The sequence below is a fragment of the Lactuca virosa genome, chromosome 8 (genome assembly GCF_052849685.1).
Source record: "Lactuca virosa cultivar CGN04683 chromosome 8, Lactuca_virosa_CGN04683_v6, whole genome shotgun sequence".
Lineage (NCBI taxonomy): Eukaryota > Viridiplantae > Streptophyta > Magnoliopsida > Asterales > Asteraceae > Lactuca > Lactuca virosa.
Window position 1 is genome coordinate 243,365,596 of NC_136433.1, and position 72,089 is coordinate 243,437,684.

A 72,089-nucleotide genomic window follows, 5' to 3' on the forward strand; every position below is an offset into this window, starting at 1 on the left:
TGACAAGCTGGGAGAGATGGGTGTCGACGTCTCAAGGAAGTTGGCTGTTTACCGGGTTCTTCAATCACTTTCTATGTCATATAGCGGGTTCTTTAAGGACTACTATGTGACAGACCACAACATGACCCTTATCGATCTTACCTATTTGCTTGTTGCTGCTGAATCAGCAATGATTTGGTGCACTGGTAAAGCAAATTTGATTGGAAGGTCTACTTCCCAAACTTCCATGGACAATGACAATGGCAACATTGGAAGTACAGAAAAGCTTTCTCTTCTTAATGGAAAGGGATCGGCCATAGTCAACCCGGTTGACCAAATGGTAAAGAGAAGGGCTAAGTCTGAGATTGTCCCATGTGCCATTCCGAAAAGTATGTATGTTTCTATTGCCAAGACAAGGGGCATTGGTTGCAAAGTTGCCACTTTTACCTAAAAGATCACAAGGATGGTAAAGTCAAAACTTTTGACTCTACTTCGGGTAAAATCCACCGTCTAACTCTATTAAGTTCCTATTTGGAGATTCTTAATACATGATGTAATGTAATTACATTTTGATGTTTTGAAGAATCGAAGAAATGAAAGGAAGCTTAAAGGAAGAGTATGTTGAGCCTGATCGCGAAGAGATAGATTTCGATCGCATGGTTCGACGATCAGGCTTGTGAGCTGCTGCTTAAGAGTTATAATAGATTGCTTAGGAATAGATAACAACATTTTTTTCACTTGTATTTGCATTGTAAGGATAAGTTTTCCACAAGTTTTATAAATAAAGAATTTTTTTTTGAAATTTATCTTATTTTTAAAATTTCCTTACAATGACATTTGTGAAAAATTGTTGCTTATATGTTTCCATTGATAGCAATATTGGAATATAAATTTGATTCTTTCATTTATGGTAGTGTCTAAATTTACCAAATAAGGAAAGATTCTCATCACCCAAGTTTCAATTGGACAGAAACTTGGAATCATGCAAGTTGTAATGTATGATGAATGAGAATTTTCATCTTTGGCAAATTAAGACTGATTCCTTGGTCACATGTATATGTGAGTCAAGTGAAGGACTAAGGGATCGAGTATACATTCTTGTGCACTAGTCGAGGTCTACCACAAAGATCGATTAGACTGTTCGTTATGATTTACTAAAGTTTAGTAAATATGGTTATGCTTACAAGTTTAAGCATAATTCTGAAGCATTGGAAAAGTTTCAATGTATGGCAGAACGAATGAGAAGAATCAAATTAGGCAGAAAGATAAAAGTTTCTTCAATCTGAAAAGATGGGAGAGTACTTTAGTATCATGTTTTATGATCATCTTAATGGTTATGGAAAACCATATCACAACTGATCCTCAAAGGATATCTTAGTGCATTCGTATAGCTAAGAAGAGGGATTGTGAATTGTTGAAATGGTTAAATCAAGAAGATGAGTCATACTTCGTTCCGAAATCGAATCTTAGGGTTATACTTCGAGATTGGAATTTGAGTGACATATCTTAAGAAGGTTCATAACACTCTTTAAATATAGAGTTAAATGTTTTTTACTCTTGTACATCTGAAATTGGTAAGTTGTGATGTCTTAGTAAGGACAAAGACCAACTAAGACCAATTGTGTGAAGTGTTTGTCTTGATAAGAATCCACACTAACTCTTGAATATTTGTTTTGTCAAGTAATGGTTCTTGACAGAGAATCTTATATGTCAAGAGGTCAGTGGGAGTCTTAAAGATCTTGACAAGTTTCAAGAACTAATCAATAAGAAAACCTGTTGTTAGACACTAGCACACGACTTGAGGTTTGTAACCTATCGTGTTGACATATTCTTGTTTCTGGGCCCATTCCAATTAAAGTTGACTATGTATGTGAGTTCTGTGAGTTCTCAATTGTTTGCATAACAACTTGGAAGCAATGGTAGGCCCTTGTGCTGCCAAGTGGCAAGAAATTAAGATTGAACAAGTTCAGTCCATATGAGCTTGGATTTGTCACTAACCTTGTCTTATGATTATGGTTGTGACAAATTCACATGGATAGGAACACATACACCATAAAATCTAAGTGTCATAAGGTTTCTCTCCGATTCATGAAAATGATGGTGAGGAAACGCTTTCACTAAGTAGATTTTAAGGAGATAGCAGTTGTGATATTTGCATTCTCAAATTTGATTATGATTACGGCATACCTTTTCATAATTCTAGTTGTGAGGAATGGCAAAAAGTCTAAACATTTGAGACTTATTGATGTAAGTTCTTAAATTGTTTAGACACACATGTGAGCTCTCTAAGGAAAGGTGTATGAGTTTGAGAAGACTAGATAAAGTCTTATCAAAGCATATCGTATCAGAAATCTGAACTTTGGTAATGAAAGTCAATAAGTATTGATTTCTAGAAATCCAGCTGATTTCTGGGTACATTTCATAGCTAGTGGGAGCATAAATGTTATGCTAGTAAAAGTAATGATTATTATGCTAGTAGGAGCATAATCAATTATGATGAATGTTGCAAGTTAGCAATGTTAATTATAGAAAACAAAAGTTTCAATTCGCAAGTTGCAGGGTTTGAAAAGTTGTTTTGCTATAATTAAGGGAGAAGAATTCATACTTCATTTCAAATCTAAAAGCTGAGATTGAGATTTTTATCAGATTTGGTCAAATATATATATGAATGTTATGTTGGAATGGTTCAACATAAGGAAATTCTATATATGGATGTGTTAATTGCGTTCTCAAAATTCGACTATGATTACAGCATCCCTTGAATGATGAGAATATGGCAAATAGAAATATTATAGCAAAAGACTGGTCAAGTATCATGTCTTTATGTAAGACATCATGAATCGTGTCCTATATGCTTCGGCATAGGAGTGATTACATGTGCTATAACATTCATCCGTTCTAAATTTTCCAAATGCCTAGGGCATTAAGAGGGAAAAAGGAATAGAACCGGATATGACTAAAATGGTTAAGCAATTATCGAGGACAATCTGAGGATTACCAAAGATTGGTTGCTCATGGACAATTGGAAGTATATTTAAAATTTTGGAAAGGACCATATTGACATACTCTGAGAAGAGGTAACTCTTGTTCAGAAGTGATAGTCAAAATGGGAATATGGAAATGTTTCCATAAGTGGAAGTTATTCTTTAAATCTATGAAAGATTAGAAAACTTAATGCAAAAAGGATGTTCAAAGGAATGTACTTTGAATTTGAGACTTCGCTTCCATGGAATTGTCTTGCAACAATCTCCAAAGGAATACTTTGTAATGTCGCTGGTAAAGTCTCTGTGACTTTTGGTACCTAGACATTACAAAGGATTCATTGCATGATAGTTTAGAATCTAACACATTCTGGAAGTGACAAGAATTTGGAATTCTTACACTGGTGATAAAGATTTGGAATTGTGAAATGAGTTTCATTGAAGATGTGTTCAATTGATCTATTTCACAAAGTAAGGACCATAGACAAACATAGTGTGCATGCTTGGAGCATGGCATAACTATTGTTTAGACAAAAATAGTGTGTATGCTTGGAGCATGGCATGGCTATTGTTTTTAATTCAAGTATTAAGTTGATTATTCGAAACATTATACAATGAATAATAAGTAATCAATATGACTAAAAAGTTTTTGGGCCATATAGGATTAGTATTATTATTATGTTTCACTTTGCATGTTTTGACTTTCCGAATAACTAGGTTATTCAAACCATCCACAGTCGATCATACTTTGGAAGTAGGTATTGAGGCAAGACTGTCATGAATGGGTCTATAGTTTTGTCTAGGTGTATTAGACATAGTTGAAGTGTTCATGAGTACTCCTGGAATAAGATTCGAGTATTGGATTCAACCCACGCTCATCTGAATCACTTCATGGATTTTATCACGAGTGATTGTGAGACGATAATATCTTATATTCTTGAAACCAAGACGTGTGAGTTGTAGTTACAAGTCGGTTGCACATTGACATATGTAAACGCATCAGTAACTTGGTGTTATAAAATATATGGTTGTGTGTGATTTGATGAGTAAACACAAGCAAGCATTTGAATCAACGTTTATCCATTCCTTTTACCCTTGGAGGGATAAAAGCGATATATATGGGCCCCTCGATGATTTAGTGATGACAACCCTAAGCGCTCGGCCGAGCCTGGACTGATTTGATTTGTTCAATTAGTCGGTCGTCATAAATCAGAAATCGGGAAACAACAGATGGACAGATAGAATGATCATAATCTATGTCTCAGTCCATATGATATCTTGTAGAATGGAGGAATATATGATCCCTTATCTAATGGACGCGTCATTGACTAGATCAGAGTTCGACAGCGGCTTTTAAGAGCTACGATTGCTAGTCGGGTTGTGGAGTCGTACTTGCAATAATAGTTATTAGACTTATCCAAGTGGGAGACTGTTGGATTAGTGTCTAAGTCCATAACTATAATTGGTATGTACTTGACCCGATAGTAGCATGGTCCATTTGGGTTGCATATCACCAGGGCAATTTGATTGGATGGACTTTTGAGAAGAAGTTATTTATGATTTATTAATATATTATAAGTTCTAATATATTAATATGAAATCATATTATTTAATTAGTATTGATCAAGAATTAATTTGGAATTAATTTAGTGATAAAAAGAGACTAATTAAATATATGGGGATTGATTGTGTAAATCATTCATTCTTATAAAGTGGGCTTATGATCCATATTTCTTTATATTGGGCTAAACCCATGTGGTGACCCATGGATACTCCATGGAGGTTAAAACCCATGGAGCCTAAGGAATGTGGAAATTCATGCACATTAGGGTTTGCATGGTGTAACCCTAGTTTTACCACACTATATAAGAAGCCCCTTGGTTGGTGAAATTGACACTAGTGATCTTTGGAAGAGTCATAGAGCCGATTTCTAGAGCAAGCCATTCTTTGCTCAAGTTATCCATATTTCAATTATTTTTGTTTAGATCAAATTTCTAAAAATAAAAATCAAAATCATTTTTATGCTATGTTCATGAGATCCGATTTGAAGCCCAAAACATTTACAATCCACTACTATTCATCAATTAATAATTTGAACCCAAACTCAATTTCTAAGTCTGTTACTGTTCATCAGATTGAGCCCATTTCGAAATCCATTTATCATCTATTTCTTAATCTCGTATCGTTCTTTTTGCATCAGTAAAGAAAGTTTAACCTTGATGTTTTTAAGTTCACATCCACTCATTTGAGTTCAAATCGATATCTTGAGATATTTGGAATAAGCCTGGAATCTGTCTCGTGTTCAAATCAATATCGTATCTTGATTTCATTGAACTTGCAATCTGGATTTGCAAGTCTATGTGATTTTGTATTTGGTTCTCAAAAGGAATCGAATGTGATGTCGATTTGTGTTTGTCGACTGATGAGTTTAAAGTCAAAATTGATTCAGTAATTTTCGATTTGAAATTGGTTGATAAGTCGTATAATCGACATTGACTTTATGATCTGAATCAGTTTGGAAGTTGTTTTGGGAATTGGCTGTCTTGATGATAGAATCGATTTCACTGAATCGAAAAGTCAAACATGAGATAAGGTTAATAATCGATTGTTTTTGTTTGGAGTCAGAATCGAATTCAAATGTTATTTGGTGTTGAATGCCTTGAAGTCGAACTTGTGACTGGTGTATGTATTTCTGTTTGCATAAGGATTGATTTGGGAATCAATTTGAGTTGGAGTAGATTTCAAAGGAGTAATAGTCGAATGTTTGATTTTCGAATCGATTGTTTTGATATTAATGGTCGATTTTGGATGGAATCATGGGTCTATTAACGAACAGATGAATGACGATGGTGTTTTGGGGATGAATCGACAAGGTCAATAGCGAAGTGTGAAGGGTGTGAAATCAAGTATGGTTATTGTTTTTGATGTCGATTGGAATTGAGGGTCGATAGTTGTGGATTGTGGTTGAATTTTCGAATGATTGATGATCATTGCTTGTAGAAACGAAATGGGTTAATGGTTTGTAAGTGGATAGTCGATTTGTGTACAACAGAAATCGATGTAGATGGTTGATTATTTGGAAACGCGAAGCGACGAGAGATTCAATAGTTGATGTCGATGATCAGATTTTGATTTGTGATTTCGAAAGATTTGGATGTCGACGAGTTATTGGATGTTTGTTACTGAAAAATGAAGTATTGATTTTGATGTCAATATGAGAAGGAACGAAATCGATGAACTGGGAAATTTTGATTCAATTTCATACGAAGGGAAGAAGAAAGCTTAAAAGATTTACGTTCATATCGGCAGATGAATTTTCATACGAAGAGGAGAGAGAAAAAGGAAAAAGTTTCGTACATTTACCTGATTTCGTATGAAATGAGGAAGAAGAAATCCAAAAGTTACGAAAATGGCCCCTGAAATTTTGATAGTTTAACACCTTTTACAAGGCTTCGTATGATTGGAGCAACAGTTCGTTAGTTTTGTAAAGAAAAAGCAGAATTTTCGAAAATTACCCCTGATCTTACGAAAAAGTGACAGTTTTTTCAACTCTTCGAATGTTTGGTTAAAATCTTCGTATGTTTGGAGCACAAAAATCAAATTGTCGAAAATAGTCCCTGAAGTTTCGAAAATTTGGCGGTTCATACCCATTTTCGAAAAAGGACTGATTTTGCTGAGAAATTAAAGAAAATGCATTTTAGGCCCGTACAGTTTATGCAAATTGACACTCTCTACCCAGCTATGAAAAAGGGGGAGAGTTTTGCATATTTGGCTGTTTTGGGCGCAACGGTTCCCTGCAAGTTTCAGAAAGTGACAGTTTCTACCCGGTTTTTGAAAAATCTTGCAACTTTCACTCAAAAAGTCAAAATTTTTCATAAATTGGAAAATTTTTGTGGCTTTTTCGTGATTGTTTTTCCGTGCAAGATTTTTGGTGATTCATTTTTGGTACACATCAAGGGGGAGTATCGTGAAGACTATTCCTCAAGCTCTTCTCACCCTTAGTGGGTTTTATAATCATTTTTTGATTATAAAAAGGGGGAGAATGATGGGTATTCGAAGCTTCTCGGGTTTGTCGAATATTCATTTGCGGATTTGAAGACCGGTGTTACTTCGAGGGGGAGTTTGGTCTTGATCGCGTTAGCTCATTGGAGATTGAAGTCGGACATCCAATCCTAACTTTGAGGGGGAGAATGTTAGGGTGCAAAGTCACTCTTGGATGTAGTGTTTTAGGCTTACCCTCTTGTATGTGTAAATGGGTTGAGTCTTTCCTATAAATAGGAAGTGAGTGACTCCCATTATGTAAAGGAACCATTTTGAGTGTTAGACTAGAGAGAGAAAATTTGTACAAACCCATTTGTATATCCTTTCTAGATCTAATATGAGCTTAAAAAGATTTATTTACTCTTTGTGTTCTTGATTTTACATGATGATTTACTAGATCTTTCTAATTCCGCACATGCCATCATAATCAACACCACTACAGTTGTGATTCCATTTGAGGTATTCACACTATTGGTGCTAAGTTCTTAAAGGCCAAATACATCAAGGATAGCAAGCAACAACAAAAGGTATGTCATCTAACTAGAATCTTGTAGTATAGATACTCCATTGTATGCTAGTTAGGATGCTGCTTTGGAATATTGAAAGTTTGCATGTATATTAGAGAAAACATAGACCCAAAGCATTTAGGGTTGCATGTACACCTTAGGAGTGTTAGAATGCTCAAAACCCAACATCTTATTCCAAACCAAAAACTGAAAACCCTTCATGAGAATAAGCCATGGCCGAAAACCCTTTTCTTGGATGAAGCTTGACCGAAAACTCAATTGTGTCCCACATTAGGACCGAAATCATGAAGTTTTCGGCCTTGTAGGACCGAAAACTCTATCTTAAGGCCCATTAAGTACCGCAAACCACCCTTATATATATAGTTTCATCCGAAAACACAATTCATTTCTCAACTTTTAGGCCGCAAACACCTTCAATTTGCTCTCAAATATCATCCGAAAACCTTCAAATCTTCATAAGATATTGCCCAGATCTTCATCCAATCTTCAAATCTTCAACCGAAATCATCATCCCACCTTCAAATCTTCATATCTTCAAGTTTTTCCTCAAGAACACCAAGCACATCGTCAAATATTCATATTTCACCCAAGAACACCAAGAACACCTTCAAATAATTCCTAAGGCTTTTTGTAAGTATTTCTTACATAATTTAGTGTTGTCTAACACTTTAAATTATTATTTAGATTATTATTTAAATTAATATTTATTTAATTTAAATACGATATCGTGTATAATTATTATTAGGATACGACTATTCACACAGATTCTAACCCGAGGATCACCACTACCACTTCGTATACAAACGAGAACTCGCATTCGAGGTGAGTTCATACCCCTAGGTTTTCACTATTTTTCCATGTTTTTAGGGGGTGGGGATACAAGTACAACACAAGGAATTTTTGTATTAACATCCAAACGATTTCAAACGTTTCAAACTATTTTAAACTGTTTCAAGCTATTCTAAATTATTTCAACTGTTTCAACTATTGTTTTTACCAAAACATACATACATATATATATATATATATATATATATATATATATATATGTGGGATTTAACAGGCTTAGGACGGGTGTTTTCACCTTAACTCCTTTTCCTTGTTTGGTTGTGGGCTTAGGGTTAATTCACTTGTCCGACTGTCTTTTTAATTTCAATTATATAGGTATAGTTTATGAAACACATATACTACTCTACTAATTCAAGAAACAATACAAGAACATACTTATAAACTATAATAAGTATAGTTTATGTAATACTTACAACATTGTTACTAAATTCAGAGATACAATAGAAACAAACATATAAACTATAATAGGTATAGTTTATGAAACATACATACAGTTATTCATTACAAAGTGATTCATTACAAAGTGATTTTCATTTATTCTACACGTAACCGTCAGTATAGCTTGGGAGACACACTTCAAGTACTTACCTAAGTACCAACCAAGCCCTGAAATTACAAGCAGAGTCTCCTAGAGGGAGAGCGTGAATTTGTGTATAGATCTATACGGGACTGACAATCCCGCACCTTAACTGTTAGCTACAGTTAGGCCGGCAGGCCTGGGGTGACAAATGTCATAACTATTCTGACGCCTGAAGAACGTCGTTTCAGGCCATCTTAGGTCATCAAACATGGTTATAATAATTCACAATTTGGTATTGAACGATACGACTAGTGTATGAATACATAAATAACTTCAAGTAGTTTTTATTAAATAATAGAACTACAATACAATATTTACATTACAACTGGTGGAATCCAGACACTTACATTTACAGAGTTTTCGTACAAAAATACATACAGTATACTATTTTCCAGTACAGAGAAACTCACATTTCAGAGAAACTTTCATTTTCATTTGGTTTTATTTAATAATAAGACCATGATATACTATTACTGAGTACAACAACATTTGCATATTTTGGTCGTATGGTATTAAGACTATACTTCATTTACAACAGAAAATATAGGATTTTCTGGGAGAACATACTTACATTTTCAAAGAACAACAGACTGATTTCAAATACAAACATGCTTATGAACTCACCAACTTAGATGTTGATACACTTTCAAAATCACTTGTATTCTCAAGAAACCGGTAGACAGGTACACTTACAGGTTTTGAGAAGACGGAGCATTATGCAGTCTCGTCTTATAGTTTTTGATATACACTTTTGTTGTCATACAAACAATGTTATGAACAAATGTAAAAACTATACATTATCAATGTAATGGTTGTTGCTTTGATTACTATTATTCAATTGTTGTGATACTGTACATAACGTCCTCCGCCCCCGAACGTTTCCGCCGTTCCGGTTTGGGGGTGTGACAATCGATTTTCAGTTAAATAGTGAACCACGTGTTTTTATATTCTAGATTAGGTTATAACCCATGGAAACCACAGTTGATATGAATAAAATTATTATATTAGATAAAATAATAAAGGTAAAAAAATAAGTGTATTGTCGATTGTAAGTAATTCTGAGTTAATTTGTTAAGTAAAATAAACATAATATTTTATCATATCCTTCAAAAATGTTACCAAGATATGATTTTATATTTTCAAAATTTAAATTGGAGTTGATTTGTTACCAAAAAAATAAGAAATGGTAGAAATCATAAAAAATGTCACGTGTCAAAGAGATATGCTAAAAAATGGACATATGACATTTTTAGATTTCGTTCATTTGAATAGGTAGATTGGCCATTGATTGGTGTTGGAAGTTAGTAGTTGATAGTTAAAAATTATAGTTTTTATTTGTACAAAAATATTCGACACAAATAGCCATTAGTTTTTAAATACGTAAAGTTATATAAAATCCAAGAAAGTAAAGATTTGAAAAAAAAAACCTGAACTCCCAAAAGGCACCAGCTTTTGGATCAAGAGTGTTTTATTTAAAATAAATCTTAAAAGTTGCTTTTAGGTAAGAGTTTTTTTATTTAAAATAAATGTTGAAATTTACTATCTAGAGTTTTTATCAACAGTTTTTTTTTAATTAATGTTAAAAGTTACTATCTAGAGTTTTTATTATAAAGCCTGTTTTATTTAAAATAAATGTTAAAAGCTATTATCTAGAGTTTTTATCATAAAGATCATATAAAAGTCTAAACTCTTTAAAACATGAACGCGAACGTAACATATCTTTATAATTTATGTTTTTATCATATTATATGTTCGAAAACACAACCGTTCGCCGAATTTTGGGTGCACTATATACTACTTGTTTTGATTTCAAGAATTTTATTTTGGGTTTTTCAGAAGCATAGTTAATATTAATACAAGACAATATTATAAAAATGGTTTGTGTTGTTATCAAAATTATGTTTTAATTTTAAAAAGTTTAGTGGTCCAACAAGTTCAATTTTGGATATTTTGTGTGATTTGGTCCTTATGGTTATCATCTTTTTCTGATTTTGATCCATACACTACCTGAAACGACGAATATGTTTTTAACTGGTTCTTTTTTTTTTTTAATTCCGTTTAATTAATTTCCAATTATTTTAATTAAAAACACCAAAAATACCCACCCACCTCTCTCTCTCTCTCATGTCAGTAATGACCCACCACCACCCTTCAACCTAACATAAACCTTCAACCCACTGCCTCCACCATCTTGCCATCATTGTCAACCATCGCCACCTCAAACTCTTCAATCAACCGACATACCTTTCATATTTGTCTATTAACTCTAAGAAAACAATACATCGTCGTTGGAGCTATGGTTTGCAGAACGAAGTCATCGCTAGAGCTATGGTTTGCAAAACAAAAACGGTGGACGATGATGTTGTTGGATTAAGTGTCTAAGACAATAACTGAATTGGTATATATTTGTATTAAAAGCAAAGTCCTTTTTTGGTTTCCCTCAAAACTAGTAATTGGCGGAATGATTTTCGGAGAGAGAGGTTGATTTATTGATTTATTAATAAATATCAATAAATAGTTTATTAATATATTATGAGATTAATATATTAATTAGAAATAGTATTATTTAATTTATAATTAATCATAAATTAAATGGAATTAATTAGATTAATTAAAAGTGCAAGGACTTAAGCTGTAATTGTTCAATAGTTGACTAATAGAAGAATTCTATATCCTTCCTAGGGGGAACAAAATTTAGGAGCTTCGTAGGGTTTCTAGAATGTCTCATGTTGATAATAAGGAAACTAGATAAAACCACATTTTGAAATAATATTATTTTATTTCAAATTAGGGTTTCTAGGGTTTTCCTATCATCTATAAATAGGATCTCCTGGGTTCCTCTCCTCTCAAGTCTTCCATTGCTAGGGTTTGGATACAAACCATTAGAGACATCAAGATTTTGGTATTGGCTTTCCAAGCAAATTGAAGAAAGGAATTCTTGATTTTTTACAATAATAATCAAAGAGGTATGTAAACCTTAATCCTTGTAATTTTGATTACAGTAGGCTTGTCTTATGGTTTACGATGTTCAACTTTTTTAACGCTTTCAATAGAGAAAACTTAGATCCAAAGTAGGTTGCATGTGAACTTAAGGGTTAATTTGTTTTTGCCACGTGTTTTAATTATACCTATGTAAGGTCACACATTATTATCTAATGAGTCAAACACTCTACACATCCATCAACGTCAGCATGTACTCTACCACCAGCGTCGACGTATAAAGCTTATCAGTGTCAGTGCATAGCGTAGTTATTCTATGTAATCTTTTGTATATTAGATAATGATATAGATATGTATTGAATAGATCACAAATCCAATATCTTTGTGATAAGATCAGTTCTTAGTATAGATTAGACACTGATTTCACCTCACCGTTATTGAAACAAACCATTCTTTCCTTTATCTTCTTAATAAAACTTAACAATTCACTGTGATATACCACACACTGATGAAAGTTTGAAACTCTGTGTCGATGGTTAGTCTATGTACCGTAGGCTATCACATGCACCAATCCATTCTTTCCCTTATATTCTTCTTTAAAGTTTTATGATTCAGCGTAATGTACCATACGTTGATGAGAGCTTCACAAATCTATGCGGATGGTTAAGCTAAAATACCACAGCTTATCACATGCCTCATGCCAATGTTTCCCTTTTTCTTCTAATAAAAGTGATATATGAATCAGCGTATGGAACCACATGCTGATGAGATCTCGCAATACTATGTCGATGAATGGTAGTTTAAACCTACACTATTAGGAGACATCACAAACTTAACGTTTCAAGGAACTCACTGATCGCTTACGCTAATGTTCATTTCCGCTGATGACACGTCACCTGTTTTAACGGTAACTTTTTGGATGACGATTGAAAGATCCACCATTATCTTGGGATACGAGATTTTTGCTGCACATATATCATCATTCATGATTACGTAAAAGGGAAGAAACTTTTTGGGTATATAATGGGAATTCTTCATTCTAGGTCACTTTTACAAGCAATTCAAGCAATTAAGCTCTCTCTCTCTCTCTCTCTCTCTCTCTCTCTCTCTCTCTTTCAAAAAGTCTCCAAATCGTCATCTTCCTCAAAACTTTCACCATGTCAAAGCCTCTGTATGAGTTTTCCCCCAGCACCAATGTCGTCAAAGGTCCTCATGCTCCTGACCTTCACATCATCATTTAGTCGACCAATGTGGCGTTCTCGGACGAAATCTCAAAGCAGTTCATAAAGTCAGGAATCGAAGATTTTGTTCAACTACATCAAGAGTTGTCCTCTACGATATGCATTCTACGACTTCCCGGATCCATGTTACCCTAAACAGGTATGTGATTTCTACTATTCATGCTTTATTAACACTGATGATCAAATCATCACTGGAACCATTGGAGATGGTCAATATAGGGTTATTATTGATGTGGAATCCTTTCGAACTGCTCTTCGTTTTCCTCGATTTCAAAGCTACTCTGAAACTCCTTCTAAAGGAAGTTGCAAATCTGTTTGTGAAAAATTAAGGTATAATTTCAAACTTCAGGTCCTCACTGGTGATCCATATAAGAACACAACTCGTTAGTGTTTTAGTGTAGGATGGAAGAACTTAACAGATGTGATTGGCAAATGTCTTGGACACAAGACTGAAAGTTTTGATCAATTGAATCTCTTTGAGAAAAGGATCTTATAATCTATTGTTTACAACCAAACACTGGATTTTGCTCAACTTTTTATTGATCAAATGATTGACTGCATTACTGGGAACAAGAAACCATTGCATGTTCCCTATCCACGTCGGCTTGGACTGATCTTAACTCGTAAGGATGGCTATGTTGAAAGTCATGGAATCATCATTCCAAATCCTGATCTTTCCTCCAAAATCATTAATGTAGGTCCATCTAAAGGAGATTTGCCTATTACTATGAGGATGCAAAGATGGATTGAGAAAACCTATGTAGTTGAATCCTTAGATTCCAAAGAGGATGATGAGAATGATGGCAAAGAAGACAATGATACAGACGCTGATAAAGAGAATATTGGGGATGATTATGACGAAGGGTCTAATGGGTTTTGAGCATAACTAAAAATCCTATGTGTTCATGCAACCCTAATGCTTTAGATCTAGGTTTTCACTAGTTGAACATGCAAACTTGAATACAAAAGAGAAACCCTAATATGCATCTATAATAATCAAAATTAACCTAATACTAGGGTTTAGATACATACCTCAATTGTTTATAATAACAATTAATCCTTGTAGATCTTGAACTCTTGAGAGCAAGTGCCTCAAATATGACACCTCTAATGGCTTACAAACACTCTTTGCAAGAAGATGAGAAGGAGAGAGGAGGAGATTACACTAGAGTTTCGGCTATGCTAGGGTTAAAAGCAAGTGGCCGAAAATCCCAAGGGTCAGGCTCAATTTATACTTGAGGTTGCTTAGTCCCAAAGCTAGGGTTTGCAAGTGGAAACCCTAATTTCCTACTAAAGGCCTAAGCAGCCCATAGACTCCTCATCTAGAAGCCTTAGACGAAAACTTATAGGGCCTCCCTATAATTTTCGTCCACTCCTATCTAAGGAGTCCAAGAGCCCTATTTCACAACTATCAATTAATTGCAAAACAGCCATGTACTTTTAATTAATTCCTTTAATCCCAAAATTAATTCTAAATTAATTTCTGATTAAATATTAATTAAATAACTTGATTTCTAATTAATATATCATTATGATAATATATTAATAAATCATTTATATCAATTCTATCATATGATTTCTGAAGGTATCCTTAGCCCTAATATAGCATTCAATCCTCATACCAATCATACTACTCATAATAGATAGGTATAGGTAATTTGGGAACCACTAACTTGAGCTTAGTTGATTGCATGCACCAAATCCATTTCTCTTTATAAAAACCTTTTCAGAAACTTAATTCCTTTACAAAAATCTTTTTAGAAACTTATTTTCTTTCAAAATATTACCAATTCCTCAGTTTGAGTTCATTCACACCGAAAGTGTGCTCGAATCCCTCAAACCAAGGCTCTGATACCAACTTGTAATGACCCAAAAACAGTGATAAAATTTTTCGTTGAAAGTTAAACAAATCATCCACCAATTGTTTCAAAAGCCAACAACAAACCATAATATTCAAAACATCAGAGTATAATTATTCAATTTGCGGAAATCATGAGGGGATGATGTTGTCCCATCACGTCGGACCCTTCCCTTTCAAATTGAAAGTACCTGAAACCATAAACATAACTGTAAGCATAAAGATTAGTGAGTTTCCCAAAGTACCACATACCACACACACAAGATAATGAATACTATGGGCCGAATCAAAGTCTTACAGTCACATTCTGCCATGGGCCAAATCATGGTCTTTCCTTGCAATGCCGAGGGCCAAATCCCGTTCTTATATATAAGAGCTAGCGGCCAGATCTTGGTCTTTCATACAATTTCCAGGGGTCAGATCCTGGTCTTTCATACAATTGCCAGGGGCCAGATCCTGGTCTTTCATGCAAGTATCACAAAGACAACTAACATTACACATAACAAGGTAATGAGCCAACATTGGTTCCTTCGACCCATGGATCTAGTGAGGAGACTCACCTCACAGCCGGATGCACACTGAATAATACGTTGCTCCAGAATCGACTTTACTCATCACCTTAAAAAATTACAGTGACCAACACTTAAAATATAGATCAAAATACCCTACATACCCCTAGGTCAATCTTGGTCAAAATCTGGGTCAAAATTAAAAGTCAAAGTCCACCCAACGAGCCACCACGTCGTGGCCTCCTTGACCACATCGTGGTCGCAAACCGCCAAAACAGACGATCTGGACCAAGTTACCACGCCGTGGCGACCTCAACCACGTTGTGGTGATGCGTCGGGACATCATAACCCATTAAGTCCTTTTTCCCTCAACTAGAATGGTCTTGATGGGTAAAGTTTCCAACTTTATCCCTCAAAACCCTTCCATAAGCCAAACTCCCCACACAACCACTAATGGTGACTTAATGCAACACGATTCCCATTAAGCACCAAATCCTTAGAGTCGCACCTCTAAATGTTCTAGAATGGTTTCATGCTCCAAAATGACCTTAAAAATCGTGGCTTTATGGACTTGCATGTCCAAAACACCCCTTTTCCATTTTAGGGCAAAAATAGGGTTTAAAGACTAAAATCTCATGCATGACATCAAAATTTGATTATAATCTAGATCCAAGACACTGCTTGCTCATTTTAACCAGGAGATTCATAAAGTTGCAAACGTTATGAGATCCCATCACTTAATTCCATCAAAAACATGGAAAGAGAAGACAAAACAAGAGATCTAGCAACATGGCAAGAAAAAGGTTGAGTCTTGGCACTCACCAAGGTCCAAGATATGAGCTTAGCTAAACAAATGATGCCGTCCACGAAACCACATCACCAAAAGCTTCCTTCTCCTTCAAAAATAACCAAAATGCACCAAGAATGATCTCACAACTTCAATGGGGGCTTGGTTTAGGGTTTCTGAGGTTGGAAGGAAGATGGAGGCTGAAACCCTAGCCTTAATGTTCCTTAAATAGGGTCTAAGACCCAAAAATTAGGGTTTTCACTAAAAAGCACCCGACACGCCGTGGTGTCTCAGGAACACGCCATGGTGGGTCATTAAAAGCCCGCGATCCAAACTGATACGCCATGTCGTGGTGGTGCCCCACCACGCTGTGGCCACTCCCATAAAAAAAACAATAAAAATGATTCATACATGGATCAGATGTTACATCTGTTATGAAAATGAGCATTTTTATTCGAATTTTGGGATGTTAAAAGAAGAGGGTTAAATCAAGAGACTTATCTTGTTCAAGCCGGAGATACAAGATATGCCTCACATTATATAAAAATAATAAGTTTGAAGGATTTGTTTCCGGATGTTGTCAAGGTGCTTAATTATGTTGAAGAGGATGGATCTATTTTACATACCTGAAATCAAGCATACAATATTTTGTCGTATTTCAAGACACTTGATTTTCTTTTCTATTTAAACTTGGTGTTGGAGATTTTGGTCTCACGGATACCTTTTCTAGACATCTTCAAAGAAAGGATCAAAATATTTTAGAAGCGGCTTCTTTGGTGCAAGTAACGATTAAAAGTTGAAAGCTTTATGAAATAACGAGTTTCCTTCAATGTTGGAGGATGTATAATTTTTTTGTCATAAACATAAAATTAAAATGTGGAAATGTCTGAAATTTATGTTACTCCAAGAAACCGTAGAACCAAGGTTACTAATCAACATCACTTTGAAGTAGATAAATTCAGTATAGTTTTGGATATGCAAATACAAGAATTTGGGGACCGTTTTATTGAAGTATGCACGAATTTGCTAGATTACATGGCAACTTTGAGTCATTGTAATTCATTTTCTAAATTTGACAAATCAAAGTTGGCAAAACTAAGTGGGTTCTACAAAATGGATTCTAATGATTCGGGGACCGGGAAACATTGTTCTTTTCTTTTGATTTATAGATTATTAAAGTTGACTTTTGTTTTGTCCGTCGCAACCATAATCGTTGAAAGACGTTTTTCTGCAATGATGCTCTTGAAGACCGACTTACGTAATAAAATTGGTGATGATTTTTTGAACGATGCTTTTTTAACGGCATCATAAAATTTGAACGATGTTTTGATTTGTAGTGTAGAAATATAAGCATTTATGAATGTTAAGATTGAACGAGTGATAAAGCGTTTTTCGGAAATGGGTAAACGAAAATGTCAACTTTAAAATGTAAGACTTTTGCGATAGTTTGTTATATCTAATGAAATCGTAATTAAATAAAATTATCTTACTATCTTTTATCTGGATTGTTTTTGTGTTATCCTTTATAAAAGTTTCTGATTCCGTCATATATATATATATATATATATATATATATATATATATATATATATATATATATATATATATGGTAGGGTTCAACAATGAACTATTTTAAAACTTAAAAACCAAGGAATCAATATTTTTGTCAACTTTTAGAACTTATTTTATATATATATATATATATATATATATATATATATATATATATATTCATAATTTTACATCCTTTTTCCATTTATATTAATTTCGATATAAATTTTTATTTATTTTTATTTTTTTTACTTTTTTAATCTGTTTAGTTTCACAGTGCGAATCTGAACAGATCAAAAAAATATAAAAGAAATTATATCGAATTTGATATCAATGGAATGGGGATAAAAAGTTATGATTCCTTGTTGAACTTTTATATATATATATATATATATATATATATATATATATATATATATATATATATATATATATATATATATATATATGTGTGTAAATCAATATTTTATAGATTTTTTGTGTTTCGAACATTTTCATGATAAAATTATACAGAGAAATTTGAAAAGAAAATTTATGAAGTGATGTTGGAGAAGAAAATGACATATGTTATAAAAAGGAGACCAATTTCGTATAGAGTAATGCATTTTTTTTAAATAAATTTTCAAAAAGTATCATTGTTACTTTTTAAAAATTTATTGAGTTTCTAGTCGAGCGGTATGTAATGTTATCTTCTATCTTTGAGATCAAAGATTCAAATATGTTAGAAACATAGATTCAATTAGGAGTAGTTCATATGAATAGATTACATTTTCCGTTCAAAAATTGTTATTTTAAAAAATATGGTTAGTATGTGATGTTTTGTTTACAAATATGGTTATCGGAATAAATATTCTAGACTTGTTTTTTTGATAAACCATCTAAAAATAAAAAATTTATTTAACATATATCGCATATTTGTTTACTTGTTTTATAAGTTATGTTATTTTATTATATGAAGTCAATTATTATAAAATCGTGAATTGAAATAGAGCATAAATCTGTAGAATATGCCCATTTTAGAATTCTCTAATGTAAAATCGATCGCGCCTAAACACATGGAAAAAGCTAATTACGAGGTCACGTAACAACTTCATGCAACGACCTCATTGACCGGTCAATGTGACCGACCCCTTGGGACTCCGAAAAGCCGCTTTCTTGTTGCCGTGTCACTTTTTCTGATCTTCCCACGTGGCATATATACCTCCAACTCCAAGGCGTTTACGTTTTCTGCGGCAAGTCAATAATTTTTCACCAATTCGAATGACTCGAATATGTAAAATACCATTTTATTGGTCAAAATAACTTGGATTATAGCATTAAAACACTAAATCTTTTACAACAATTTATACTGCATTAAATAATTAAAAAATAAAAATAAAAAAACTTACAATGACATGATATTAAAAAAATCAAGCTCGATTATGCATTCTCACTTTCTCAGTATTTGTTAGTCTATTCAAGCTTTTAGTATACAAGAAGACATAACTCAAAAGATACTTTTTATTTTAAAAAAGATTTTTTTTCCTAGAAAGTTTTTAAGTTTAGTTATTCGATTAACGAATATTATTATTAATATATTGATCACTATCATTTTAACCCACAAGTTACTTCATTTAAATGATGGGTTTATAATGATAGGATTAGGATTATGGAATGGTTGAACACACAAACACAATAAAACAAAGATCTGAAAAAAAAGCACAATAATTAAACTGTAGTTCACTCGAATCGAGCTACCTCCATGGATGAATTAGAAATAAATTTATTTTATTGACGACGCTAATTATACATTTTCTATTTAGGATTACAATAATTCATATGAAATCTATTTATACATACGAGTTGACCTAAAATGAACAAATAAAACAAAGTCCTGACAACAATGTTGACAAATCTAGCAAATGATATGGGTACCACCATTTTGCTTTAAAGCTTCGCTTAGACTAAACGGTGTGGGCAACGCCATGTGCGTTTTTGTCGACGTGGCAGGCTGGTAACGACGTTACCATCGGGGGAACACCGCCCCCTTCCCATTATGTGATCTTCAGTGGCCATGGAAACGAGCTGCAACGCCATTTTCTTTTTGATTTCTCTCTTTCTTCCTTAGCTTTTTCTTCACCTCAACCCCGTTTCTTAATGGAACACCACCTCCAAAATAAGTGGTGGAGATGAAGAAGCTTTTCGTTGCTTACCTGGACTCATCACTCGGTTGCCCACACCGAGTGGTCTTATCAGGCTATAGGCCTCGCCCTAAGACTTCGCTTATAGTTTGCAGCTTCATAGGGGAGCAACACTCAACAACTTCACCAAACGCATTTGCCCCGAGTCTTCAGTTTACGGATTAAAGCATTGGATTCTATTATATATGAAGTGCTCAAATAAAATAAGGTCAAACGGAAGACCGGACTCTACAACACAACATATAAATATTCATATAAATATCGATACATATGTATTGATTCAAGTTTCAATGTGAATATGTTAAAAGGTTGCTCTTTTAGAGTTCTATTGTCTTATTAGAATATGTTTTTCTAAATAATAATACCCAATCATGTAATACTTTGATATTCTCTTACATGATGAACTCATTAACATTGTAAGCAAACAAAAAGTTTACTTACAATGATTTGACCATTCAAAGTTTAATCGCCTTTCTCATGAGAATACTAAATTTAATCACATTCATTTTAAGTGACCCTAATATTATTATATGTATTCCTTTCACTCACAAAAAAAAAGTCAAATCATTAGGGACACACACATTCACATAAGAAGGGTACACAAAACAATTGGAATGGTACCTATACAATTAACCTATTAATAGATGGAAAATTATATATGTACCCCCTCCCCCCTTCCTAAGTGCTTAGTATAGCCCTTGTGAGTGGAATTGTATTTGCGTATCTCTCATGATTTGACAATTTATATGAGTTAGGGATATACGAATAATATCACCTTAATAGAATGGTTCTTTTCAAATGTATCAATCAACATTATACAAAATCACATCACAAAATTAAACTATTAAACTATAATTTAAGATTTATAATAAAACAAAACACAACAATTATAAACATTTCAGTACATTTTTTCTAACATATACAAACCTTTAACTTTTAGCTAAATTTATAAATAAAATCAACAAGCCAGACCATATTCTCCATCCCCTAACCCTTTTTATCTACAATTCACATTTCTCACATGAAGTCTACACTACTTTGTCTATACCTACAAATTAAAGCTCAACTACCCGCCAAAGTCAACCTTTCTACTTTTACACTAAAGATATGATATCTTTATAATTCCAATTTTTGAACTATAAAGTCAAGATATAGACAAATTATATGTAAATAAAAAGAAATAATTTAATTAGTTCTAATTTACAATAAATACTCTTAAAACCGATAACTTAATGATAAATATGTTAAACTTATAATCAAATAAAAGTTCCATAATGAAATGTATTATTCTTGACGTGTTATAATTATATAACATAAAATTTAACCGCTAATTTCGAAAATATTTTACTTTAACAAAATTATGTACAATATGGTTCTAAGATATATATTTAAAAAATGACATTCTCAGTGAAGCCTATGAATTAAAATAATTCCAAAATTTATATCACAAATACAAAAAATCTACAATCAAAACAACTAAATTAATATCGAAATTTTATTATGTGTCTTATTTCTTAAAATATTTTTTCTGTATGATCCGGATAATTTTACTATAATATTTAATATTTATGTCTGAACCGTATCAAATAGTATGAACCGTATCAAATAGTATCATTTTAATGAATCTTATTATATTCTTTCAGTATGATCCAAATCGTATATTGTAATCTTACTATATTTTCGTAGAAAATATTATTTTACAGTAAATATATTATTTTTCCTCTTATATAGATGGTATATATATTATCTTATTTTTAATCTTTATGTATTCTTTGTTTGACAATGTGTATTATCCCATTGCCTTCTTTTTACATGAGAGGGTATTATTATATTGTAATTTTACTATATTATCTTGTTTGATCCATAAAATTTCATTATCATAAAGTAGTATCTTACTATATCATCTCTACAACCGACTAAAAGTATTTCAATAGCAAAATTCCTAAAAATAAAAACATTAACCCGGTTTTATGTCTTTATATATTTAAAGACTTTTCCAACAAATCTTATTAAAATATGCCCACTTTTTTGATAAGGATAAACATCATACTGCTAAAATGTTGTCGATGAATTATGTTAATCGAAGGACTTATGCTATACACGACAATTTCATTCTCTTGTGAAATTTAATTTGCACAGGACGACACCGTTTTTAACCCGAAATAGAAAACAGATAAATTAAGAATTTCTCCCTACACATACTATATATAGAGAGGGTGAGAGAAGGCATGAATATGCACACAATGTATGCACATAGCGGAAGGCACACTGCGTATCAAATTTGAAGATTACGTTCTTCAATCTTCCTTTTATAACTTGAAAAGTGATTCAATCGGATCTCGAAAGAATTTTGGGGTTTTTGTTGCTTAATTTGATTTACGTAGATAAATATATTTTTGATTTTGTATCAATGGTGACGGTGGATAACGAGCGATGTGATAGTATGAGTATGGAATCGAAGCGGCCGTCCACGGCGGCGATGAATAATAACAATAACCGGAATCAGATACAAAAGCTAGAGGTTTACAATGAGATTATTCTGCGACTCAAAGAATCCAACAGCGATGAAGCCAAAGAACCTGGTTTTGATGACGAGCTCTTTGCGCACTTCAATCGTCTTCCGACAAGGTATATGTGAATTCCATTAATCTTCTTTTTTTATTGAATAGCCCTTCAATTTCAAACTATTTTTTGATAATAGAACCACAGATGATCAGAACGTAAATACAGATCACATTTGTAAATAAATTTTATGTTTTTTTAATGTTGATTTGGATTGAAAAAGGCGGAATTAACATTTGGTGTTGAAGGAAGCAGATTTTGTTTCTTCGATCTTCAGACACTTTTTTGTCATCTATCATTGATTGAATGTATTCATCGATTTTCTGCGTAGCAATTTGTCTATGTTTATTAGTTTTTCAACTATTCTATATAAATCTTTCCACATTATATAATATTTTATATGTTGTGTTTGTCTGTAAGTGGATCTGCTTAACCTAGGGATTTCTTTGTTTTTTAATACAACTTGGATAATATATTTTAATATTTTCTTCTGGCGGGTTGGAAATTAAAGATGAATAATTTATTCATATCATATGTGATGCATTTTCTTTACTACATTGAAGGTATGCACTTGATGTAAATGTTGAAAGGGCAGAAGATGTACTCATGCACAAGAGATTGCTGAGTTTAGCACATGATCCTGTTAATGGACCTGTATTCGATGTTCGCCTTGTTCAGGTTTGTTTATTTTATACTGTGTTTGACATGCATTAGACTGTGTTTGACATGAATTAGACTGAAACTTGAAACTTATGTCAATGAGACAAAAGTTGCAATTTTTTTTCCCACCCAAAAAGGTGAACAAGATGGGATGCCCTCCCTATTTGCCTTTTCATGTTAATATTATTTTATTAATTATTATAATCTTTCTCATCTTAATAATTCTTTGTGATTGCATAGCAGGTCTAAATTGTATTTGCCCATATGCAGGTTTCTCAGAGTTCAGAAGATTCAGTCGACTGCAGCTCACCTGGGAAACAGACAACCCAAAGGTACAAGTTTAGATACCTACACATTATGTCCTGAATGATAGAAAATGACTATTTTACCCCTCTGTGTAGAATTAGTGCCGAATAAAATGATTGTTTGATCAATCTTATGAACAAAAAATCTGAATGACGAAAAATGTCAACTTATGAATTACATAAATAACAGATATTTGATACAACTTCATTGTTATGAATTATTTAACTTGTTTGACCAAAGATTTATTTAATATCATTCATTTATTCAGCCTGTTAAGTCCTAAACAAGTATTGCCTTATTTTTCTTGTTCATTTCTGTCTCTTTTGATATTGAGATCTTGAATGTTGTTTTCTGATGATATATTTTATGTCAGCATTCATCCACCACCTGCCTTTGGTTCCGCACCTAATCTTGAAGCCCTTGCACTTGAAGCAAATGGAAATAATTCTGTAAATAGTCACATAGACATTCCCAGGTATATTAACTATGCTGATTTATTTGCACATATGCAGCCTTTCATGTTGATATATAACACTAGTTCAGTATCATTCATGATGTTGTATTGTTATTTACCTAATAAAAATAGTTCAAAACTAATCTTATTATCTTTGAAATCTATGTTATTGAAGTGCACTATGAACTTAAGCACCAAAAAACTAAGAGACAACTAAAAAGTTACAACTTCTTATGATATTGATACAAGATATTAACTTCACAAATCATTTTGAATGTCTTTATGCTTCTTTAACTCACTCTTGTTAAAACTAATTTATTTCATGCTTTATGATCTTTTACATACTTCCATTTGTTTAGATGTTAACATGTTTAAGATTCTTGGACACATTATTAATAGATAATATAGTTAATTAATTAACTTTCAGTATTGTAAAAGTATAATGTTTATTCTTGGATAACTTACTCTATAATTTTTTATTATAATACAGGCCAATGCATGAAATTACCTTTTCAACAGATGACAAACCAAAGCTTCTGAGTCAGGTACAAAAATTTACAATTTTTTTTGATTTAGTCCCACACAAAAAGATAGGACCAGGAATTGCCCTTGATCTCTCATATATTCAAAAGACGTAAATGTCCTCCTCCTCATCATTTTTTGCACATGATGAATATTTGGATGTGTAAAAAAATGCAGTTGACAAGCTTACTGGCTGAAATAGGACTGAATATCCAGGAAGCACATGCTTTTTCTACAGTAGATGGATACTCATTAGATGTCTTTGTTGTTGATGGATGGGCATTTGAGGTATTTTCTTCTTCTCCTTTAAATCTATCACACATATAGTTAGTTTCAATTTACTTATTTTTAACTCCATAAGTTTTGTATTTAAAAAAAATGGACAATGTCACTAAATTGTAAACAAGTTTCATGCTTGTTCCATTTGGGCACCTCAAACTCATTTTCAAGAGGTTTAAACTGAAACTTTGTTATCATCTAATTAAATTGTTGCAATTAACTTGCCACGTTATACGTCCACATCAGCAAAAAGTTACAAAATTTCATAAGAATGAAACAGAAAATACAAAATTTTACTACAATGGAACATAATTGAAATTTCAGTGGTTAAACCTGTTGGTTATTATTTAGTGACATTATCTCTTTAAAAACAATCATAAGTTTTGTACTATGTCATTTTTTATCTGTTGTTTTTTTATAGATGTTCTTTTCGTATGCATTTTTAGGAAACTGAAGAGCTCCGAGATGCAATAGAAAGAAAACTTTCTAAGCTTGAGGTATGTAATTGCAGAGAGTTTGACTTGATATTGTAAGTCAATGAGTATGAGGTTGACTATTTGACTTCATTCTGATGCCTATACAGAAACAATCTTGGAAAGATCAGCAAGACCAAAGAGGAAAAAGTTGCCAAATTGATCACTTAAGAATACCAAATGATGGAACAGATGTTTGGGAAATTGATCCTCAGTTTCTGTCTCTTGATCACAAAGTTGCATCTGGATCTTATGGTGATCTGTAAGTCTTCTCAAATTAAATCATCCTTTTGGTTTTTGATTTTGGCCTAAATCTAATTAGCCTTTTGATTTTTCATTTTTTTAAGAAAGTAGGCTCATACACACCAATAAATATTCACTGCAATGAAAATAACATGGAAATCATAGTCTTTACTTTGACTTTGACTAAGTTGACTATCTTCTTCTAGAATATGTAAACCATAGGGGAAGCCTAGAAGGTTTATTAAACATATGATGACAATATATGTCAATTACTTCACAAATAATTATCAATGGTGATTTACATATGTAAAGGAATATCCTAATTCTTACATGTTTAGTAGAACCTTCATTTATTTTGGGATGAAGGGGTATTAATTTATTACACATTCTTTATTCTTTTAAATGCTGACATTTTGCATGTGTTAATAATTTAGATATAAAGGTACATATCGTAGTCAAGAGGTGGCTATCAAGATGCTTAAGGCTGAGCGTATAGACACAGATATGCAACAAGAATTTGCCCAAGAAGTTTATATCATGAGGTTTGTCATCAATACCCACTCAAACTTTTTGATGAGGAGGGCATTTACGTCAATTTCACAAGAGATTGAAATCTAGTCCCTATCCTACCTTTTTGGGTCAGACAAAAAGTTGCAGTTTTTGTCTCATTGACATCAGTCTTAGTCAAATTCCTGACAAACATAGTACAACCTGTTATGTCATGTCATGAGTAACAAATTGGGTTTAAATATTTATGCATGTTATTTCATCCGAAGTTTATAAATTTCTTATTATAAAACTTATAGAAATGTGTTTAATTACTATATGCAGGAAAATCCGACATAAGAATGTTGTGCAGTTTATTGGAGCATGTACTAAACCATCAAGCTTGTGCATTGTAACTGGTAATTTTTAATTGATTTTTATTTTTCTCCATGTTATTTTTTCATGGGTAGTTTTTTAGTAAGTGTATAAATTTGTACAGAATTCATGAGTGGGGGAAGTGTGTATGATTATTTGCACAAACAAAAGGGTACATTTAAGCTTCCAATATTACTCAAAGTTGCAATTGATATATCAAGGGGGATGAACTACCTGCATCAGAACAATATTATACACAGGGACCTCAAGTGTGCAAATCTTCTCATGGATGAAAACGATGTAATCATCTTCTTTAGCATTCCATATAGCATTTTTTTAATCATTTAATATTCTTACTAATATTTTGTATTCAGGTTGTTAAGGTGGCTGATTTTGGAGTCGCAAGAGTGAAGGCTCAGACAGGTGTCATGACAGCAGAAACCGGAACATATAGATGGATGGCTCCCGAGGTGCTTCATTTCTATCAATCTTACTTCATGTTGCTTAGTTTGTTAGGCTTTGTACTGTATTTAACGTGCATTTGACTGATACTGACACTGCACAGACACAGACATCAATGAGACAAAAATTACAACTTTTTGTACTACTCAAAAAAGTGAGACAGACTTGACAGTCCTTGTCTCACCTTTTTGGATGGGACAAATTACTATTTTGTCCCTTTGACATCTGTCTCAGTCCTGGTCCTGGTCCAGTGCATGTCAAACACAGTATGTTTGGTTGGAATTTTGATGAAGAGTTTTTTTCATGATACTTTTTTTACAATGAAGGTTATTGAACACAAACCGTATGATCTCAAGGCAGATGTTTTCAGTTTTGGGGTTGTTTTATGGGAGTTGCTCACTGGAAAGGTATTTTTTTATTTTTTATTTTTTTTCACTTTTGGTATATTTTATGTACATTGATATTCACGTATTTTGTATATTTATTTTTCCAGCTTCCATACGAGTTCTTGACCCCAGTACAGGCAGCTATTGGAGTAGTTCAAAAGGTAAAACATAAATCATTAGACTGTTTGACAAGTTAGATGAATGAAATATTTGAGTCTTTGTATTTATCTATTTAACCTTATAAATTTCCATTTTTATAGTGGAAAATTAACATATATGTTCCAACTTTTCAGGGTTTAAGGCCTACTATACCCAAGAACACACAACCAAAGCTCGCTGAACTTCTTGGGAAATGCTGGCAAAAAGACCCAACTTTAAGACCAGACTTCACTGAGATAATAGATATCCTCAAGAAAATAACTATTGAAGTACGCAACTTATATATTTTACTTCATGCATAACACAATTTTATCAATTTAGCCACTGAAATATTACTATAATAATCATGAAAAAAAATTAAACCTTGGATCCTATTTCCAGGTTGAAAACGCAGAGGACAGGCGGACAGAAAAGGGATCGGGTCGATTCCTATCGCTACTTAGGCGGGGCCATCATTGAACTAAACCTCGTAATTTACTATTTACTATGGCATCTAAAATGGCTTGTTACACAAGCCACTGTACAGTAATATACTTAATTATCTTATTTCCCCTTCTCTTTTTGGACTAGAAATTGTCCAACTTACAAAAAAGTACAATTTTCGTTGCATATACTTGCAAGTAATTATTACTTTAAGCAAACTTACCTTACCTTTTTACCAGTGTGGGTAATCAGTTAATCACTATATATTTGTTTACATATAATAGCAATGTATTTATGTTTTTTTACCCATAATTGCAACTTACGAGTGACAGCGATATATAACCCACGATAGCAATCTGCTTACATTTATTAACATGTAAATAGCAACATACCGATAATAGCAATATGTAATGACTAAATTGTATTATCCATATTGGTAGGAAAAATGTAAATGCAGATTGTTATTATGGGTAAAAAATTAGGTAATGTTGTTGGTAAAAGAAGGGTATCGAAATATAAGTATGTTGGTATCATGGGTATAGAGGATAGTAAATTGTTGATAGAAAAAGCAAAGTATGTTGCTAGATTTTTTTAATCTACATTTGTAAATGAGGAACGATAGATATCAACTTTGTATGAATTAATCCAAGTCCATTGTTGTTTGAATTAATCCCAGAATAATCATTTTATTACCCCTCTAAACTTAGGTGTTGATTGTATTTGTTTCGCGAAACCTTTCGAAACACTTCTTTTATTCTCATAATCTCAAATCTTTACTTTTTTCAATTTCCAATAAAAAAAAAACACCGTCACAAGCATGCGTCCGTACAGGAGCAAGAAGCTATACCAATTAGGATGTCATGGCTATTGTTGAGCATACTCAAAACTCAAACCCTTCTTATTTAGTCCTACTTTGATTTATATGACAAGATCACCAATGAGAGAAAGGCCCGAGGCAAAAGACGTAAGTTATTTGAATTGAAACACAATATTGACAAATTATGTGGGCGATCATGAAGGGCGCTTAAAAGCACGTATTCCAAGTACGAACATAAATCGTCTTTATCAATGTGGAACTTGGCATGAGTGTAACCTTTACATTGATCTCTTCCATTCTAACAAGATCATTTCCTTTATCCCCTAGGACACTGAGAAATGTTATTGATCTTGATTCGTTGATTCTCTCAAAATAGATCTAATCTGACTTGGCATGCTAAAGGTATACGAGTCATCAGATTTGGTACATATCATGGCATATATGATTCATCCCATAGTAGAATCATGTGGGACACGACTCATACCCTCTAGCTTAATAGTAGAACTAGGACATTAGCATCTTTTAATGTTATGTCATATCAAGCACAAACCTTTTCAAGTTCTACATGTCGAGTTTCTTTAAAACTCCATGTACTTTGGCTTAATTCACTTAGATCTATCTCTATAGATCTTTATATTTTGTATGTGTGTTGTATCTCCCATGTGAGTCATTGTGAGAAACTATCATACCAAGCCAAGCTTTTACACTTGCTAAGTTAAAACATAGTTTCCTATAAAATCGTACACTATTTATGTACAATACAAGGGTGAATATATATATATATATATATATATATATATATATATACACACACACACACACACACATATATATATATTAGTTATGTACAATACAAGGGTGAATATATATATATATATATATATATATATATATATATATATATATATATATATATATATATGTTTCTTAAAATTCAAGCTCTTGAATTCTCTCATTGAAACAAAGATTCCAATTACCGCCGCTTGTTTGACATATATATGGCTCATCTTCGTTTCCCGAAATTCAAACTCCTTGAACTTTCTCACTGAAATAAAGATTCCAATTATGAGATGCTTGTTTAATTCCATAAACGAACTTCATAAGCTTACACATCCTTTCACAACCTATCTTGGTTTGAATACGTGTTTGTTATCTTATCCATGCTTGTTTCTTATTGAAGATCCACTCACACCGAACATTTAAGGCCAAGTGCTTGATCTACCAAGTTTCAACATACATGGACTGAATATCCCTCTCCATGTACTCCTTCTATGTTGCATTATTTAGGGCTTACTATAGCTTCCGATAGCTGGTATACTCTACTTTCTATCTACTAGTGACTCAATTACCTCGGTAATATAAACTCTATATAACTAGGTGTATGACATCCTCTATCAAATCTATAAGAAAGAGGTGGAGGTATGTTAGTTTCCTCAATAGATCTTTCAATATCGAATAGAATGCTAGGGCCAGCTTTAGGTTTTTCGTCGGTTGACTCTTAAATCTTATCAAGATCGGTATGGCTCCTATTGGCTCTTTTGGATATCAACTCCCTCTTTTGGAAGACTGCCCTTCGAGCACTAAAACACTTTATTCTTAGAGGGTTTGTTAAACAACTAACCAAAAGAATTGTTGGGTTCTCCAACAAGATAACACATCTTTATTCTAAGTTCTAGATTATCGAGTGCTTCATGAAGAGTGTAAGCCTCATAATCATATACTTCCACATGTGCTAGTGAGGACTAAATCCCACTTCACATCTTATAGATTTTTTCATGAACCTTCTTATTTGGTACAAGACTAAAGGACTTCTCGTAACACTATTCATGGTACAGTCCACAAACTGTTAGTAAGCATAAACGACTCATCCAATATAAAAATCAAATCAACGATTTGTTTCTCATTCAAACAAACACTCCGGGTGGTAGTGTTCTGGGTGGAGACAACTCGTAAGGCTCTTTCATAATTCCTAAGATGATCGATAAAGTTTGGACAGGGATATTGTTAATGTATCCCACTAGGAATACATCAAAGATAACGAGACCATTATCTAAGGATGACCTAGTCAATGGTCGCTGCTCAAAAAGTGCTAATCCCGCTTCCGCAGCCTCACACTTATGTCTTGACGCTCTAGCACCAAGGTCCGACCTAGAACGGGAAGCTCCAGTCTACTGCAAGAGAAAATAGTACCAGATGCCTCCCAGAGCGAAAGTTGTAGCGCTTAGCATGCTGCCCTATGGTAATTTTGTACCAATAGAGAGCAACCGCTAGTGGAGCACGATCCGCCAATAGGATGCCTCCACATCCTGTCGGCTTAGAAAGGACAACAAGGTATTGTCGGGGGTCTGTCCCCATGACAACATGTATAAAAAGAACCCTTCTCATCCAAGAGAATGGATCCCCTCTCGGACGACAACTGACGTCTATTCTTTCTTTGCTGTGATTCTCAGGCTTAACCCAGACAAAGTATCCTATAACGGCGTTAAGTCCCGGTGACATATCACAACAGATATTCATTATCCTTGTTGGATATGAGTGTCTCATCTTATTTCTCAATTTATTCTCAACTTCATTTTATGAGATCTTTGAATGCCTAAAATTTTCCATACTCATGTTCATATACAGTTGTTCTTACCATGTATCGTTGTTAATCTGAACGGTCCATTAATGTGAACTAATTCCAACAGATGTTCACATCACCAAGTGATGTATTCATCATCTATCTTGATAAACAAAATTTGCATTTATCATAAGATTTGTGATCAAATTATATCCAAAATCCAATCCACTTGGATACTTGGTAATGCATTTCTCATTTGTGTCTCCAAAAATATGATTCCACAAATACATTTCACCAAATCCTTTTGGATATATTTGAATCAGTACATATTGTGGTCAATCTGAACGATCCATTAGTTAAACTAATTTCAACAAATATTCATACCATAAGACAATGCTTTTCTCATTCATCTTGACAAATGAAACTTGCATTTATCATAAGACTTGTGGTCAAATGGATTCCAAAATCCGATTAACCTGGATATTTGGTACTGTATTTCTCATTTACATGTCCAAGATGATTCCATGATAATACATCTTATTCAAATATTCAAGTCATCTTTGAACTATTGTTACTATACTAGCTTCATATTCAAATCGTCTTTGAACTATTATAATACCATAGACTAAACATTTGGGGAAAATAGTTGTCTTTTGATCCTATGAACATTAGCAAGGGCTTGGTATTCATGATCAAATTATCATCTTCATGTTCCAGTCTTCTTACTTCATGTCAGTCACTACACATTCCTGCAAATGTTAGTATTTAATCCTTAGTAAAATACTAAAAGGATTAGAAGTAATGTTCCAACGGTATTATAAATTAATATATTTGATTGAAGACCAAAAATTAGGGATAATGAGTTATATTTTGATCCTATGGATAGTAGCATGGACTCGTAAATCATGATCAAATTACTTTCTCCATGTTTCAGTCCTTCCACTTCAAATATATATATTAAGCATCTATGCTTTCTTAGTCCCTTTCTTGTTTTGGAAACAAATATCTATCAAAACATGTCTCAATAATAATTCCTTTGTCCTTGGTGTTTGGGCCCGGATTAGGTATATCAAAACTAATCGCCTTTTAACCATGGGCAATTGGCTTTCTTTTTTGCAACAATTGGTAAAAACAGGTCAAAGTCTGTCATTCAAATCACTGTGAAACTCACTTTAATAGGACCTATTGTATGTTGATCTATGATTTTGAATGCAAAGGGAAGTTATATTACTCAAAATTTCATATGAGTTACTTCAAATTGCTTGAAAAGTGAAAAATCATTAACAACATAAAATAATTCAAAAAATAAGTATTATTTATGCGCTAATTTTTTTTACATTATGTATACTTGGGAGCTATAGATGAAAAAATTGGATAGAATATGTTCTCACCACTACATGGATGTAAAGAACGACCAAAACGGAGGTTGTACGGAGAAGTTATGCCCTTTTAAAGTGGAAATCCAGTATTTAACTGATTTTCCCGAAAACAAACAATGCACTGCTTCTTTTGGGATAGCTACATTATTCGTAAATTGTTTTTGAGCATGTTTTGAAACTCAAGCTTAGGTCTAATATTTGATTTTATTTTTATAATATTTTCGACTTGAAGTTAAATGAGTTTCGAGAAAAATGTCGAATCAGAACCTTTTAAACACGAAACTTTAAATGCCATTTCACGGAGTTCCGTATATCGGAATTGAATTTTGTTTGTGTTTTTGAAATCACCACATCCGAGACTATCATCAGGCACACCACTTTGTAGTGCTTTTTCATAGATTTTCACATCCACAGTTCGATTATAGGCTCCTTATAGACCCCAAAGTTGTTTTGGTACACGTATAGGATTGAAATAGTATTTATACGTATTTTTGGTTACTCATACTAATCGAAATATAACTGTGTGAGGTAGGAACGGTGTTACTCAATTGGATAAGTTTCGATTAATAATTAAGTAAATTATACTTAATAAGTTTTACGATACGATTTTTAATTCTTTATAAACTTATTTTACTAAGTTGACTATATAAACAAACACTTTTACTTGTATACTAGTTTTGGTTATAAAAGTACACAGAGTCAAAACTTGTGGAACACACCAACAATTTTTGTTGACGTATTTTAAACGCATGTATTCTCAGGGACTTAGAAGTTGGAGTGTTATGGAATGATATCATGGAAAATATATTTCCTTTTCTTTTTGTTGGCCTATATGCTCAGGCCTTTATATTATTTTGAATTACGCTTTGCTGAACTTGTATTTGCACAATCGTATTTTCGTAGTTCCAAATGATATACCTTTTAAACCTAGATTTATGGAAGAATGTAATATTATCTAAGACTTCTAATATTCATTATGTGTATGTTAACTGTGATCCAACGTTTACGTCGCAACCCCTAAGTTTCCGCCATCGGCCGGGGTGTGATATTTTTCTTGACACTTCTATTCATGATAGTACATATATAACAGTATTTGAGTTTGATTTTCTATGATTGGCTATGTTCGTTCCAAAAGGAAACCTCAACAGGCTACACATATCCTCCATGGACATTTCAAGTTTTTCATATCAAAATTATAGTGAACTAATCATATGGACCTGTTAGCGAGTTGACTAGCCCTAGTCAACTCCTAACTCAATGAAATTCCATTTTACTTCAATATGTCAGTTTACAGCATACACTTGATAACTGCTCTTTGTAATAGATTAGAATGCAGTGGTTGGAGGAACCTCAGGAAGAGCTTTATCAAATGCATGATTTTTCCTTTCATTTATGAGAACTATTCTCAAACTACGAATTTTGACAAGATTAATCATCCTAATAACTAATCCTTTCAAAGGTTTTATAGAAGTATATATTAGTGGATAAGATTATAGACATCATTCAATATCAATTTCAATTATATTTTGTTTGTAACATCCATTTTCTAGATTAGTTTAGTTGAGAGTTCAGAAGGATTAAAGGTAAGGTTTTTGGGAAAAACCTTGTTTCACGACGTGATAAATGAGGTGTCACATTACGACGTGCCAACTGGATGTTCGCATTTTCGGAATGGTTGTCACGACGTGAAAGAAGTTGCAACCCAAGACAATGAACTTTTAGGTTTTTTTTTTCCATATTTAAGGTCATTAGCTCATGACCTAGGGTATCCTCTTCAGCCTCCATACCTTCCAAACGAAACCCTAACCTCCTTTAAGCTTTAAGAGCTTGTCCCTTTGGTTTGAAACTTAGTTCTTGGTCTTTGGTGGAGTTTGAAGAAAGATGGAGATCGTCTTGGTGCAAGGGAGCAAGTAACTAGCTTAGATCCACTATGTACTCTAAATTTCTGAGTGATTAGAGGTATAAAGATCTCATCTTAGATTATGTTCTTCTTGGTGCAAGTTTGATTCCTTTTGTAAGATTTTGGTCCCTTCCTTGGATTCTCTTGGAGTTTGAAGAACTCCAGAGCTTGTGATGGCTTCTCTAGGACATTAGGCGTCTATGGAATGAGAAAAAGGACCATGTTTGTTGTATTTTGTGCTCATGCTCAAGTTTTAGCCTCATTAAAGACTTAATGGACTTAGGATTTTAGATCTAGTCTTGGTATGGAATTCTAATAGATAAAGTTGGAAACTTTATCCATTAAGTCAATTTGAAATAGGAGATTTGAAGTTTTTGGCTTTGATCTGAAAGGATTAAGCACTTAATGGAAAAGTTGGAATTATGCCATATCTTACGACGTGGCCAAGGGCTTGCCACGTCGTGACGGTACTCTGATGGTCGATTGTTTTGTCCTTAGCTAGCCACGACGTGACCAAGAGCTTGCCACGTTATGGGGAGTCGTTGACCTGTTGACCGTTGACTTTTTGACTAGTTTGAATTTGGGTAAAACTTGAAGGAATTGGGTTATTGATTAAGGTTTTACCGTGGTTTGATGTTAGTCGATTCGCGGGAGCAATCAGTGTAGGGAGTGAGTGTGTTTGTAACACTGGTTTCCTGGTATTTCCATTTTCAATCTTAAAATGTTAATTAATTGCAAAGTAAGTCCTTACGCTGGGCGTACATGGATTGTATGATGGGCGTAAGTTGGTATTTGGATCTCGATTTTGGATGAGTACGCTGGACGCACACGTTGAGTATGCTGGACATACTCATGTTGTTCCCAAACCTTAAATTTTTAGGGTTGTGCCCCTATTTAAGCATCTTATTCCCCCTTGGACCTTCTTATGACCAGTTTGCATCCCTCTTAGCCCTAATATTGAAACATAACCCTTGAGTGTGAGTTTTGAAGCCTTTGAGTGATTTTTTAGTGTTCTTGGTGGTGAAGGTAGATCATTGAAGAAGTGGTGGTGCATTCAAGCTCTTGTATCCAGAATCTACACCTCATTGTTCATCTTCAGAAGGTATAAAGTTCATACCTTGAGGCTTTCTTTGCTAGATCTTGTTTAAGCTTAAGTTTGCGTTCATTTTGTCCCCAAACCTTGGTCTTTGTGAGTATGGACTACTCCAGACCATTTGAGATGTCCTTTCAGATGTTTTTTAGTGCCTGGTGTCATAAAAATGCAAGCTTGGTCCTTTCCTTTCTTCCATGCATTAGTTATGGAGTTTTTGGTGCTGTTAGAAGTTAGGGTTTTGATATTGAACTCTCTTTAGTCATGAAAAGGCATAAAGTTAGAGACTTTATGGATTAGAATGCCTTTTTATGGCCAGATCTGAGGTTGGGGTAAAGTATCTTAATGATTAAGAGCTTAAAAGTTGAGATTTGAATTTAGGCCGTGTATGTTGAGCGTAAATCTAGATATGCCTAGCGTAGTAAGTTGGGATCCCATTTTCTGGTTTTGTGCTCTACGCCCAACGTAGAGCATGAGTACATCGTGTGTAAAGGTAAACTATGTTGATGTGACATCCCCATTTTCACGGCCAGAAAAGACCGATTTTGTTTATGCGTTGTTTAAAAATCAGAGTAACATTTTAAATAAAAGTGTTGCGGAATTTGTTCCCAAAATAAAATTATGATAAAGACTTATCAAATCATTTCCGTAGAAATGTATTTCATAAAAAAACATCGGGATGTCATGTTCGATACAGATCAAAAGCATAAACAGTACAATATAGCCTTACTACATTTATTCATAATCTCTCATCCCAAACATCATATCTATGCTCGAGCGCCACTACCTGTAATACAAGAAACTGAGTGGGTCAGGCTTGGGAGCCTGGTGAGCACATAGGGTTTTCAACCCATAATAAATAAGTTTATTAATTTCATCAATCAACAATAACCCGATTACCCGTTCCCATTATCCTCACATTACGTCCCTAAAACACCTGTCATAAGGGACCTAGACTAAGGATCAATATCGGGATGGACACTACTGCCAAGGGGTTTCCTCAGCAATAAATGTCCTAAAGGCAACCATGAGGGGGATGGAGTACACCGGTGAACACATCGTTCACAAACACCTACAGGTTGCGAGCCTGCTAGCGTTCCACTGGACTGTCTAGAAGAGTCCGTGGTCGTCATCCATACTCCGCTAGATGACAGAATCAATAACAACAACATCGAGGCCTCTCATCATTTTATCACACATTGTCTTATCACATCTACCCATGTTTTACCCCAACATTTTTGTAGATATAAAATACATATACAGTTTAAATTATTTAAAACATGTATAAAAATCTTTCATCAGCATAGGCAGCAAGTATTCAGATAATATGCACACATAGCACGTAGTTAATATAAAATACTTCATATCTATGTGTAAGATGAAAGTAACTATGCACTCACCTGATTAGGTGGTGACTCGGTATTTGAACAGCACTTCGTTATCTCAAAACAATTTTTCCTTGACCAAAACCTAGTATTAATACCACTACAGTTTAGTTTTAACGTTAACCGTGACTAATTAATGGTCTAGCTATTATTATTATTATATAAGCGTTAAATAACACTCAATATATAAATAATAATAGCCCAAATAATTATTTTAAGGACCTAATAACATTACTATAATTATTTAAAAGTTATATTAAAATTTCGTAGGCGTACCTTACTTACAACGGGTTTTTCTCAAAACCGGGCTTCGCTGGAGCAGCGTTTCCGAGCCGAAAGGTTCTTTTCTCGGGACTCCGGGAGCCTCGGAACTTCCTTCGGGTGCTAGGGGGTTTACCTAGACTTTTAGGGGCTCAAGGGAGCTTAGAGAGAGAGTTTAGAGAGAGAAAGTGGAAGAGGAAAGGTGTAAGAAATGAGAGAACCCGGCACTTCTATTTATAGTGAGTTGGGGCATGTGGTGGCCTTCTGGTGGTGCCACTTGTCCAAATTCTGGTGGTGCCATGTCACCCAATATCGCGTATCGGCCTCCCGTCTTAGAAAAATCATAACTCTCACATACGAGCTCCGTTTTTGACGTTATTTATATCCACGCGAAGGCGGGAGCGTAATCTACAACTTTCGTTTAGACTCCGTTGGCTAATTTTGAATTTATTTTAAAAGTTATATTTTTAACAGGCCGGGACAGGATTGGTCCGTTAAAAATTCATAACTTCTTCATCCGACGTCCGTTTTCGTCTGTCTTTTTATTGTTACGCCACAATTAAAGAGCTCTTCGATTCTCGTTTAGGTCGTGTCGGCTAAAAACTCGCTTTATCATAAATTCACTATTCACGCTTCCCGGTATCGTGCCGGTTCCGTCGTGAAACTTCGTCGGGTCATAACTTCTTCGTTATAACTCGGATTTCGGTGTTCTTTATACCTCCGGAATCCTTGTTTTGACCACTACAACTTTATGTAAAGATATCGGGCTTATCTCATATTTTAATTTTGACGCTTATTTTTATTCTTTATTAATTATACATTTATAATTAAATAATAAGCACATAAATTCACAAAATACTCAAATATTTCATTTTTATTACATCAAAAGAGTTACAATAGTTGACCTAGACTATTATATCGTCTAAAAATGCTTATCCCCGAAACCCGGGCGTTACAGTTGACCTTTGACTTTTTTTTGACAAAGTGTGCCTTTTTGGTCAATTATGAGGGTTTTGGTCTTGGAAGGGGCAAAATGGTCTTTTGCCCAAATTGTGGGTTAGACTTGGCTTGGCACTAGTTAAGTTTGGAAAATTACCTTAATTATTAATTAGGGTTATTTGGTGCGATTAATAGGCGGAGTCTAGTTCCGGCGGTTCGGGTGTGAAATCTATCAGTCTTTTGTACGAGGTGAGTCTCCTCAGTATTCTTACCTATGTGGTAGAATATATGTTTTGACCAACAGGGTCTATTTGTTGTTACTGTGATATGTGTTACTATGTGTGCGGAGATTCGGGTAATCTCCAGGGTTGCTGATAACCTACATGACGTGTTGTTTGTGTTGGATTAGGTGTCTAAGTCCATAACTATAATTGGTATATATACTTGAATTGATAGTAGCACAGTCCTTTTGGGTTGCTCTCATAACTAGTAACTAGACAGGATGGCTTTTGGAGAGAGGTTGAATTTATTATTTGAATAATAAATTGAGATAATTTATTTTTTAATGTATTATGGAAATAATATATTAATTAGAAATCATATTATTTAATTAATAGTTAATCATAAATTAATTGGAATTAATTTTGGGATTAATTGTATTAATTAAAAGTGCAAGGGCTGTTTGGCAATTTATTGATAGTTGAAGAATTGGGCTCTAGAACCTCCCTACAAGAGGTTGGACGAAAATTTCTAGGTAGGCCCTAGAATTTTCGTCCAAGGGGTCTTGGATGGGAGTTTGTGGGCTGCTTGGTCCTTAAGCTAAGGAATTAGGGTTTCCTCCTAAAACCCTAGCTTTAGCTCTAAGCTACCTCACTATATAAGGATCCTTAGCCCTTCTCTTTTTCGGCCATCTAGAAACCCTAGAAGGATAGCCGAAAATCTCAAGCCTCCTCTCCTCTCTCCTCTCTCATCCTCTTGCAAAGTTTGGGTGTGATCTATTAGAGGTGTGACACTTGTGACACTTGCTCTCAAAGTTCAAGAACACTAGGAATTCATTGTTATTACAATATAACAATTAAGGTATGTATTCTAACCCTAGTTTTATGATTTTTGAAAATAGTATATACCTCCTAGGGTTTTCCATTTGATGTTTATTAGTTGTATGTTCAATTAGAGAAAATATAGATCCAAGAATTAGGGTTGCATGCACACATATGGATTGTTTTTTTTTGTTCAAAACCCATCAGTGATATAAGATCCTTGGCTTGTTTTCTATTGAATTGAATGCAATTGTTTGAATTTGATCAGTTAGGGTTTATGGCAAATAAACCCTTTGGACTTTGGGTTTTTTGCAATTAGGGTTTCTTAATCCTAGATTTCGAAATATCGGAAAAGGGTTTTAACCCTTTCCCTTGTCCTACAAGTTTCGAAAATTAGGGTTTCCCAACCCTTTAGATTTTCGAAATATGGCAAGGATTGAAATCGTTGTCTTCCTCCGAAATTGTAACACCCGCAGATTCGGGCTAGTCAATTTATAGACAATGAGCGTTAAAAATGACTTTTTTTATAGAAGATTATTTAGAATAAATAATCTTAACCAAAGTTATAGTATATGTCAAAAGGATTCCGTACATATAAAGAACGCTGAAATCCAACTTAAAACGAATAAGTTATGACCCGTTGAAGTTTTGCGACAAAACCGACACAACGTTGTGTATCGTAAAAAGTGAGTTTGCGTTAAAATACTTTTTAGCCTTAGTGATCTAAACGAAATTCGTATTATACGTTAAACGGAGAGCATGCATATATAGAACGTCCAGATATGACTTCGTTAGAGAACGTCCAGTAACCATCTTTTCCAGTTATGAGATATATTTTGTAAAATTTGAACGGGTAACCGTCAATGTCCACTTTTATTATTAAGAAATTCAAATTAATGTGACAAAAGGTAAAATATTTACCTTGAACCAAATTGACTTGAATGGCACCTCTCTCTCTCTCTCTCTCTCTCTCTATATATATATATATATATATATATATATATATATATATATATATATATATATATATATGTCAATGTTCTAAAAAGTGCGTCATGCCGCATGCCATAACTACAATGTTTGTATTTGTCGTCAAGCATTAACAAAATGATGTCGGAAGTGTATAAAAATAAATAATAGTAGAAAATAAATATAAAGTACTAATTATATATAAAATTTCCGCCTTAAGTTACGCCTTACAAACGACATGGCTCGCCAAATCTCGTAAAAGCTTGAGGCTTGACATTGCTGTCAAAATCACATCTTACATTATTTAGAAGCTATATATATATATATATATATATATATATATATATATATATATATATATATATATATATATATATATATATATATATATATATCAAGGTTCTAAATGGCGTGAGGCGTGACGTGGCAGCAAGGTCAAGCCTCAAGCCATGGCGAGTCATGACGTTTTTCAAGGCATTATAAGTTTTTATACATTAAAAAAGATAAATCACATAAATATAGAAGTATATCAAATATAACAAGATTTTATAAGTGTTATATCAACACTTAACATGAAAAAGTTAACAACTCAATTCTTTCTTGCCCGATTTGAAAAAAAAAATCATGCCATAACGCATTAAGCCGTGCCTAGCGACCACATTATTTGAGCGTCACGCCTCACAAAGACGTTTTGCATGTTTTCGTAACGACTTCTTCACGCCTCGAGCCATTGCACTCTTTGGCGCCGAGGTGACGCGTTATTTAGAACACTAATATATATATATATATATATAAACCTTATTTTTTAAAGAGCGTGCACTGCGCGTGAGCATGCCTCAAGAAAGAGCATATAGGAGCGGTTGAAGATAGTCAATCGTTGCTTTTAACACGTTTCAAAGGGAAAGGTACATCTTTTCTCAATCACCGCTTTCTTTCAGGTTCCCGTTTCCTCAAAGGAATCCCTTAAATGGACACGTTGCTTCCATCCTCACAACCTCAGAACGCCGCAACTTACCATTGTGTCGATTCACTCCTTCTTAACGTCGTTTCTCGATGAACGCCTCACCTTCTATATAAAGCCTTTTTCTTTGGTAACGTCCACATCGAATTTATACGTTTTCCAATGTTTGAACGATGCCGATCAAATTAGATCGACAGACCCGTTTGAGAGACACTCTGGTTTCTCAGGTATGTGTTTCTGAAATTTTGGGTTCTGATTTTCCTATACTCGCTTCCAGTGATCAACAAGACCCGCAAATTTTGCCCTATCTCGAGAAATTCAATAGACTCTCACATTACCATCTACAATTTTAATTCTTTTGTTTTCTCTGAGTTTCTGATGCCCCTCTTCTTTCTTTCTTTCTCTCTTCTTTAGTCTCGCGATGTCTTCCCTTCAGAAATCGATTTACCATTTACTGTTAATAGTGAAAGTGGCTCTCTTTGAAAAATTATGTGATTAATATAACATCAGTAACAAAATCAATGCTTTTTCAATTTTAGGGTTCCTAAAGATTATTTTATGTATATTTAGTCAGAGTATCTCTTTTTTCTTCGGGTAACGGGAGTACCGTTATCTTGATGTACTATGACAATTTGGTTCTTTTTTTGTATAAGGTTTTTGGGCTTTGATCATTTTCTCATGTATGTTCGATTTGAATTGAAGATGTTCAACCTAAGGATGTTTTGAGGCACCCATAGAACGATTCCCACTTTGTGCCAAATCTTTTTAAAGGACCAGCTAACTCCTACAAATTCTACTGAATTTAAAGGAAAAGAGGATTTGAATTTTAAAGGAAGAGGAATTGAATTTCGTAATTATGGAATTGACAAAGAATTGCACCGTCCTATAAGAGAAATTCACAAAAGTTGAATATGATAAATTGGTAATATTTGGATTTTGGAAAATAATCTTCATGAAAGATATTTAATCTTTTAAACTTTATATATATATATATATATATATATATATATATATATATATATATATATATATATATATATATATATATATGGGTCTTATCCAGAAAAGTTCAATAATTTTGGAAAAATCACATAATCTGTCATTTCATGTTAAAATTAAAAAAAACATACTTTTTCATTAATTTGGGCAAAATATTAAATAATCGAGACTTTGGTGTTAAAAAAACGATTTATGACTTTATCAAAAAAATTTACAAAATAATAAGACTTTTCTGCATTATATATATATATATATATATATATATATATATATATATATATATATATATATATATATATATAATATCACTTTTAATATGTAATTATAAATGTCCAATTTAATTTGTTTGAAAATTTTCTTACGATTATTATCATGTTGTCAGCCATGAAAGTTTGTGTATGTCATCATATTTTCTACTTTTTATATCCTACGTAGATAAAATATAAAATGATGCTAGTAAGATGTGATTATTTAATGAAAACGAGGAAACATCGGTTGAATCTACTATGACTTGGGCATGACACCTGTTAGAGATTTATGTTAAAGTAGAGGAAAACATGGAAGCATCAGCTGAATCTATTATGACCATATTCGAAGATGTACATATTTTCTATCGTGGGATTCCTTACTTCACCAAACCTTTGGTTATTAGAGGTCGAAATGACAATTAATACTTCGATACATACCTTGTTCCAAAGTAGCACATGGCTTACAAAATTGCATAATACTTTCACCTTTTGACCTCTAATGGCATTGTACTTCTACGAAGGCCTTTTCTAAAAATGGAAGGAATAGAAGATTTGCAGAAAAGGGGATCACTTTCGATATCGTCGGAAGTCACCGACGGTGTTCCGATGGACTTGTAACAAAACTAGAAACCCTAATTCACTGACGGAATGCTGGCATAATAGAGACGGATTGTCATGTCGTCGGTTATCTTTCGGAAATTACCAACGAATATTTAACGAAATAATAAAGTTTTTATTTTTATTGTTTGACAAAATTGCAAGAATGGTCCCCCGTATGTCAAAACTAGCAACTCCAGTCCAAAATGGGTTTGGTTCGCAAGGATGGTTCAATAGTTTCGTTTTGTTGCGAGTTTAGTCCAATTTCCTATGAGCTTTTTTATAATGACGGATTTGCCCATTAATATTTTATTTTCCATTTTTCTTTTATTAAAACAATTAAAAATAAAACAAAAATAAAGTCTCTCTCTCTCTCTCTCTCTCTCTCTCTCTCTCTCTCTCTCTCTCTCTCTCTCTCTCTCTCTCTCTCTCTCTCTCTCTCTCTCTCTCTCTCTCTCTAGATGAACACACAAAAACTAATCAAAAATCTAGCATACAAGCACACATAAAACAATATGAATTTCCTAATCCTAAACTTGTAACCATGAAAGAGATCGAGTTCAGTGGTTTAGAATGGAACCCCAAATATACGCAAATCCAAATACACACACAAAGATACAAAGATCTGCATATTTGGGATGTGAGGCAGAGTATAAATCGTCATCTGAACACGTGAATTCTCTGCTTCTCCGTCTTCAAGATCTGTTGAATCATCCATCGTGTCTCTCCTCTGGCGACACCGTCTTCAAGATTTGATGAGCATCAAGGGGCGACGACAAGAAAACTCTAAATGTTCAGATCTCGATGATGGTTAAGGATGATAAATCTTCTTCTTCGGCATGAGGATTTTCATCTGAAACCCTATACGACGGCTGAAACCCTAAAAACTAGAAGGGTGGCGGCTGAAACCCTAAATACAAGCACACACGAAACCCTAGCGACGCACCATCTCCGATATGTTTCGTCCTCCATCATTTCGTCTTCGGATCTGACAATGATTTTTAGGGGCGATGAAATGATTCAAGTTTAGGTTTAGGTTTCATAGTAGAAATCGATTCAGGTGGTATTGAAGGGCCTTGAAACACCGACAAGGGTTTCAGATCGACGGTGAGAGGGATAATCGGAAAAGGACAATTGTGGCGGTGCTCTTTCAAATCTTCACGGGGCTGCTAGGCAGGTGATGAAGGCCATTGGACGGAGATACATTGACGATGGCCATAAGCGGCGGTGACATAGATTAGATATCCAAAAAACCCCACCTTAGAAACATCCATGGAGTCGATTTTTAGAAACTCACCCCTCTTTATTTTTCAGAAATTTTCAGTAACATCCATGAAGTCGATTTCCTGGGTTTTCATCATTGCTTTATGAGTTTTTGAGATGCGATGATGGAATCATGGAGATTAGATCCAGGAACATCGGAATCTGGTATGCACAGAGCCATCTTGATTAAGAAGAAATATATGAAGAAGATGAATTGTTATTGGGTAAAAAGAAAAACAAAATGTGGGGGGAATATGGTGGAGAGAGAGAGAGAGAGAGAGAGTATTTTATTTTTGTTTTATTTTTAATTGTTTTTTAATTGTTGTAATAAATGAAAAATGGGAAATAAAATAATAAGGAGCAAATCCGTCATTATAAAAAGTTCATCGGAAATTGGACCAAACTCGCAACAAAACGAAACTATTTGACAATCCTTGCGAACCAAACCCATTTTGGACCAAAGTTGCTAGTTTTGACATACCACATGGACCATTCTTGCAATTTTGTCTTACTGTTTAGAGTTTTCTAAAAAAGGAATCTGTCCGTAGTTGTCAGAGATGTGGTCAAAGAAGGTCAAAGCGTGTCCGTCGAAAATCCGTCACTAATTAAGACGGAAATCATAGTAATATTTACCCATGAGCTTATTTTCTGACCAACTGAATTCCTTCGTAAATGTCGTGTTTTTCTAGTAGTGACCATCTCAGAATTTCATGTTCGATCCTCTTATACCAAAGTAAACGTTATTTTCTATTATATACATATAAAATAGTTATCTTTCATCAGGGTCGGCTGCAAGATTTTAGAGCCCCGTGTGATTAGTAAAGATAGGCCCTAAATGATGGCGTTTCCCTTTCCAGCCACAATCAATAAGGTAGTAGCCTTGTCAAAAACCATATAATATCCATAAGAAAGCTTTGCATATCGTAGTTACATCAAATTCAATTTAACATATTTTTTATTCCACATATATAATTTTAACAAAACAATTATTCTAAACTTATCCTTATTAAACAATGATACTACATATGATTAAGTAACACTGACTATAGAAAAAACATACAATATAATATTATGTAAGGAATGCATCACGTTAAAAGTTGCACAAAGTCACTAGTACTACTTTCTTTTACCACCATAGGTGGTCGCATTGTAGTAAAAAGGGCGGACCTTTTAACAAAACAAATACTTTCTTTTACCACATCAAATAGTAAACAACTAAATTTCAAAAATTTCAGTTTACTTTGTCTTTATGAATTAAACCCACATACTCATTTTGGAAGTTATGATCTGATACTTGTTTTACATCAAACCCATTCACTTGTATCATAAAAATCATATATGCATAAGAGCATTTATAATGAGAAGTTGCTATTACCATTTACTTAGGTGTTGTTTGTTTTTTTTAGGCAAAATGTCTGCGGACCATATCTGTAGACATCAGCAGTAGAAGATGTGGATCAAACGTCAGCAGTCTGAAAAAAGAAGACTGTTTGTTTTTTTAACGTCTGCAGGCTACTAAAATAAACTAAAATCTAAATAAACTGATTTTTTTAACTACAAAGTGATTTTTTAATATATTTATGACTTTGTTATAAATAATTAACAAATCTAAATCAACCTTTATATATTATTGTATAAAAAGTGAAAATAAAAATGATACAAATTAATGTATATATTTGATAAAAACCAACAATTTTGGTCGCAAATTTATGCATAAACCTTTTAATTAGGAATCAAAGAATTTGATATATAAATGAATGGAAATAAACTTCGATTTTTTCAATTAAATCAATTAAAAACGTGCCATAAATATTTTTTTCTAAGAAATTAACGATGCTTTATTAAATAATGTTTTATAAAATTTGGTACAAAAAATATAAGAATATATTATTTTTTTTCTTATTTATATAAACAACTTCAACTATCATTATTGTAATAAGAGTAAATTACACAAATGGTCCCTATGGTTTAGGATAATTTGTACGTTTGGTCCCTAACTTATTTTTTTAACTCGGAAGGTCCCTACTATTTGTGTTTGTTACGCGTTTGGTCCCTACTGTTTGTTTTTATTATGCGTTTGGTCCCTGTCTTACCTAAAGAGACTATTTTTTAAATAGAGAAAAATGATGTGGTAGGTAAGGTAAGGTGATGGGGGTGGAGTTGAGGGTGTGTTTATTTAAATTAATTAAAAAATCAAGGTGAAAATAGTGTTTTTAGGTAAGACAGAGACCAAACGCGTAACAAAAAAACAAACAGTAGGAACCTTCCGAGTTAAAAAAATAAGTTAGGGACCAAATGTGCAAATTACACTAAACCATAGGGACCATTCGTGTAATTTACTCTTGTAATAAACTTTTATTTATAAATTTGTCAAAAATATAATGGTTGTGACCTCGAACTTTTTTTTTTTAAGTATTGTAACTTTTTTTTCAAATTGTTTATCACTAATAAAGTTGGAATAAATATAAATTCAAAAAAACTAAAAAAAAAAAAAAAGTATATGTGCTATTTTAGGCTAGAAGATGTCTGAAGATGTTAGAAGACCCTGGTCCACATCTGCGCCAAGAAGAGGACGACATTTTTAGGTCTGCAGTCTTCAGAAAAACAAATAGTCTGCAAAGGCTAATGTCTGCGCGTGGTCTGCGCCGCGCAGACAGAAAAGGCCAGAAAGATCTGCGGACAAAAAAACAAACACCACCTTAATTAATTACCTCTAAAGAAAATCAATGAACTTTCACTAGACTTACAAGAATCAAGAAGATAATATACCTCCAGAATCAAAAAGCATGGACTAATAACAGTATCACATCTACAATGTTGTTGTCTTCTGATTTTTCGAGAATCGGCATGGTAAGAACTCAGTTTGGTTTCTGATTTGTAAGAAAAAAGGACTGTGAATGTGAGAAGGAAATATGTTCAAGTAGAGACCGTTTGCGAACGATCCTAATTGATTCGGTTGCCAATCTGCCATCATTGATTTTTTACCCTTGTCTTCATAGGTATCAGTAATTCAACGTATCACGGTATCAGCATAATCAAGAACGAATCGTTTTATTTTCCCAATTTCCCGCTTCTTGCATATTACGCTTCCAGCTTCCTTCGACCCTTCAGTTTACCTAAATCATTTTTGGGCCCTACATCAATGTTCGGATGAACTTCTTGAACTCCCCTACGGCCGGCCTGTCTTTCATGCTATATGACTTGCCTTACAAACCAAAGAACAAGTTGTTTTTCATGTTCTTTTTTCACAAGTAGATCCTAATCAGTCAACCTCTAGCTCAAGACCGTTTTGGGTTTTAAAAAACAAAAGGAAACAAAATATATATGGGACTTGTCTGCAAGAAATTAAAAAGCTTGTATTTCAAACAAAAAAACAGATCAACTGGTTATTTGGTAAAGTCCACTAAAGTATGATCTAGTCCCAAAATTAAATAGATTTTACGAATATTTTCTTCTGGTTAGTTTATTGTTTGTTGTTTGGTTCTATTTTGTTTTGATGGGCTTACAATATCCTCCAGTAGGTGATGATGGGTATTTAACCCAACTCCATTAATTAACTGTGTCTCTTGATCCAGCAATATCATTTCCCTAATAGGATCAATAATTGAGTTTCTAGAGTTCAATCTCTAACATGTACTTATTTTCTGTAAAGCGGACACCCCAAACCAGAAACTTCAACCTTGTTTTAACAAAATAAATAGACACTAATCATTTAATTCAAGGTCTTAGGGATTGTTTGTATCTTTAAAGGCTGCGGTATATAACCAATACGTGCATCATAATGGTGTTAAAAAGAACTTATGTTAATCAAAAAATATCAAAGTTATTTAAAATGGATTTACTTTCAGTACTGTTCCATGCAGCAGCATGTCAATAAGCGATAAGCATTGTAACAGTTCGATGTGGTCACTATGCAAATTTGTTGTCTGTAAATATTGGTCCTTTGCTTCATACACCCCCTCTATATCATTATCATCAGGCTAATTTCTTTATTTTCAATTTTTCATTTTCATAAAAATGGGTCAGTACGTTTTCTCTTTAATATCGTGTATTCAAAACGAGTTGCAGAAACAAGTCTTTAGCAATGATGACAAAGCCCCGTATGGTAGTTCAGGTTCATCATCCTTTCAATCGTAGAGCCACGAGTTTGTGTGCATTACAGTAGCTTTTCAATCATGGCATACATTTTGACCTCTCAGATTCTTGAAATAATTAGATCATGTGAGCATTAAACTATACCATGATGAAACAGTTAGTTTCTTGAAAGATTCAAACCATTTCCTTTTAGGGTTACGAGCTTAAACAGACGTCTATCAGGTACCACTGGGTGAAAACACTGACTATACCAAGAGGACATATATATTCTCAAAGAAGACAAAATCACAAAAGTGACCAAGTGAGGGTGACCTAGGACAAGCGAGAGATTAAGTGAAAGGTTCTCTATAGGGACCAATATGTGCAATAGAAATACAGAGTCACATGCATACAAGGTGGTCTCATAGGGACCAATTTGTAATAACTATTGGTGATACAGGTGACAGTGATTCTATCACTTGCAGTAATGCAGTTGCAGTTGCTAGCTTATCCGCTGGAGTGATGATTATATTCATGAAAGACACTAAAATCTGCAAATTGAAAAAAAAAATTAGTTCGAACAAAAAAACGTAAAAGTTTGATGTCTTTATTGAATAAAAAAAATTTCCATGTTACCAGAAGGTGACCCGGAAACCGGGAAATCAAGTAAAATGGGAAAAATTAGAAAAATAGTTGGTTTAATCGGTAAATAAAACTTTTTGTTTAAAGAGGAAAAACATATATATATAAAAAGCTTAGGTCTTTTCCTGAAATTAACCTATTAATTTATAAAGTAATTAATATAGAAACACTAAAATGATCTTTTATTTCCTATGTCAACCAAAATCATAAACAAAATCTCACTCCGTAATTTATTGGAGGGCATGAAGCTGAACGGTGATAACTTTGTTAAATGACGTCCTCAAGTACAAGAACAAGTTACACGTTCTTGAGATATTGTTTTCTTTACCGCCATTTGACAGATCACATGGTCGTCAACATCTAGCATGAAGTAGAAGATAAGATAAGCAATATGATATTGTTGCCTTTATGGTTTCTATCATGAGCTCTAACCGGAAATAGGAATTAGAACCCTATGAACCATTTGATATTGCCAAGCATTTAAAGAAACGTTTCAACAACGAGATGAAAATAAGCTCTGGAATAAGTGAGAGAATCACAAGTCAGAGTTGCATATAATGCAAGTTCAAATGCTCTCACGAGGTTAACAAAGAGGTCATGCTTGAAGGAAAAATGCAAAAAGGTTGTCTTTCGACCTACGAAGAAAAAAGAAAGCCTATATAGAATGTCGATTGTTACCATTGTGGTGAAATAGGGAACTGGAAAAGTTATTGTCCTAAATACCTCTCTTAGCTGAAAGAAAACAAATAAGTCAGCCAGTCAGGTATATACTTACCAATCCATGTGATATGTATGTTTTTCATCTAATCTATAGGTATTTGATATTGTTGAACTAAAATTTGTAATAACGTGTAGGGATTTAGAAGAAGGGAGAAAATGAATAAAGGTGACTCAGACTAATTCTTTGACAACAAAATAGGAGCACTTGTTGAAGCCATTAGAGGGCTATACGAGCTAAAGTTACGAAGGGGCCTTATTCTTACTTAAGACAAATGCTATTATGATCTAAGTATTAGTGTAGGAATAGTTTTAGTTTTTTTAGATGTCTAGTTATATGTCTACATTAAATGATTGTGATATTTGTATTTATAGAAACAATTTGTTTTATCTTGATTTTGTTCCTCATAATGGTGGTAAATACATGAGTCAAGAGTTTCTAGATCATCTAATGAACTGTGGGCTTCTCTCACAAATCACTCCACTTGAAACGCCACAACAAAACATTGCCTTAAAAGAGGTTTAGTGAGGGGGTCTGCGAGTTGATCATCACCGGAGATGTGTTGAACTCTTAGGGTACCTTGTTGTACTTTTTCTCTAACAAAATGGAAATCCAATGCGAGATTGTCACACCCACGAACCAGACGGCGGAAACGTTTGGGGGCTTACGCGTGACTTCATCTTGTAATATCATCACAATTGTATATAATTGAAACAAGACAACACCATCATCATATATATCAAGATACAACTAGCATTTTTTACATCAAGTACAATATCATAAATTACATGTTCAAAATATTTAATTGTGACATCCCCATTTTCACGGCCAGAAAAGACCGATTTTGTTTATGCTTGTTTGAAAATCAGATTAACATTTAAAATAAAAGTCTTGCGAAATTTGTCCCAAAACAAAATATGATAAAGATTTATCAAAAGCATTTCCAAAGAAATGTATTTCATTAAAAGACTCGGGATGTCATGTTCGATACAGATCAAAAGCATAAACAGTACAATATAATCATTACTACTTTATTTCATATCTACAGGCCTATATCCGTAATCCCTCATCCAAAACATCACATCTATGCTCGAGCGCTACTACCTGTAATACATGAAACTGAGTGGGTCAGGCTTCGGAGCCTGGTGAGCACATAGGGTTTTCAACCCACAATATATAAGTTTATTAATTTCATCAATCAACAATAACCCGATTACCCGTTCCCGTTATCCTCACTTTACTACTGCTAAGGGGGTTCCTCAGCAATAAATGTCCTAAAGGCAACCATGAGGGGATGGAGTACACCGGTGAACACATCGTTCACAAACACCTACAGGTTGCGAGCCTGCTAGCGTTCCACTGGACTGTCTAGAAGAGTCCGTGGTTGTCATCCATACTCCGCTAGATGACAGAATCAACAACAACAACATCGAGGCCTCTCATCATTTTATCACACATTGTCTATTACATCTACCCATGTTTTACCCCAACATTTTGTAGATAAAAAAATACATATACAGTTTAAATCATTTAAAACATGTATAAAAATCTTTCATCAGCATAGATAGCAAGTATTCAGATAATATGCACACATAGCACGTAATTTATATATAATACTTCATATCTATGTGTAAGATGAAAGTAACTATGCACTCACCTGATTAGGTGGTGACTCGGTACTTGAACAGCGCTTCGTTATTTCAAAACAATTTCTCCTCGACCAAAACCCAGTATAAATACCACTAGGGTTTAGTTTTAACGTTAACCGCGACTAATTAATAGTCTAGCTATTATTATTATTATATAAGCTTTAAATAACACTCAATATAACTTATAATAATAGCCCAAATAATTATTTTAAGGACCTAATAACTTTACTAAAATTATTTAAAAGTTATATTAAAAATTGCGTAGGCGTAGCTCACTTACAGCGAATTTTAAAGAAAACTGGGCTTCACTTGGAGCAGCGTTTCCGAACCGAAAGACCCTTTTTCTCGGGACTCCGGGAGCCTCGGGACTTCCTTCGGGTGCTAGGGGGTTTACCTAGGCTTAGGAGGGGGTTAGGGGGTAGTGAGAGAAAGTAGAGATGGAAAGTTGTGGTGGAAAGTGTGAAAAATCCGAGAGGCTTCGCCTCCCTTTTATAGGCCTCAGCCTCGGAGTACGCTGGGCGTTCTTGCGAGGGTACGCGGGGTGTACGTCGTACACAGGGGGCTCCGGCCTTACGCTGCGCGTTCGTACAGCCACCTGTCCGAGTCCTCGTGGTGCGACGTGGCCCATTCCGAGACCAAGAGAATCCGAACGCGGGGCGTTCTTCTCTTGTACGCTCTGCGTAGCAAGCCAGCTGTCGCCCATCCGAAGTGAGTCCGTGATCAGCAAGCGACGGCCCAGATCGAGCCACGTCATCACCCCCTCGCAGATTTCGAAGTTTTCCTTCCCGACTTCTAAAATTCGTAACTCTCGGATACGAGCTCCGTTTATGACGTTCTTTATATCCACGCGTAGGCGGGAACGTACTCTACAACTTTCGTTTAGACTTTGTCGGCTAATTTTGAATTATTTTAAAAGTTATATTATTAACAGGCCGGGACAGGATTGGTCCGTTAAAAATTCATAACTTCTTCATCCGACGTCCGTTTTCGTCTGTCTTTTTACCGTTACGCTACTATTAACGAGATCTCCGATTCTCGTTTAGGTTGTGTCGGCTAAAAACCGCTCGATCTAATATTCGAACTTCGGGCTGTACACTGCGAAGCCGAAACTTCGAAAAATCATAACTTCCTCATACGAAGTCAGATTTGGGTGTTCTTTTTATGGACGCTCTCGGTTTAACGTATTCTACGACTTTCATTTAGATCGCTAAGGATAAAACTCGCTCTATCATAAATTCACTATTTACGCTTCCCGATGCCGTGCCGGTTCCATCCCGAAACTTCGACGGGTCATAACTTCTTCGTTATAACTCAGATTTCGGCGTTCTTTATATCTATGGAAACCTTGAGACATATTCTACAACTTGGTTCAGATTATTTATTCTAAATAATCTTTTGTCGAAAAGTCATTTTCGACCCCTATTATCTCTAAATTGACTAGCCCGGATCTACAGGCGTTACAATTATCTCCCCCTTAGGATGATTACGTCCTGGAATCATGAACGAAACAGGGCTCACATGATGACTCCATACGTTATCTCTTCATCCTAAGTAATAACCGTAACTTTGATGTTTCTTCGAACGAGTATCTAACTCTAAGACTCCTTGACTACAGGCGGTGCTCGATCTTGCACCTGCTCCCTATCTCTCATTAGACTCCAACTTATGACCTTCAGGTCACAATCTCGATTCTTACTGGAGACTCCTTCTTCAAACTTTGTTATTTGACTTCCACAATAGACTGATGGGTCACATTCCAATGACCTCTCATCGTATGTTTCAATGCTTAGACTCAGGTCTCTTAGAGTCAAATTCCGGAACAGACTATACCTTCCTTCATGTTCTAATGTGATAAAATCACATTTCAACATGTAGCGTTTCTAGCTACCAACTCCTTTAACAACGAGTGCAATACTTCTATTGATCGCTTCGCTTATCTTTCACTTCAATCTTCTGGCTTAAGTCAGATGCTACATCGAACTTGGTTCTCTGAACCTCATAATATACTCATCTTAGTCGGACTCGATTTGATATGACCACTAGGGTCGGAATAAAAATCATCTTCTTAGTCATTACCGAAACCATGGTAATGACATACATGAACAAAACGGAATCAACTACTAGCTTCTTGGTAACCTTGTGACTTTCCCCGATCCAAGTGTGAGTCATGTGCTTCCGGTAGTATAGGCCTCTACTACCATTCACACCTACTCATACTCGTCCCAAGTATTTTCTCGCAATTTTCCAAGTCACCATACAAGAAAATCACATAACAGTTTAACACATCCCATAACAAAACGAAGGTTTTATATTATTTCTTGAAATGATTACATGGGTGTTCAAGTTCACCCTATACTATGCTTCTAATAGGCTACACCACATAGCACTATGACTACTTCGTGACTTGCTCCTCGGATATCTGTCCTCACTCCTGATTCCTTGTATTGTTAGATGCTTTGCTAAGGATGCTTCTTGGCTTCGGAGATGCATCCGCTCTTGCTGCTTCATTTTTCTTCGGGCAGTCCCTAGATAAATGCCCTTCTTTGTTACATCCGTAACACACCCTCTTTTTAGATGTGCACTTGCTGGCGTAATGCCCTTTCTTTCCACATTTGTAGCAAGTTACTTCCTCGTCGTATCTCTCATAGTGCTTCAGCGGTACATTTGGCGTTGTAGCCCTTATCGGACAATCCTGCTTGAAGTGTCCCTTTCCACTACACTTAAGGCAAACTTCCTCCTTGGTTGAGCACTTGGGGGCATAGTGACCAGTATTCCCGCATTTGAAGCAGGTCACTTCCTTATGGCATCCCCCGTTGGGTTTCCTTTCATACTTGTTACACCATTTTGCTTCACCTCTTCCTCCTCCAGACTGTGAGAACATGTTGTTCCTGTTGGACCTTGCAGTTCCCTAAAATTTCCTCTTCTTGCCAACCTCTACCCAGATGGCTGCCTCAAGAGTAGGTGCCTGGCGTACTGACACAGTAAGTTCGTCCTTATTTTTTTGAAGTAATCGTCTTGTCTCTTCCATCTGACGATCCAACATCATCTGCACCATTGCTTGTATTCCTGCCATCGTGATCGTCCCGGGTGCAGTTGCTACCTCTGGCACACGCTCAATCACTGGTGGCTCGGGCTGCGAGTTACCGCTTCCAAATCCGCTTCTAGTGCTCACCTTGTTGATCTATGCACCAAATCATACGTTCAGTGTGGAGTGACGAGAATTTAGATAGAGAAGACTTAATTTACGATTGACGTGTAAATCTCCTTATTACTCCGAAAAGTTAAATGCTAGTTCTAATACCGTAATTAAACGTTTAGAAGTCTGAACACGTAAAGTTTCCAGATCCGGTCGGCAACAGACCATAGATCCGATCATACATTTAGCATCATAAAGCATCATAAATCATTTAGCACATAAAAGCATTTTAGGCATAATTCCTAAAATAAGCTAGTGCTCACACCTCACAATCATCGCTTAGCATTCTAAGTTTAAGTCTAGAAATCCTACAAATTCCTAGTTCGCTTAAACTAATGCTCTGATACCAACTGTGACATCCCCATTTTCACGGCCAGAAAAGACCGATTTTGTTTATGCTTGTTTGAAAATCAGAGTAACATTTTAAATAAAAGTGTTGCGGAATTTGTCCCAAAACAAAATATGATAAAGATTTATCAAAATCATTTCCAAAGAAATGTATTTCATTAAAAAGACTCGGGATGTCATGTTCGATACAGATCAAAAGCATAAACAGTACAATATAAGCCTTACTACATTATTTCATATCTACAGGCCTATATCCGTAATCCCACATCCAAAACATCACATCTATGCTCGAGCGCCACTACCTGTAATACATGAAACTGAGTGGGTCAGGCTTGGGAGCCTCGTGAGCACATAGGGTTTTCAACCCACAATAAATAAGTTTATTAATTTCATCAATCAACAATAACTCGATTACCCGTTCCCGTTATCCTCACTTTACGTCCCTAAACACCTATCATAAGGGACCTAGCCTAAGGATCATCATCGGGATGGACACTACTGCTAAGGGGGTTCCTCAGCAATAAATGTCCTAAAGGCAACCATGAGGGGGATGGAGTACACCGGTGAACACATCGTTCACAAACACCTACAGGTTGCGAGCCTGCTAGCGTTCCACTGGACTGTCTAGAAGAGTTCGTGGTTGTCATCCATACTCCGCTAGATGACAGAATCAACAACAACAACATCGAGGCCTCTCAACATTTTATCACACATCGTCTATTACATCTACCCATGTTTTACCCCAACATTTTGTAGATAAAAAAATACATATACAGTTTAAATCATTTAAAACATGTATAAAAATCTTTCATCAGCATAGACAGCAAGTATTCAGATAATATGCACACATAGCACGTAATTTATATATAATACTTCATATCTATGTGTAAGATGAAAGTAACTATGCACTCACCTGATTAGGTGGTGACTCGGTACTTGAACAGCGCTTCGTTATCTCAAAACAATTTTTCCTCAACCAAAACCTAGTATAAATACCACTAGGGTTTAGTTTTAACGTTAACCGCGACTAATTAATAGTCTAGATATTATTATTATTATATAAGCGTTAAATAACACTCAATATAACTTATAATAATAGCCCACATAATTATTTTAAGGACCTAATAACTTTACTAAAATTATTTAAAAGTTATATTAAAAATTGCGTAGGCGTAGCTCACTTACAGCGAATTTTAAAGAAAACCGGGCTTCGCTTGGAACAGCGTTTCCGAATCGAAAGACCCTTTTTCTCGGGACTCTGGGAGCCTCGGGGCTTCCTTCGGGTGCTAGGGGGTTTACCTAGGCTTAGGAGGGGGTTAGGGGGGGGGTAGTGAGAGAAAGTAGAGAGGGAAAGTTGTGGTGGAAAGTGTGAAAAATCTGAGAGGCTTCGCCTCCCTTTTATAGGCCTCAGCCTCGGAGTACGCTGGGCGTTCTTGCGAGGGTACGCGGGGCGTACCTCGTACACAGGGCGCTCCGGCCTTACGCTGCGCGTTCGTACAGCCACCTGTCCGAGTCCTCGTGGTGCGACGTGGCCCATTCCGAGACCAAGAGAATCCGAACGCGGGGCGTTCTTCTCTTGTACGCTCTGCGTAGCAAGCCAGCTGTCGCCCATCTGAAGTGAGTCCGTGATCAGCAAGCGACGGCCCAGATCGAGCCACGTCATCACCCCCTCGCAGATTTTGAAGTTTTCCTTCCCGACTTCTAAAATTCGTAACTCTCGCATACGAGCTCCGTTTTTGACGTTCTTTATATCCACGCGTAGGCGGGAACGTACTCTACAACTTTCGTTTAGACTTTGTCGGCTAATTTTGAATTATTTTAAAAGTTATATTATTAACAGGCCGGGACAGGATTGGTCTGTTAAAAATTCATAACTTCTTCATCCGACATCCGTTTTCGTCTGTCTTTTTACCGTTACGCTACTATTAACGAGATCTCCGATTCTCGTTTAGGTTGTGTCGGCTAAAAACCGCTCGATCTAATATTCGAACTTCGGGCTGTACACTGCTAAGCCGAAACTTCGAAAAATCATAACTTCCTCATACGAAGTCAGATTTGGGCGTTCTTTTTATGGACGCTCTCGGTTTAACGTATTCTACGACTTTCATTTAGATCGCTAAGGATAAAACTCGCTCTATCGTAAATTCACTATTTACGCTTCCCGATGCCGTGCCGGTTCCATCCCGAAACTTCGACGGGTCATAACTTCTTCGTTATAACTCAGATTTCGGCGTTCTTTATATCTGCGGAAACCTTGAGACATATTCTACAACTTGGTTAAGACTATTTATTCTAAATAATCTTTTGTCAAAAACTCGTTTTCGACCCCTATTATCTCTAAATTGACTAGCCCGGATCTACGGGCGTTACATTAATGTATGATGATAACAAAATATAACAAATTCCACCATTTCCTGCTGACCTTTCTTCTTAACGATTCCCTGAGAATACAAGTTATTTTGAAAAACGTCAACATATATAATGTTGGTTGTGACATCCCCGTTTTCACGGCCAGAAAAAACCCATTTTGTTTATGCTTTATAAAACCAGAGTATAACTTTTAATAAAAATGTTGCGGGATTTGTTCCCAGAAAAAAACATGGTAAATACGTTATCGAAGCATTTCCGAAGAAACGTATTTTTTTATTCATCATAAAACATTTGGGATGTCATCGTCAATACATAAACATAAGCATAAACAGAACTTACAATCATTTACACTAGTGATCTACATCTCTTAAATCTCTCAGTGTAATGTAACTTCATATCGACACCTGTGATACAAATAAGCTTGAGTGGGTCAGGTTGGGAAACCTAGTGAGTACATAGGGTTTTCAACCCACAGTAATATAATTATTATGTTTAATCATCAAACAGTTAACCCAATTACCCATCCCCATTATCTTCCTTACTCTTAAGGGTCTACCCTAAGAATTAGCTATCCCTTGTTCATTCATTCCTAAGGATCGTCCTAAGGAGTCGGCACGAAATCCATCGTTGCCAGAGTTTACTCAATAGACACTACGTCGCATAGTCGCCAGGGCTTAGGCACTAAGTCTCATAGTCGTCAGAGTTTATACAACAGGCACTAAGTCGCATAGTCGTCAGGGTTTAAGCACTAAGGCTCATAGTCGCCAAGGTTTATCTCGTTTATCAACATTATCGTTTTAGAGAATCCACTCGCAATACATGTCAATGGGTTTTTAGAGTACAACTGGTGAATACACAGTTCAAATAAACACCTACAGGTTGCGAGCCTGCTAGTGTTCCACTGGAGTGTCTAGAATAGTCCGTGGTTGTCATCCATACTCTGCTAGAAGACGGGGCCAACACTTGGGTAAAAGGCTTCTCTCATGGTTCACCTCTCACCCTTATCTCATGGTCTATATCATCTCTCATAATTATATTTTTGTCACACAGCAACTATTTCATCTACCCATGTTTTACCCAACACATTTTGTAGATATAAAAATACATATACAGTTTAAATCATTTAAAACATGTATAAAAAATCTTTCACCCAGCATAGACCGCAAGCATTCAGGCATTATACACACATAACACGTAATTTATATTAAAATACTTCATATGTATGTGTAAGATGAAAGTAACTATGCGCTCACCTGATAAGATGGTGACTCGGTACTTAGACAACGCTTCGTTAATCTTAAAACAATTTCCCTCGGACAAAACCTAGTATCATTACGACTAGATTTTAGTCTAATATTAACCGAGACTAATTATTACTATTATATAAGCGTTAACACAATACTCTTCACCCACTATGTACAGAGATGGGCCAGACATGAAACACCAGAGGGCAGGATCATTTTGACATATAGCACTTCTGAATCCAGCAACCCAAGCGGCCCTCCAAACCAGATTCCCGGTACCGCGAGTGGTTAAAAAGATATTATAACGACACTTATATAACTCATAATAATAGCCTAAATACTCATTATAAGGTGCTAATAACATTACTATATTAAAACATAAGTTATACTAAATATAGGGTAGGTGTAGCTCACTTACAACAGGTTTTTCGCAAAACCGGGCTTCGCTGGAGCAGCGTTCCCGAGCCGAAAGGCTCTTTTCTCAGGGCTCCGGGAGCCTCGGGGCTTCCTTCGGGTGCTAGGCTAGAGAGAGAGAGTCTAGAGAGAGAAAGTGAAGTTGGGAAGGTGTGAGAATGAATGCAACCCAACACTCTTATTTATAGGCTGAATTCCTGATGGACTTGGCGAGTTGGGTCACTGACTCGCCGAGTTAGTGCCACTTGACAGCTTTGTGGTGGCCATACGTGTGTGGCCTGTATTGTGTCACTTCACCCCTTTTGCAACAGCACCCTGCCGACTTCTAAACCTCGTAACTTTTTAATACGAGCTCTGTTTTTGATGTTATTTATATCCACGCGTAGGTAAAAACAAGATCTACAACTTTTATTTTGACTCCGTCGGCTAGTTCTCGACCGATCTTAAATTTAATAGTAGGAGGAGATTAGACTGTTAAATGACCGCAAAAAATTCGTAACTCCTTCATACGGACTCCGTTTTCGTCTGTCTTTTTATCGTTGAGTTTCTATTAATGAGATCTTCAACTCTCATTTAGTTTCTATTAATGCACTGCTATGCCAAATCTTAGAAAATTCATAACTTCCTCATACAAAGTCAGATTTTGGCGTACTTTTTATGGACGTTCTCGGTTTAACATTTTCTACGACTTTCGTTTATATTAATAAGGCCAAAAAGTCCTCTATCATAAATTCACTATTTTACGTTTCCCGGTGTCGTGCCTGTTTTGCCGCGAAACTTCGACGGGTCATAACTTCTTCGTTATAACTCGGATTTCGGCGTTCTTTATATGTACGGAACCCTTGTAACATATGCTACAACTTGGTTAAGATTACTCCTTCTAAATAATCTTTCATCAAAAACTCATTTTTGATGCTCATTGTCTTTAAATTGACTAGCCCGGATCTACGGGCGTTACACTTATCTCCCCCTTAGGATGATTACGTCCCGGAATCATCAACGAAGCAGGTCTGTATAATGATTCGATACATTCTCTCTTCATCCTAGGTAATAACTGTAACTTCTATGTTGCTTCGAACGAGTATCTAACTCTTGGACTCTTTGACTGTAGGCGGTACTCGATCTTGCACCTGCTCCCTATCTCACGTTAGACTCCAAATTATGACATTCGAGTCACAATCTCGATCCTTACTGGAGACTCCTTCTTCTTCTTAACAAACTTAAGATAAGTTCTTTTATTACAACAATGGACCGATGTGTCATATTCTAATGACCTATCATCGTATGTTGCAACACTTAGACTCAGGTCTCTTAGAGTCAAATTCCAGAACAGACTATACCTTCCTTCATGTTCTAATGTGATATAATCACATCTTAAAAGGTAGCATTTCTAGCTACAAATAACTTATCGCGATACCTCTGCTGATCGCTTTGATTATCTTTTATTTCAATCTCCCGGCTTAAGTCAGATGCTACATTGAACTTGGTTCTCTGAACCACGTAACATATTCATCATAGCCGAACTCAATTTGATATGACCACTAGGGTCGGAATAACAATCATCTTCTTAATCATTACCGAAACAATGGTATTAAAACAAAATCAATTACTAGCTTCTTGGTAACCTTGTGACTTTCCCTGATCCAAGTGTGAGTCCTGTGCTTCCGGTAGTATAGGCCTCTACTACCATTCACACCTACTCATACTCGTCCCAAATACTGTCTTGCAGTTCTTTCCAAGTCATCATACAAGAAAATCACATTACACACCAGATATCAAAACGAAGGTTTTATATATTATTCCTTGAAAAGATTACATAGGCATTCAAGTTCACCCTAGACTATGCCTCTAATAGGCTACTCCTACGATACTATGGCTACTTCATAACTCGATCTTCAGATATAATTTATCACTTTTCATTGCGTTGTTAGCTGCTTAATTAGGGATGCTTCTTAGCTTTGGAGGTGCATCCGCTATTGTTGCTTCACTTTTCTTCGGGCAATCCTTTGATATATGCCCCTTGTCCCTGCATCCATAATAGAACCTCTTGCTGGATGTACAGACATTGGCGTAATGTCCATTCTTCCCACACTTGAAACAAGTCACCTCTTCATAGCATCTCCCATAGTTCTTCAGCGGTGCATTTGGCTTTGTAACTCCTTTCCTCTTAGGGCAGTCTTGCTTGAGGTGCCCTTCCTCATTACATTCGTAACACACCCTGGTGTTGAATGTACACTCATCGGTGTAATGCCCATGCTTTCCACACTCGAAACAAGTTACTTTTTCGTAGTACCTCCCATAGTGTTTCAGCGGTACACTTGGCTTTGTAGCTCTCATCGCGCATTCTTGCTTGAAGTGTCCCTATTTACTACACTTAAAGCAAACTTCTTCCTCGATTGGTCATTCGTGGGCATAGTGACCAGTCTTCCCGCATTTGATGCAGGTCACTTCCTTAGGGCATCTCCCGTTGTGTTTTCTTCCATACTTGTCACACCATTTTGCTTCACCTACTCCTCCAGACTTTGAGAACATGTTGTTCTTGTCAGACCTTGAAGACCCCTCAAATTTCCTCTTCTTGCCAACATCAACCTTGTTGGCGATACTACCGTTGATCACTTCTTCAACAGACTTAGCAACCCAGATGGTCGCCTGAAGAGTGGGTGTCTGGCATACTGGCACAGTAAGTCCGTCCTTACTTTGTTGAAGTAAACGCCTTGTTTCTTCCATCTGTTGATCCAGCATTATCCGCACCATTGCCTGTACCCCTGCCATCGTGATTGGCTCAGGTGCAGCTGCTACTTCTGGTGCAGGCTCAATCACTTGTGGTTCAGGCTGCGGGTTTCCACTTCCAAATCCGCTTTGTGTGCTCACCATGTCGATCTATACACCAAGTCAGACGTTTGGTGTGTAGTGACGAGAATTTAGATAGAGAAGATTTTATTTACGATCGATGTGTAATTCTTCTTATCACTCCGAAAAGTTACATGTCAGTTCTAATATCGTGATTAAACGTTTAGAAACCTGAACACATAAAGTTTCCAGATCTGATCGGCAACAGACCATAGATCCGATCATATAACGCATATCATAAATCATTTAGCACATAAAAGCATGTTAGGCATTTTCCCTAAATAAGCTAGTGCTTGTGTCTATTCAGGTGTATTACCTAAATTCATTAGACACACTCCTCACAATCATTGCGTAGCATTTTAAGTTTAAGTCTAGAAATAAATCCATATTCCTAGTTCGCTTAAACTAATGCTCTGATACCAACTGTAACATCCCCATTTTCACGGCCAGAAAAGACCGATTTTGTTTATGCTTTATAAAAATAAGAGTATCTCTTTTAATAAAAATGTTGCGGAATTTGTTCCCAGAAAAAAACATGGTAAATACGTTATCAAAGCATTTCCGAAAAAACATATTTTTTATTCATTTTAAAACATTTGGGTTGTCTTCGCCAATACAGAAACATAAGCATAAACAGAACTTACAATCATTTACACTAGTGATCTACATCTCTTTAATCTCTCAGTGTAATGTAACTTCATATCGACACCTGTGATACAAATAAGCTTGAGTGGGTCAGGTTGGGAAACCTGGTGAGTACTTAGGGTTTTCAACCCACAATAATATAATTATTATGTTTAATCATCAAACAGTTAACCCAATTACCCATCCCCATTATCTTCCTCACTCTTAAGGGTCTACCCTAAGAATTAGCTATCCCTTGTTCATTCATTCCTAAGGACCATCCTAAGGAATCGGCACGAAATCCATCATTTCTAGAGTTTACTCAATAGGCACTACGTCGCATAGTCGCCAGGGCTTAGGCACTAAGTCTCATAGTCGTCAGGGTTTATACAACAGGCACTAAGTCGCATAGTCGCCAGGGTTTAGGCACTAAGTCTCATAGTCGCCAAGGTTTATCTCGTTTATCAACAGAATCTTTTTAGAGAATCAACTCGCAATACATGTCAATGGGTTTTTAGAGTACAACTGGTGAATACACAGTTCAAATAAACACCTACAGGTTGCGAGCCTGCTAGTGTTCCACTGGACTGTCTAGAATAGTCTGTGGTTGTCATCCATACTCTGCTAGAAGACGGGGCCAACACTTGGGTAAAAGGCTTCTCTCATGGTTCACCTCTCACCCTTATCTCATGGTCTATATCATCTCTCATAATTATATTTTTGTCACACAGCAACTATTTCATCTACCCATGTTTTACCCAACACATTTTGTAGATATAAAAATACATATACAGTTTAAATCATTTAAAACATGTATAAAAAATCTTTCACCCAGCATAGACCGCAAACATTCAGGCAATATACACACATAGCACGTAATTTATATTAAAATACTTCATATGTATGTGTAAGATGAAAGTAACTATGCGCTCACTGGATAAGGTGGTGACTCGGTACTTGGACAGCGCTTCGTTAATCTTAAAACAATTTCCCTCGGACAAAACCTAGTATCATTACGACTAGAGTTTAGTCTAATATTAACCGAGACTAATTATTACTATTATATAAGCGTTAACACAATACTCATCACCCACTATGTACAGACATGGGCCAGACATGAAACACCGGAGGGCAGGATCATTTTGGCATATAGCACTTCTGAATCCAGCAACCCAAGCGGCCCTCCAAAGCAGATTCCCTGTACCCCCGAGTGGTTAAAAAGATATTATAACGACACTTATATAACTCATAATAATAACCTAAATACTCATTATAAGGTCCTAATAACATTACTATATTAAAACATAAGTTATACTAAAGATAGGGTAGGTGTAGCTCACTTACAACGGGTTTTTCGCAAAACCGGGCTTCGCTGGAGTAGCGTTCCCAAGCCGAAAGGCTCTTTTTCAGGGCTCTGGGAGCCTCGAGGCTTCCTTCGGGTGCTAGGGGTTTACCTAGACTTTAGTGGGCTTAAGGGAGGCTAGAGAGAGAGTCTAGAGAGAGAAAGTGAAGTTGGGAAGGTGTAAGAATGAATGGAACCCGACACTCTTATTTATAGGCTGAATTCCTGATGGAATCGCCGAATTAGGTCACTGACTCGCCGAGTCAGTGCCACTTGTCAGCTTTCTGGTGGCCATACGTGTGTGGTCTGTATTGTGCCACGTCACCCCTTTTGCAGCATCACCCTGCCGACTTCTAAACCCCGTAACTTTCACATACGAGCTCCGTTTTGGACGTTCTTTATATCCACGCGTAGGTAAAAACACGATCTACAACGTTCATTTTGACTCCATCGGCTAATTCTTGACCGATCTTAAATTTAATAGTAGGAGGAGATTAAACTGTTAAATGACCGCGAAAAAATCGTAACTCCTTCATACGGACTCCGTTTTCTTCTGTCTTTTTATCGTTAAGTTCCTATTAATAAGATCTTCAACTCTCATTTAGGTCGCGTAGGCCAAAAACCGCTCGAACTAAAATTCGAGTTTCGGGTCGTGCATTGCTATGCCAAATCTTAGAAAATTCATAACTTCTTCATACGAAGTCAGATTTGGGCGTTCTTTTTATGGACGTTCTCGGTTTAACATATTCTATAACTTTTGTTTAGATTACTAAGGCCAAAAAGTCCTCTATCATAAATTCACTATTTTACGTTTCCCGGTGTTGTGCCGGTTTTGTCGCGAAACTTCGACGGGTCATAACTTCTTCGTTATAACTCGGATTTCGGCGTTCTTTATATGTACGGAACCCTTGTAACATATGCTACAACTTGGTTAAGATTACTCCTTCTAAATAATCTTTCATCAAAAACTCAATTTTGATGCTCATTGTCTTTAAATTGACTAGCCCAGATCTACGTGCGTTACATTGGTGAGTTCATAAGCATATTTGAATGAAAAGTTTTGAATTGTTTGTAAACACCAGAAAATCCGATATTTCTGAAAATGGTTTGAACGTGATGTATCAAAATCAAGTATTAATGCATGTGTGTTTTATGTATTTGGAATGTATAAAAATGTAATCCAGATAAAAACCCTGTATTTTTTGTAGTACGTAAAAGATATTGTTTAATGGGTATTACCCCAGAAAATCTGATATTTTCTGTTTATAAAAGTGTTGTGGTCTCAATCCTAAGACCGAATGACAGTATATGTATGTTTTTGTATCCACAAGATTTTATAGGTATTCTATAAAATTATGCTGGAGAGGATTTCTAAGTGAGTCGTTTTAACCATACTTGATTTTTGACGAGTTCGCCTGTCGTGCCGTTCTTAGGCGCCAGTTTGATTTACGGTAAGGTTTGTCACCCTAGACTGGCCTAGTCTAACTGTAGCGAACAGCTCAGGTGTGGAGTGTCACCCCGTATAGATCATTACACAAACTCTCGCTCTCCCTCCAAGAGACTCTGGTTATAACTACAGGCTACGATCATACACTCTAGAGGTGTCAACCGACAAGTCTCACTAGATCATTTATTGTTTTCACACAAGTATTGATTTCCGCTTTGTATAATGTTTTCGTATATATAGTTAAGATTTGCAAAGCCCAGAAAATAGGTATATGGATGTATAAGGCCCAACAGACATGTAAGGGAGCAGCTATGGCCCACTAAGCATTTGATGTATAGACTGGGCCCATTAAGCATGTTAATCGGTCACAAAGGCCCAAATTAACATGTGATAAACATATTAGGCCCAACAAACGTGTAAATGGGCCACAAAGGCCCAAATGGACACGTAATGGATATATTAGGCCCAATATCATGAAATTTACATTTATGGCCCAAATATATATTAAATATTATTTTTGGCCCATTTTTATAGAAATTGACATTTTTGGCCCAAAATATATATAACTTATTATTTTCGACTTATTGTTGTAAGGATTTACATTTTCATCCCATTTTTGAATAAAATGACACTTTTCGACTCAAGTTTTATAAAAATGACATTTTCGGCCCATGATTATAAAAATTTACATTTTTATCTCACTTTTCATAGAATTTACGTTTTTGGCCCAAGTTTTGGAAAATTTTCATTTTTAACCCATGAAAACCGTAGGTTTACATTTTGGACTCAAACTTGGGTTAAATGACGATTTACTCCATAAAATCAAGATTTTTACATTTTAGGCCCAATAAAACCGAAAAGCCCATTTTTATGGAAATATTCAAAAAAATTGCATTTTTGGCCCTTTTACTCCCAAGAATTTCATAGAAACTCATTTTTGTATAAAAGTGACTCTTTTAGTCCTTGTAAAATCGAAAGTGTCATAAAACTCTCATCTTTTTGTTTATTTGTCAAAAATGGCCCTATTTCAAGATTTTGTTTCATTTTTCCAACAATCATCACATATGTACACTTTCATTCCCATGTTATGGTGTGTAAAGTGTTATAGTTTGTAAATTTCACATTCTTTTGTTATAGATTTCGAGATCTATCATATTTCATCACATAATCACAACATAAACCAAAAAAATCACACATAACATGCACTAAAACATAGATCTACACATATGCACTTGTATTCTCCTCCCAAAACAAAGTAAAACCGAAAACAAGGGGGTATGAACTCACATTGAGGTTTGGATTTGGTTTTTGGATGGAGAAATGAGAAGATCTCGGCTTTAGCAAGCCTATTGAGGAGGTTTTCGAACTTCTATGGTTATAAGAAACATGATCCACAAAAACATGGGTGTAAGAGGAGTGATTTAAGTGTAAAGATGTAGTAAATCAACTTAGGTTTGTAAGATCTTACCTAGGATGATGATCTTGATGAAAAATCCTCTTGAAGACACACACAAAATCTCGAAAACTAAGAGGAGGAAGGAGGTGTTCTTGAGAGATTTCTTGAGAGGTTTTTGAAGGAAAAAGAGATGGTGAGGGAGGAGGGTTCGGCCGAGAGGTAGAAGAAGAGAGAAGAAAGATAGTTTGAGGTGATGTTTGCATGGATACCCACCATGCAAACATGAGGTGTCAAGGTAGGAAAATTCCTCTATTTTCCCCCTTTTTTTTATATACATGTATTTATGTGGGTTGGGCCGAGATGTGGGCTAGGAAGAAAGAAATTGAGGATATTTGGGCCTTTACTTGATATGTTCGAATTTATGAAGCCCAAAAATAAATTTTCGGCCCATTGGGCCCTTATTAAGGTTCACGGCCCAATGAATCCCTATAAAAAGGGTTTACGGCCCATTAATGCACACGAGACCATTTTTGGCCCAACAAGACCTATTAGAGATAAAAATGGATTATTTTAGGCCCACATGGTCCAAAATGCTAAAGTTTTATGAATGTGGTCCATTTAGAGCCCAATAAGGGTTCTTAGGCTCAACATAGTCAAGTTGAAAGGTTTATTGGTCCATTAGGCTCAATAAGAGAATCCTAGCTCATATTAAACTGGAACCGGGATTTCTAGGGTTTCCAACCCTTAATTGAACATATGAGATGTATTTGAATGAGCATAGAGTATGATATTCATTTAGAGTACAAGTTATTACACTAGATGAATGTTTACATGAGAATAGAATTTCCTAGCTAAAATGCTAGTTGTGACATCATCCCCCCGTTAGTGGGAATTTCATGCCGAAATTCTTTCGAAAGATAGGTTCATGAATGAGAGAATAGGTGAGGGTACTTCTGCTTCATCTGGTCTTCGTGTTCCCATGTGAATTCCGGTCCACGCTTAGCGTTCTATCGAACCTTCACAATCGGAATGCGGCTCTACTTCGTACGCTTCACTTCCCTATCCAATATCTCGACTGGTTCTTCGACGAACAGGAGATTCTCGTTTATCTCGATCTCTTCCAAAGGAATGACAAGAGTTTCATCTGATAAGCACTTTTTTAAATTCGAGACGTGGAACACGCGGTGTACATTGTCGAGCTCTGAAGGTAGCTGCAACTTATAGGCTACCGGACCAATGCGGGCAAGAATCTTGAACGGTCCGATGTACCACGGGTTCAGTTTTCCCCGTTTCCCAAAGCGAATCATTCCTTTCCAGGGAGAGACTTTCAATAGTACCCGGTCTCCGACTTGGAATTCCAGAGGCTTTCGCCGTTTGTCAGCATAGCTCTTTTGTCGGTCTCGTGATGCTTGAAGTCGGGTTTTGATTTGGATTATCTTTTCGGTCGTTTCCCGAATGATCTCTGGCCCTATGAGAGTGATGTCTGGTGATTGTCCTTTCGCTAGTTGGGTGTCACCCACCTTAGCCCAACATAGAGGCGATCTGCATTTACGACCATAAAGAGCCTCAAAAGGAGCAACCTTGATGCTCGTGTGATAACTGTTGTTGTGTGAGAATTCAACCAAGGGCAAGTGTGTATCCCATGAATTGCCGAAGTCAATCACACAGGCTCGTAGCATGTCCTCGAGTGTTTATATGGTTCGTTCACTTTGGCCATCGGTTTGAGGGTGATAGGCGGTGCTCAAGTCCAATTGCGTTCCCATTGCCTTCTGAAGTGACTGCCAAAACCGTGAAGTAAACCTACTATCTCGATCCGAGATAATAGACACCGACACTCCATGAAGTCTTACGATCTCCTTGACGTACATTCGCGTCAGCTTTTCCATCTTGTAAGATTCTTTTATTGGCAGGAAATGAGCGGATTTTGTTAACCTATCAACGATTACCCAGATAGCATCCAACCCGTCCGTTGTCTTTGGTAATTTGGTCACGAAGTCCATAGTAATCCTTTCCCATTTCCACTCGGGTATCGTTGGCTGTTGCAATAGTCCCAAGGGCTTTTGGTATTCCACTTTCACCTTGGCACAAGTGAGGCACTTGCCCACGTAAGTGGCGATCTCTGCTTTCATATTTGGCCACCAATAATGCTGCTTTATGTCCAGGTACATCTTATCTGAACCCGGATGGATGGAATATCACGTCTTGTGGGATTCATTCATGATCATTCCTCTGAATCCCTCGAGTTTAGGGACCCAGATTCTGTTCATGAAGTAGTAAGCTCCGTCCTCCTTGACTTCAAAGTTCTTGTCCATCCCACGCAGCGTTTCATTTGAGACGTTCTCCGACTTTACCGCATTAGTTTGGGTTTCCTTGATTTGTGAAGTTAGGTGGGATTGGATTGTTATTGTTAAGGTCTTCACCCGACGACCTGAGCATTCTTTTATGCTCAAGGCATCGGCTACCACGTTAGCCTTACTCAGGTGGTACTTGATCTCGCACTCGTAATCATTTAGCAGCTCAACTCATCTTCGCTGCCTCATGATTAATTCCTTCTGATTCAGAATGTGCTGGAGGCTTTTGTGGTCGGTAAAAATGGTGCACTTTGTACCGTAGAGATAGTGCCTCCAAATCTTTAGTGTGAAGTCCACCGCTCCCAGATCGAGATCATGAGTGATGTAATTTACTTCGTGTGTCTTTAGCTGCCTGGATGCGTAGGCTATCACCTTCCCATGCTAATGAGGACACAGCCCAACCCTTGATTCGAAGCATTGCAGTAGACTACGAAATCTTCGGTTCCCTCTGGTAAGGATAGCACTGGCGCGCTACAAAGGGCTCACTTTAGGGTTTGGAGGGCGGCTTCTTGCTTTTCCGTCCAGTTGAAAGACACACCCTTTTGTGTCAACGTCGTAAGGGGTTTGGCTATCTTAGAGAAATTCTGGATAAACCTCTGGTAGAAGCCTGCGAGACCCAAGAATTGACGGATTTCTGTTAGGGTTCTCGGGATAGCCCAGCCTTCAATAGCCTTTATCTTCGAAGGATCTACGTGAATCCCTTCCTTGCTGACTACATGACCCAAAAAGTTTACACTGCGGATCCAAAATTCGCATTTGGAAAGCTTCGCATACAGTTTCTCAGCTCTTAGGGTTTCTAAGATTTGACAGAGATGTTGGCCATGCTCTTCTTTGCTTCGAGAGTAGATAAGAATATCGTCGATGAAGACAATCACGAATTTATCAAGGAATGGGCGACAAATTCGATTAATGAGGTCCATAAATGCAGCGGTGGCATTTGTTAGACCGAAGGGCATCACGACAAATTCGTAATGACCGTATCGTGTTCGAAAAGTAGTTTTTGGAATATCCTCTTCCCGAACTCGAAGTTGATGATAACCGGATCTCAGATCTATTTTTGAGAAATAACTAGCTCCTTGAAGCTGGTTAAATAGATCGTCGATTCGTGGAAGTGGTTACCGATTTTTGATGGTGAGCTTGTTTAATTCTCTATAATCGATGCACATCCTGAAGGATCCGTCCTTTTTCTTGACAAACAAGACCGGAGCTCCCCAAGGTGAGAAGCTTGGTCGGATGAATCCTTTTCTCAGCAGCTCGCTTAGTTGGCTGGATAACTCCTGTATTTTGGCAGGAGCTAACCCGTAGGGTGATTTGGCAATTGGTGTGGCTCCTAGTATTTAGGTCGATTCGGAATTCGACTTGTCTTTCTGGGGGTATTCCCGGAAGATCTTCTGGAAATACATCCGGGAAGTCACATGCCACTGGAATGTCTTGAATGTTTACTTCTTCTTTGGTCTTATCCACCATATGAGCGAGGAATGCGTAGTTCTTCTTGTGTAGGCACTTTTGTGCCTTGATGCATGAGATAAGGCGAAGGTTGGCGCCAGGTTTATCGCCATAGATTATTAGGGTTTCATGATTGGGGAGATGAAGCCGAACGACCTTCTCGCAACACATAATATCAACATGGCAGGGGCTTAACCAATCCATGCCGATTATCACATCAAAACTCCTAATATTTACTGACATCAAGTCTATTTGAAAGGAGCGATTGTTTAGTGTTAATGTGCACCCTACATAGATATCTTTGATTGTTTCAGTTTTCCCATTAGCCATTTCCACCATGAAGGCTTCGTTGAGCTTATGGGGTTGTTGATTTAGTAAGTGTTTGAATTTATTACTAATGAAACTTCGCTCCGCCCCACTATCAAATAAGATGCATGCATACGAGTTGTTAAGTAGGAACGTACCGGTAACAACTGCTGGGTCCTGCACTGCTTCGCCCTGACCCATTGTCAACACTCTTCGTGCTATTCCTGCCCCCTGATTGTTTGCTTTAGGGCAGTTGCGCCGGAAATGGCCGGTTTCTCCACACCCATAGCAGGTGTAACTGGCCCCAACATTGTTGCTGTTGTTGTTGGTGTTTGTTGCGGTTGTTGTTGTTGTTGTTGTTGTTTAACTGTTGGTTTTATTGCGGATATGTTCTACAGTACCTTGCAGTGTGACCCTTTCGGTTGCAGCTTGTGCAGTGCATCTCTCTACATTCTCCCTGATGGTGAAAGTTGCATTTACTGCACTTAGGTAGGGTCCCTGAGTATTGCTTGGGATTATTTGGTGTGGATGAGGCTGGAGCATGTGGTGTTGTGGTAGCTTGAGTAGCAGCATGGACAGTCATAGTTTGTTGTTTCTTTGATGATTCAGAATTTTGTTTTCCCTTCCGCTTGTTGTTTTTCCCCTTCTTGTTCTCACCTTCTTTCTTAACTTCCGCTTCTCCTGTTTTGGCACCCTTTTTGTTGTCATGCTCGTACAATTTCTTGGCCAGCCTCTTTGCACTATCATACGTCTCAGGGTTTGCTGCAATTACATTCCCTTGGATTGGCGCGGTTAATCCCCAAATGAATCTCTCGATCTTCTTCCCTTCAGATGTGATCATCCCGAGACACAAGAGAGACAGCTCACTAAACCTTGATATGTATGCATCGATGTCGGAGTTTTGAACTGTGAGGTTCCACAGCTCTTGTTCCATTTTCTGGATTTCTCCCCTTGGACAGTATTCAGCCAGCAACATTTCTTTAAGCTCCTCCCATGGAATCACGTTTTCCACAGGGTGTGTCATGGCCTCTATGTGACCATTCCACCAGGAGACAGCTTGATCAACGAATGTGCAGGCCGCAAACTTGACCTTGCACCTGTTAGGAACCGGACCGGGTACATGCAGCGGAAACACTATCACACACACAAACACACGAAGGAAATAAAGCAAGAAGGGACACAAGGATTTTACGTGGTTCGGATTCGGTGTAAATCCTACGTCCACGGGCGCAACTAGATTTTATATTAACTCACTATAAGATTACAAATGGTAATATCACTCGGCACAAATACAAAGAGTTACATCGCACATATATATACTGAGAGAGGAGCCGTTTTGTTTGACCAGCCACCATTTGAATTTTCTTCCATTCACATGTTACGGCCGAAACAAAATTGCACATGGATTCCATTAAACAATTAATACTTTTGCCGTCCACTCACCGTCCAAT

The 72,089-nt window shown here is 35.7% G+C and overlaps 1 protein-coding gene across 1 annotated transcript; it reads left to right on the plus strand.

The window, feature by feature from the left end:
- Nucleotides 1–22,242: 22,242 nt before the first annotated feature.
- Nucleotides 22,243–28,001, plus strand: LOC145133050 (serine/threonine-protein kinase STY46-like). Its single transcript, XM_079067994.1, has 16 exons — nucleotides 22,243–22,651; nucleotides 23,149–23,263; nucleotides 23,516–23,577; nucleotides 23,925–24,026; nucleotides 24,496–24,550; nucleotides 24,705–24,815; nucleotides 25,253–25,303; nucleotides 25,390–25,541; nucleotides 25,957–26,064; nucleotides 26,354–26,427; nucleotides 26,508–26,683; nucleotides 26,758–26,853; nucleotides 27,172–27,252; nucleotides 27,339–27,392; nucleotides 27,525–27,659; nucleotides 27,772–28,001. The coding sequence occupies exons 1-16, from the start codon at nucleotides 22,434–22,436 to the stop codon at nucleotides 27,847–27,849; spliced, it is 1,668 nt and encodes a 555-aa protein (XP_078924120.1). The 5' UTR covers nucleotides 22,243–22,433; the 3' UTR covers nucleotides 27,850–28,001.
- Nucleotides 28,002–72,089: the final 44,088 nt, after the last annotated feature.

Excerpts from the sequence above, each read along its gene's own strand:
- LOC145133050 (XM_079067994.1), top strand. The coding sequence starts at position 22,434 with ATGGTGACGGTGGATAACGAGCGATGTGATAGTATGAGTATGGAATCG. Across the intron at positions 23,578-23,924 it reads GGGAAACAGACAACCCAAAG|CATTCATCCACCACCTGCCT; the intron begins GTACAAGTTTAG and ends ATTTTATGTCAG. Across the intron at positions 24,551-24,704 it reads AACCAAAGCTTCTGAGTCAG|TTGACAAGCTTACTGGCTGA; the intron begins GTACAAAAATTT and ends AAAAAAATGCAG.